The 72089-nt window shown below is 42.1% G+C and overlaps 5 non-coding genes and 17 pseudogenes across 5 annotated transcripts; 21 read left to right on the top strand and 1 right to left on the bottom strand.

Moving 5' to 3' along the window:
* Positions 1-7236: 7236 nt before the first annotated feature.
* Positions 7237-7351, bottom strand: LOC136744077 (U5 spliceosomal RNA). The gene has a single exon (XR_010815880.1). It is a non-coding gene; the product is annotated as a U5 spliceosomal RNA (small nuclear RNA).
* A 29295-nt stretch (positions 7352-36646) lies between these two features.
* Positions 36647-36765, top strand: LOC136744099 (5S ribosomal RNA). The gene has a single exon (XR_010815901.1). It is a non-coding gene; the product is annotated as a 5S ribosomal RNA (ribosomal RNA).
* A 218-nt stretch (positions 36766-36983) lies between these two features.
* LOC136743837 (5S ribosomal RNA) lies at positions 36984-37102 on the top strand. The gene has a single exon (XR_010815854.1). It is a non-coding gene; the product is annotated as a 5S ribosomal RNA (ribosomal RNA).
* A 216-nt stretch (positions 37103-37318) lies between these two features.
* On the top strand, positions 37319-37437 carry LOC136743919 (uncharacterized; annotated as a pseudogene).
* A 209-nt stretch (positions 37438-37646) lies between these two features.
* On the top strand, positions 37647-37765 carry LOC136744071 (uncharacterized; annotated as a pseudogene).
* Positions 37766-37974: 209 nt separating this feature from the next.
* LOC136743958 (uncharacterized) lies at positions 37975-38093 on the top strand (annotated as a pseudogene).
* Positions 38094-38303: 210 nt separating this feature from the next.
* On the top strand, positions 38304-38422 carry LOC136744105 (5S ribosomal RNA). The gene has a single exon (XR_010815907.1). It is a non-coding gene; the product is annotated as a 5S ribosomal RNA (ribosomal RNA).
* A 221-nt stretch (positions 38423-38643) lies between these two features.
* LOC136743846 (uncharacterized) lies at positions 38644-38762 on the top strand (annotated as a pseudogene).
* A 220-nt stretch (positions 38763-38982) lies between these two features.
* Positions 38983-39101, top strand: LOC136743950 (uncharacterized; annotated as a pseudogene).
* A 216-nt stretch (positions 39102-39317) lies between these two features.
* Positions 39318-39436, top strand: LOC136743938 (uncharacterized; annotated as a pseudogene).
* Positions 39437-39652: 216 nt separating this feature from the next.
* Positions 39653-39771, top strand: LOC136744049 (uncharacterized; annotated as a pseudogene).
* A 220-nt stretch (positions 39772-39991) lies between these two features.
* On the top strand, positions 39992-40110 carry LOC136743910 (uncharacterized; annotated as a pseudogene).
* Positions 40111-40327: 217 nt separating this feature from the next.
* On the top strand, positions 40328-40446 carry LOC136743927 (uncharacterized; annotated as a pseudogene).
* A 215-nt stretch (positions 40447-40661) lies between these two features.
* LOC136744042 (uncharacterized) lies at positions 40662-40780 on the top strand (annotated as a pseudogene).
* Positions 40781-40996: 216 nt separating this feature from the next.
* On the top strand, positions 40997-41115 carry LOC136743937 (uncharacterized; annotated as a pseudogene).
* Positions 41116-41332: 217 nt separating this feature from the next.
* LOC136744048 (uncharacterized) lies at positions 41333-41451 on the top strand (annotated as a pseudogene).
* A 214-nt stretch (positions 41452-41665) lies between these two features.
* LOC136744019 (uncharacterized) lies at positions 41666-41784 on the top strand (annotated as a pseudogene).
* A 213-nt stretch (positions 41785-41997) lies between these two features.
* On the top strand, positions 41998-42116 carry LOC136744004 (uncharacterized; annotated as a pseudogene).
* Positions 42117-42332: 216 nt separating this feature from the next.
* On the top strand, positions 42333-42451 carry LOC136743954 (uncharacterized; annotated as a pseudogene).
* Positions 42452-42656: 205 nt separating this feature from the next.
* Positions 42657-42775, top strand: LOC136743969 (uncharacterized; annotated as a pseudogene).
* Positions 42776-42996: 221 nt separating this feature from the next.
* On the top strand, positions 42997-43115 carry LOC136743890 (uncharacterized; annotated as a pseudogene).
* Positions 43116-49616: 6501 nt separating this feature from the next.
* LOC136744082 (U5 spliceosomal RNA) lies at positions 49617-49731 on the top strand. Its single transcript, XR_010815885.1, has one exon. It is a non-coding gene; the product is annotated as a U5 spliceosomal RNA (small nuclear RNA).
* The last annotated feature ends 22358 nt before the right edge of the window (positions 49732-72089 follow it).

The following is a 72089-nucleotide window of genomic DNA, read 5'->3' as shown; positions in this document are numbered from 1 at the left end:
GAAAATCCCAGTAACTGAGCAGATTGTGAAATACTCAGACCGGCCCGTCTGGCACCAACAACCATGCCACGCTCAAAATTGCTTAAATCACCTTTCATTCCCATTCAGACATTCAGTTTGGAGTTCAGGAGATTGTCTTGACCAGGACCACACCCCTAAATGCATTGAAGCAACTGCCATGTGATTGGTTGATTAGATAATTGCATTAATGAGAAATTGAACAGGTGTTCCTAATAATCCTTTAGGTGAGTGTATATGTATGTATGTGTATGTATGTCCAATTGCTTTGACAATACAAATGAAATTAATTGAGAGAGAGAGAGAGAGAGAGAGAGAGAGAGGGAGAGAGAGAGAGAGAGTTGTAGTCCAGACCACTGCAAAATTCCTGCTGAAGTGATCTGGATCACCACCCAATGGCCCAAGGACCACTGCAAACTTGGATTTCAATGTATTTGTGTAATCTGTGTTGCAATAGCACCTACCATGTTCCTTTGTGGTGATCTGGTTAATTCTGATCTGGGAAAACCACAATCCTGCAGGTTTAATAAGTCTCTCTACACATCAGTCCCTGAGTACCTTCAACCAATGGTCATTTTGACCAATTAAGCCCAAGATTTGAGTCAATTAAGTTGTCAAGGACTACCCAGTGAAGACGTGAACTCACGACTAGGTCACACTGTGAGCTCACCAGAGCAGACATTACACTGAGCTCACTGTGAGCTCACTTAGCGCTTTTCCAGCGACATGGTGACGGTGCTGGAGCCGGAGCCGCTGCCCTTAGCCGGTGGCTAACCCACCTCTATGTTACAAATGTTCCCTAAACACTTATTTTGCAAGATCAATAAAAATCCTTTAGGAAATTTAAACTTTTACTGACACACATAGTTAATAGCAATGTATTATAACTTTACCAAAAATAATAATCTGTATATCTTTAATTGTTTAGACGTTATTAAGATATAATGCATCTTTCACATAGGGAACATTTGTAACATGTTAGGAAAAACAAACAAATGATTTGAAAATATTCATAATTACAGCATACAATTTGTCAGGCTTCATAAGAATGGTATTTATAACATACTCTGTAAAAATCAAGCAAATAGCATTTGTGGTTCACGAGAAAATATATATATATAATCAAAGCTATCAGACTATAGCAGCCGGTGTATGAAGACACATACGATTATACAGCATTATTTGGCAGCTTCGCAAGACCTAATTTGAAACGTTGTTGGTAAGTTAGATAATTAGTGGGGACCCGCTATTTGCAGTTCTTCCCCTCCATAATTGCTAAAATAAAGTTTTACTGACATTTTATTGACCCTACCACTGCATAGGGCACATCTGTGACATTAACGCTACTGAATGGCACATACATTGAAAACTACGGAGAACTGAGACAAATCCACTTTACACTTCGTAAATAATCTTAAAACGTTTCCAACCAAGGCAACACCCACTTGAAATACGTTCATTCTCATTTTTGGTAAACAAAAAGAGAGATTGTTACATATGTTCCCTATGATGCATCTACAGAGAGAGAGAGACAGACAGACACTAACTCTCTCTCTCTCAGCTGGGAGTGTGTGGGAGGGGTCTGCAGTGAGCGGGAGTGCTGCTGAGAGCTCTGTCCTTTGGCTGCGTTTTTTTGTTGCTTTACTTTTTTCAGTTTGTTTATTTTGTCTTCTGTTTTCAGTGCTTTTCTTATTGTGGGGGAACAGGGGAGGGGAGGGGGGAGTACCGGTAGTTCTTCCCGGGTCGGGGGGTCGGACCCCCTGAATGCGTCTTTTGAAAAACTGACCCGACGCCATGGAGTCAAGATCGCTCCGGTGCAGTTCTGCCCCCTAGAGCAGTGTGTGTTAGCGGTTGGGGAGGTAGCAGGGTGTGAAAATATCAAGTCTGCTGCCATTGTTATCTTCTTAAAAACCACTGATCTGCTCAATCAGCTAGTGGCTAATGGCACAGTGTTAGACGACACTTTCACCCCGGTGTTGCCGCTCGCTGCTCCTGCCCGGAAGGTAACGCTGTCTAACGTCCCTCCGTTCATCCGCACCGGCTCGGGCAGCTGATGTCCGGCATTAAGAGGGTCCCGCTGGGCTGCAAAGCCCCGCAACTGAAACACGTCGTGTCCTTCCGAAGGCAGCTGTATATGATCCTCAATAACATCAATGAGGATCTTAATGTCATTTTTAAATTTAAGATCGACAATACCGACTACGTCGTGTTCGCTACTTCGGAGTCCATGAAGTGTTTCAGGTGTGGGAGCGAGGGGCATGTCGTGAGGAACTGTCCCGAGCAGGACAGGGAGCGGGAGGAGGAGCGGGGCGACGCGGGGAGGAATAGAGACACCGGCCCGCAGCCACAGATGCAGCGGGCAGACAGAGATCGAGCCCCGGCGGAGGAGACAGTCGCCGGTCGGACCGATGGTACCACTGATGCCGTGACGGGGGAAGAGCTGCCCGGAGGCGATGACGCACAGCTGGGGGACGGGGTCGAGGCAGCGGGGGATAGTGACGACCGAGACGCCGGGGGGAGATGGTGTTGAGGCGGTGCACGGGGCGCTGGTTAGTGACGAGGAACAACCTCAGCAGCCAGCAGACGGGCGGACAGACACACAGGGTGTAGCCGAGGAGGAGGCAGGGCCAGGCTCGGCGGTACAAGCCGAGGCGCCGGGTGGAAAAAACGCACTAAGAAGGTGCTGGGAGGGAGCACGGACGGTGTTGGTAAATAGTGGCAGTAAAAGAAGTGGTGGCACAGTAGTGAAGCTGGGGTAGCGAGCGGCTTGGTGGGGAAAGGTCCGGCTACACGCTGGAGCATCGCGGCTCGGAGTGACAGTGAGGGCGGCTTCACGGATTCCTCTCTCGCCTCCTCGTCCTCGGTGAGTCAGAGCTGCAGTGAAGGATATCAGGAGGTTTTTAGAGAAAACGAAGGGAAAGAGGTCTGTTGTAGTGGAGCAGTTTTTCCCAGATCGTGCACGCCTGCTGGCCTCTATTAAGTTTTTACAGAAACCCTGACCTATCAATTTGTACAACACTCACTGAAAACCATGGTTGGGGTCAATTCCTGTTTTTCAATTCCAATTCCTCCTACAAATCAATTCAAAATTGCAATTACTTTTTGCATTCACATAATATTCTTTATTGGAATTGAATTGAAAAGGGAATTAAAAATTGAATTGGAATTGACCCCAACCCTGTTGAAAACAAAACAAAAAATACAGATCTGGTTCTTCAAATCTTCACTCTGGTTTCATTCTGTGTCGTAGTTCATTTATCTTGCTGTTAATTGCACCACCAATTACACTCTTTGGGGTACTGGGCAATTTTTTCAAGGTAGCCCCTAAAAAACATGTATCACATAGATTTAATGACTTGCACATAGATATATAAAAATCTTTTAATAAACATACCACATATCTTTGAGAAGGGTTCATTAGTTACATATTGCCACAGTAAATCAACATTTTTGTGTGTGGGTGTATTTAAACGTTTTGGTGTATGCTCTTAAACTTGTCTTACACTAGTTCATAGTAAAATCTGTACTTGGCGAAGCAGCTATGCAAAGGCAGTCTTTTCTCCATTAATACCTTGCTTAAGCATTACATTGATGTGGCACAACTGGACTGAAATGTGAAGTATTTGCTCAAAAGTCAAATTTAAATGAGACATGAAAGTTTATATTGTCAAGGATCCCATGGCACTATTCATTATTATTATGTATTAATATGTCTGAAGCATTAATCCAAGGTGATTTACAAGGTGTTGTTGAAAGAGTGACGTGGCTGAATTCTAAGTCAGGCTTCCCTCAATCAGGTCTAACAAATTTGTTATGACTCCACCTTTACTGCTGTGTACTAATCTGCTGGTACAAAATGGCTGCACCCCAGAGGGTGGTGGGTGAAGTGAGTCTGTAGAGCACTTTGGGATCTTTCCAGCTGCTACATGTAAGGTATTATTATTTATTAATAAATTAACTCTAGTCTCTGAAACTAAAACAAAGGCCAAAGGAACATTTCAAATGCTAACCCTTTGTGTTCTATACAGTTAAAAAGGAGAGTTAGAAATTTTGTACAACAGCATTTACATACCATATGTGGCTTCCACCTTTAAGCGATCCAGAGGTGTCTTTTTCTCCGAAGTTGGATCTCTCTTGCTGCCACCACCACGAAGATTGCTCTTTAATAATGTTGGAAAGTCAAAGACAGCAACCGTCAGGGTTCTTGCATATGACGTATTCGTGCTCCACCTCTCTGCAAGGATCCAGGACAGTTTGTCAATGTAAACTCCAGTGCCTGGGAATATTTCCACCTAAAAGACAATGGTAAATAAAAAACAAGTTTATCCCCAAACTATTCTTATATTATGTTAAGTGGAATACATTATCAGTAAGGCTGTGATTTTGTTACAGAAATGTGTTATTAAAGACCACAGTATGTCTCAATTCTAAGTTTATTAATTTACAGACATAATAAAGTCAGTGAATCTGTGACACCCATAATTCAATTACATTCTTATTATCAACTATAACTATGAATATAACTGATAATGTAGCATCATTAGATTGTTTACAACCAATATTTGTTTTCAATATATATATTTTTACCTTGTCTTTGTAATATTGTAGACCAAGAGTGTTATACCTGTTTTGGTGATTCTTTGTCAGATTCAGAACAATTTGCTGTGGGGCTGTCAGAACCACTTGATGGTGACACACTTTTGTCTTCATTGCTGATAAATGTGGCTTTTGTTACAATTTTTTTCAGATTGTCCAAAAGGTCTGGAATCTCTGGAGAAAAAAAACCTTAGTATTAAATGATAATCATTTCTAGTAATATATTTAATGCAAAGTGAAAACAAAACCATCAATGCCTGCAATTATACTTGAGAGACTTGCTCTATGTTATTGGCAAACTGACCTTTTTGTGGGTCATTAACATTAGCTACGAAAAAAATAAAAAAGATAAAATACAAGAATTACCAGGTCTAATGTAATGCATATAGTCATTAATGTAGGATTATGAAGTTATGTTGAAAAACTTTATTTAATAATCAGTATTATTAAACTATTAGACAGTGCACATTAAGAGTCTGTATTGTGGTTCTAGATTACTTCAGTATGATCAACTATAATACATTACTCTGGAATCTAAATTACTGAAGAATAACATTTATCAAGGTAAGGAATTATTTGCTATAAATAAAAAAACTTACCATCAACCATACGGTTTCGAAGACATTGGTTTTCATTTTTAAGTCTTGTGTTTTCCTTTTCGAGCTGCTTAACTTTTTGCTGTAGCTCAACTTCACTGGACTCTTTAAATGTCTGTAGAATATGACGGGATCTAATTCTTGAAGCTCCATCGGTTTTCTTTCTTATTTTGTGCTGTATTCAGAGAGGAAAAGAGTTTAAAATGAAAATATATATATATATGAATATGATTAAAAAAAAAACAATCCTGCAATACATTTATTTAATATTTGCAGTAATTATCTCACCGGTAACTGTGGTTCATCAAGGTCACTATCATCTGAAATTTGAAGTTTTTTGTTTGGTTTAGGTACTCTCTTCATTTTAGGACAGGGCATTTTTGTTAGGTCATTAAGTTTTCTTCTTAGTTCGCCTTCTTTTCCTAAAATAAAAATAAAATAAATAAAACCCTGCATTATGTCCACAGATATTTGGGGATTATATTTATTTGTCATAAAAATACTGTGCTTTGACCATACAAATTAAGATGAACAGCCAACACTGAATCAAAACTGAAGTTAAATTATATCTGGTTTAATTTATTTTGTGATTTGGGGGATTTTATTGTAAAGCACAACACACAATAAATCGTTCTTACAAATGCCAGTCAAGTATGACGAGTTTTTAGCGCCCTCACCACCACCTACCATGTTATAAGAGTATGTTAGAAGTACAACACATTAATAACTTAAACATTCATTTCAAATATACTGTGATTGTATATATCAAATAGCATGTAAAGACTTTAATGTTTTTTTTTTAAATAAACATTGTTACCAGTCATAATGATCTGCGCTTCATGGACAGGCCATCCACCTTTTGGAGGTTTGTTCGTGTCTCTCCACTCTGCTCTGAAGTTTCGAGTCGTCTCTTCGTCATCATCAGCAATGCTGAATAAATCAAAATTGCGAAAGCAAGCAGTGGGAATCACGCTGTAAGAGTCTTTGTCGACCCCGCTTTCCCACTTCACCAACGCGTGCATCACCGCCATACTACCTTCACCTTCTCGTCCGTTTTTTCTGCGCGTTTTTCCCCCGACAAGTCACGGCACAAAAAACAGTCCCGCTCTGCATTCTGGTACTTGGCGTTCTTAATAACACCAACAGGGTGTAATCGCATAGACCACTCGAGTATAAAGTACTACATATCCCATCAGTTACAGTTTTTTTTCATCTTCTGAAACTGCAATTTAGCACTTTCAACTGTTTCTTAGTGATTCCTAGAATTACTAACCGGTATTGTAGTCAATGTGTTTATAACCTTTTTTGTTTAACGATTTGTGTGTTATCCTATGGGATCCCATGGTCTTTGATTTGGTCACGGAAGTGATTTGTCTTTGATTTGTTGATCTAGAGTTGAATTTTAATTAGTTTTTCCCTTTTGTATAATTAGTGTAGTGCTACATTTAGTCTTTGTTTTTAAATAAATTTGACAATTTATATCTTTGGAATTGGTGTCTGCGTCCAATTATTACAGAAATTGAGTTCTACAAGACTCCAGGATTCGTGATAAGGTGATACTATGAATTCACTTCTTTAATTGAAATGTATAAGTGTACCTTACGCTACATATATGTATGTATGTATGTATGTATGTCCAATTGCTTTGACAATACAAATGAATTGAATTGAGAGGGAGAGAGAGAGAGAGAGAGAGAGAGAGAGAGACAGACAGACAGACTGACAAACAGAAAAACAGACAGACACAGACACACACACACACAGAGCCAGCCAGCCAGCCAGCTCAGCGATGACATCACGAGCCTCTCTCAGCTGACTGCTATGACATCACAGAGCACGTACATTCCGTTGCTTGCCGTCTGTCAACCACTCAGTCACTGCCAGCCAGACTGGCTGGCTGGCTGGATGGGGGGGCTGCTTGCTGCTGCTGCGTACCTTAGCAAGCTTATTTGCTTGACCGGCCTTCCTACTCCTCTGCCCACATGCCCACCTATGCCCGATCTGCTGTTCACCTGGATCACAGCTCCGCCCCAACAAGGCAGAGCCCCCCAAGAATGGTACAAACTCACCCACGATCCCCTCCACGGAAAGCTTTAGCAAAAGGCAAAAGCGTTATACGTAATGAAGAGGAACCCGAGTCCAAGACGCATCCGACCAGCCATACATATTTGTGTGTATTAAAGATCACATTTTCTTACATTTAGTTTTTCTGTACTTTATTACATCTTATTGTGATTTATAAAAGTATTGTTTCTTTTCCATATGTATGTATGTATGTGTGTGTGTGTGTGTGTGTGTGTGTGCCTGTCTCTGTGTGAAAGTGTGTGTGTGTGTGTGTGTGTGTGTATATGTCTCTCTGTGAAAGTGTGTGTGTGGGTGTGACAGTGTGTGTGAGTGTCTGTCTGTCTGTCTGTCTGTCATGTAACTCGCACATCTGTGAGGGCACCATTTTTGCAGAAGAGATGTACACATTTTGGAGCAACATATGCTGCCATCCAGACATCATCTTTTCCAGTGACGTCCCTGCATTTTCAAACAGATCACATTTTATTACACTTTGTTTATCTGTACTTTATTACATCTTATTGTGATTTATACTTGTAATGTTTCTTTTCCATATATATGTATGTACAGTGGGGGAAAAAAGTAATTGATCCCCTGCTGATTTTGTACGTTTGCCCACTGACAAAGAAATGATCAGTCTATAATTTTAATGGTAGGTGTATTTTAGCAGTGAGAGACAGAATAACAACAAGAAAATCCAGAAAAATGCATTTCAAAAAAGTTATAAATTGATTTGCATGTTAATGAGGGAAATAAGTATTTGACCCATTTTCAATGCCCTGGCTTAGGGAAGGAGGTTCTCACCCATGATTTGACGGTACATGGCCCCGTCCATCGTCCCTTTGATGCGGTGCAGTTGTCCTGTCCCCTTAGCAGAAAAACAGCCCCAAAGCATAATGTTTCCACCTCCATGTTTGATGGTGGGAATGGTGTTCTTGGGGTCATTCCTCCTCCTCCAAACACGGCAAGTTGAGTTGATGGCAAAGAGCTTGATTTTGGTCTCATCTGAGACCACTTTCACCCAGTTCTCCTCTGAATCATTCAGATGTTCATTGGCAAACTTCAGACGGGTCTGTACATGTGCTTTCTTGAGCAGGGGGACCTTGCGGGCGCTGCAGGATTTCAGTCCTTCACGGCATAGTGTGTTACCAATTGTTTTCTTGGTGACTATGGTCCCAGCTACCTTGAGATCATTAACAAGATCCTCCCATGTAGTTCTGGGCTGATTCCTCACCGTTCTCATGATCATTGAAACTCCACGAGGTGAGATCTTGCATGGAGCCCCAGACTGAGGGAGACTGACAGTTATTTTGTGTTTCTTCCATTTGCGAATAATCGCACCAACTGTTGTCACCTTCTCACCAAGCTGCTTGGTGATGGTCTTGTAGCCCATTCCAGCCTTGTGTAGGTCTACAATCTTGTCCCTGACATCCTTGGACAGCTCTTTGGCCATGGTGGAGAGTTTGGAATCTGATTGATTGATTGCTTCTGTGGACAAGTGTCTTTTATACAGGTAACGAGCTGAGATTAGGAGCACTCCCTTTAAGAGAGTGCTCCTAATCTCAGCTCGTTACCTGTATGAAAGACACCTGGGAGCCAGAAATCTTGCTGATTGATAGGGGATCAAATACTTATTTCCCTCATTAACATGCAAATCAATTTATAACTTTTTTGAAATGCGTTTTTCTGGATTTTCTTGTTGTTATTCTGTCTCTCACTGCTAAAATACACCTACCATTAAAATTATAGACTGATCATTTCTTTGTCAGTGGGCAAACGTACAAAATCAGCAGGGGATCAAATACTTTTTTCCCTCACTGTATGTATGTATGTATGTATGTATGTATGTAAGTGTGTGTGTGTCTGTCTCTGTGTGAAAGTGTGTGTGTGTGTCTGTCTGTGAAAGTGATTGTGTGTGAAAGTGTGTGTGTCTGTCTGTCTGTCTGTGAAAGTGTGTGTGTGTGTGTGTGTGTGCGTGTGTCTGTCTGTGAAAGTGTGTGTTTGTGTGTGTATGGGTGTGACAGTGTGTATGAGTGTCTGTCATGTAACTCGCACATCTGTGAGGGCACCATTTTTGCAGAAAGAGATGTACACATTTTGGAGCAACATATGCTGCCATCCAGACATCGTCTTTTCCAGGGACGTACCTGCATTTTTCAGCAGGATAACGCCAAACCACATTCTGCCCAGATTTCAAGCGCATGGTTGCATAGGCAGAGAGTGCGGGTGCTAGCATGGCCTGCCTGCAGTCCTGACCTGTCTCCGAATTGAGAATGTGTGGCGCACTATGAACTGCAAATTAAGACAACGAAGGCCCTGTGCAGTTGCGCAGCTGAGGAAATGCATAATGGATGAATGGGGGAAAATCCCGCTTGCTAAACTTAACCAAGTGGTGTCTTCAGTGCCCAAGTGCTTAATAAGTGTTATTAAAAGAAAAGGTGATGTTACATAGTGGTAAACAGTCGACTGTCCCAACTTTCTTGGTTTCTTTTCACTGCTAATGAGATGCTGTAGAGTGAGTTAGTTATATTGCTTTCAGGAGCTCTAATCGTATTGATGAGTTCATGCAGCATTTGTAATTGAATTTCAAAAAGAAATCCTTGCTGTCTGGCCTGTGTGTATGAGATGTACTCTGTCAATCTTTGGCTAACAACTGAAACATTGGTAGAACAGAAATGGCAACATAAAAAAGAAAAGTACATTTTAAAAGAGCACATTAAATAGGATGAATATACAGTTTTTTACAATCACTTTGTCACTCATTTCAGAACCTTGATGTCATTTTTCAAAACTCTAGACACAAAACTCAAAACGGTCATCACTTGTAACACAGGCTGTCCAATGTTCAAAACATTGCATTGTGCATTCATATCTTTAAAGAAACCTAGCACTTGCAGACTTGTTGGTTCAAATAACTCATTTATCATGAAATACCATAGTAACATAGTAACACAGAAGATACCGATAGTTTCACTGTGTAGTTGTTCGTACAATCATTAAATATTGTAGTACAAAATATGTGATACATGTTTCATTATGGTACTACACATAAATACATCACTGTAAAAGGACTAGTAGAGAGAATACTACAGACACAGTGGAATCATTGAACAAAATCTGAAATGTATTGATGCAATACAATCAAATCACACCATAGGTTTCTTTGAATCCATGCAAAAATAATTAGCTACAAAAACGAACAAAACTACAGTAAAATGTCAACTGCAGTGTTCCTCACCTGGCTTAGTGTAAAAAGCAAAACAAAGGATTGATTACTGTACTTCTAAATTTCCATCAGCCCTGTGTTCAGGTTCAGGTTCTCACAACCATTTTTCACAAGAGGCATCTTGAAACTGAACATACCTGAACATACTCAGTCATCAGCTGCTTCACTCTGTCTGCATTTCTTTCAAAAGGCACACTATACTCTGTGCTACACATTGGTATGCAGTATACAGTCATTTGACAATTGAGAGTAGCCTAATGTTTAGTGCATGCTGAAGACTTGCCGCTTCTCAGTACGGAAATTTCTGATGATTGAGGCCACAGTTGATCCTGAGTTGATTCTGAGGTTTGATTGAATCATTGTAGCTGCCTCAGTCATGGTCATGCCATGATTTACAACATGTTCTACAACTATTTCTCGGATTTCACTGGACACTATTTGCTGTTGCTGCCGCTGTCTGGTCCGTGGCCTTGTCCTCTACCACGTTCCCCCAACACCTCTCAAATGAGGCCCATGGCTGCCTCTCTGGTGAGGCCTAAGCCCTCCTCTATGACGAGGCCCACGACCACCTCTCAGAAGGGGTGCATGTCCCCTTCCATTCCTTTGACCACCACGTCTTCCTCCTCCCACTGCTTGACCTCTATTGTGACCTGGATGACCTGCCGGCTCCATGTTATCACTGTGTTGCTCGGCTGGATAGCACTCATTTCACTCGATACTCGTACCACAATGTGAAATCAATCATCAATAACCAGTTGGCAGTATTGGAAAAGCAATTACAAGGGCCTGCATACATACAGTAATGTCAAATCTGATGTGGAAGAACAATCATCTTCAACCAGGTTGGAGCGTTAGTTGCAATGCCTTTAATACACGCAGCGTGGAGAGGAACAGTGACTCAAGAAGATCCCAAAGTCGCTCTGCCTTCATTTTAACAGTCAGAGCTTTTATACACAAAAATCAAAGAGCTGGTTATAATCAGAAAGTCATTACTATGTTATCTTAAAAGTTAGCTAAGCAGAATTTATATCATTATAGGACAGAGTTCATAGATCAACACATGGATTAGGGAGCAGGCACTTCAATCATACTGTTTGACATTGTCTCCAAGATTCTCATCGTAAATAACAAGCAGAAATCAAACTACCTTCTGGCCTGACCTTCTAGCTTGACCTTATCTTTCTTAAGTATACAAGAGAGAAAAACAGGTATTAGAGAAAGAATTTCTAACTTTCCTTCCACACTGAAAACATGGTGTGGAAAAGTGCTACATGATGATGAATGATGATGAAATATTACATCCATAGATAATGTAGTCCAACTGGTTCATGCTCCTCGGTTATTGGTGTCAATGGATCTCATTATCCTGAAACTTTCATGATCGAAACATGGAATACTGTTCGTCAGTTTCCATAAAACTATGAATTAAGAGTAATGCAACAGTCACTTATCATTTTGAGCAGCTGTATCAATTGATAGTTAGATCTTTGTAATGAAATGAATAGACAGTGATCTCAGATGTAATGTGTGAATTGCATTTTGAAATGGTAATACTTTGACGTTAAGTTGTATCATTTTAGTTCAATGAACAAATGATCTGAGGTTGATGTGTATTGTATCCAAGCAATTGAAAAATGTGCATTTTGATCATCGGGTGTGAGTTTTGTGTCTAGAGTTTTGAAAAATGACATCAAGGTTCTGAAATGAGTGCCAAAGTGATTGTAAAAAAGTGTAATATCAGGGGACAGTGGCTATTACTGATCTGGCCTTCCGTGGCCTCTGTATTAATGTAACAGGTCACATTGTATGTGTACACTGATACTTGATAGTATAATATAGTACAAGTAAAAAACATACATAGGTATCATAGAAGTATTTTGCAGAAATGATTATGGATACTTATCAAAATGGAGAGGAAATGCTAAATCCAGTCTCCCCAGGCTGAGCTTCTATTGCTACACCTGCTAAGTGGCTGCTGGCCCCACTATATGGATAGAGCCACACCAAGTACAAGAGTCTCCCCATTGCTATTTATATCTCCCTATCCAGTCTTCTATACGTGTCAGGTATACAAGTGTGTGTGTGTGTGTGTGTGTGTGTGTGTCTGTCTGTCTGTCTGTGAAAGTGTGTGTGTGTGTGTGTGTGTGAAAGTGTGTGTGAGTGTCTGTCTGTCTGTCTGTCATGTAACTTGCACATCTGTTAGGGCACCATTAATGCAGAGATGTACACATATTGTTTATTTTCCATATATATGTATGTATGTATGTATGCATGTCCAATTGCTTTGACAATACAAATGCACTGAATTGAGACAGAGAGAGAGAGAGAGAGAGAGAGAGAGAGAGAGGTGCTAAGGCACATTTGTAACATAAATTAGGGAACATTTGAAACATGCTTAGGGAACATTCATAAGAACATAAGAACATAAGAACATAAGAAAGTTTACAAACGAGAGGAGGCCATTCGACCCATCATGCTCGTTTGGTGTCCATTAATATCTAAGTGATCCATGGATCCTATCCAGTCTATTTTTAAATGTTCCCAAACTTTCAGCTTCTACCACTTTCCATCTTGAATGCCTTGAAGCCCAATTTCCATTTGTTGTCCCCTGGTGCGTGTGTCCCTGCTGATCTGGAAAAGCTCCTCTGGTTTGAGGAACCTTTCATGATTTTGAAGACTTGGATCAAGTCCCCACGTAATCTCCTCTGTTCCAGGGTGAAAAGGTTCAGTTCCCTCAGTCTCTCCGAGTAGGACTTTCCCTTCAGACCTGGAATAAGTCTGGTTGCTCTCCTCTGAACTGCCTCTAAAGCAGCAATATCCTTCTTGAAGTGTGGTGCCCAGAACTGTACACAGTATTCCAGATGAGGTCTAGCGCATTGTACAGTCTTAACATTACTTCCCTTGTTTTAAATTCTACACTTTTGACGATATACCCTAGCATTCTGTATGCCTTTTGTATTGCTTCCTCACATTGTTTGGATGGAGAAAGTGAATCCACATAGATTCCTAGGTCTTTCTCATGCATTACTTCATCTAGATCTGTACCTCCCATAGTGTAATTATAGTGGACATTTTTGTTTTACTGCATGTATTACCTTGCACTTGTCCACATTGAATTTCATTTGCCAGGTGTCAGCCCACAACTGAATTTATCTAAGTTCCTCTGAATAGCATGTGCTGCCAAGATTGTATCTGCTAAGCCACCTATTTTAGTATCATCTGCAAATTTGACAAGGTTGCTAAGTATCCCAGAGTCCAGATCATTAATATAGATTAGAAAAAGCAAAGGCCCTAGTACTGATCCCTGTGGAACTCCACTAACAACCTCACTCCAGTTAGAAGTGACTCCTCTAATCTGTTTCCTATACATCAACCAGTTCATAATCCATCTACTTACATGACCCTGAATGCCTACAGCTTCCAATTTGAGGATCAGTCTTTGGTGTGGAACCTTATCAAAAGCTTTTTGAAAATCTAAGTATATCATATCATATGCTTTCACGTGATCTACAGCTGCAGTTCCATGTTCAAAAAAATGTATTAAGTTAGTAAGACATGATCTGCCTCGTCTAAACCCATGTTGACTATCTCCAAGAATATGGTTTTCATTGAGATGCTCCTCTATTTTCTGTCTAATCATTTTTTCCAACATTTTACTGGTGATGCAGGTGAGACTGATTGGTCTGTAATTTCCTGGCTCAGTTTTGTCCCCTTTCTTGTGGATTGGTATGAAATTTGCTGTCTTCCAGTCAGTGGGAACATCCCCTGTTCTAAGTGTCATTTGGAATAATCGAGTTAGCGGCCTATACATAATTTCCCTCATTTCTTTAAGAACTGTTGGAAATATCCCATCTGGCCCAGGTGATTTGTTTGATTTTAATTCTGCTAGTCCCTTTAGTACCTCCTCCTTATTTATCCTCATCTCTCTTAGGGTTTGACTGGATTGATTGTCAACCTGTGGCATGTCATCTGTTTTTTCTTTTGTAAAAACCTCTGTGAAATACTCATTTAGAATATTTGCCACATCTTGTTCGTTTTCCAAGATACCTCAATTTTTGCCCTTTATCTGTTTCACCTCCTCCTTAATTGACCGCTTGCTGTTGTAATTTTGAAAAAAGCTCATTGCATTGGTTGTAGCTCCAAGAGCTATGTTTCTTTCTATTTCCCTCTTTGCTTTCCTGATCCCTTTCTTAAGATCTCTTTGCAGCTCAACATATTCTATGTATTTTGTTTCATCACCATCCCTTTTGTATGTGCTATACAACATTTTCTTCCTCTTTATATTTTTTTGCATGCCTCTGGTTTGTATGTATGTATGTATGTATGTATGTATGTATGTGTGGAAGGAAAGTTAGAAATTCTTTTCTCACAACTGTTTTTCTCTCTTGTATACTTAAGAAAGATAAGGTCAAGCTAGAAGGTCAGGAGGCCATAAGGTAGTTTGATTTGTCTTTGTTATTTACAATGAGAACCTTGGAGACAATGTCAAACAGAATGACCTACGTGCCTGTTCCCTAATACCATGTATAGACCTATGAACTCTGTTCGATAATGATATATGTTCTGCTTAGTTAGCCTTTAAGATAACATAGTAATGACTTTCTAGCATGTATGTATGTATGTATATATATATATATATATATATATATATATATATATGTATGAATGTATGTATGTCCAATTGCTTTTGACAATACAAATGAATTGAGAGGGAGAGAGAGAGAGAGAGAGACAGACAGACAGACTGACAAACAGAAAAACACACACACACAGAGCCAGCCAGCCCGCCAGCCAGCCAGCCAGCTCAGCGATGACATCACGAGCCTCTCTCAGCTGACTGCTATGACATCACAGAGCACGTACATTCCGTTGCTTGCCGTCTGTCAACCACTCAGTCACTGCCAGCCAGACTGGCTGGCTGGCTGGATGTGGGGGCTGCTTGCTGCTGCTGCGTACCTTAGCAAGCTTATTTGCTTGACCGGCCTTCCTACTCCTCTGCCCACATGCCCACCTATGCCTCTACTCCAAGATACTTATACAATAGAAAAACTATGGTAATAATAATATAGCCCAAGACAAAAAATATTAATCTTTCTAGACTGTATTAAAGTTCAGCACTTCGGAAAAATAGAATTATTTTGTATTTCAATAAAACACACACCCAACCAATGTAAATGTCACGGACGGTGTTAATTAGCTCCTTAATCACCATTACTTATTATATTTATATTTCACTTCACTTTATGCAATATGGCTTGTGTATTTTGTTTGGTTCTATATTGCCATTATTATGTGTGTTGATTATCTTTCTCTTTATTGTTTAATTTGTTATTCACTTAGTATTATTTTGATTGTTTGCACGCGTGCCTTATTATTTTTGTTTCTTCTTTCTTTCACAACTCACCTGGGTCCACCTGCACTCTTCACACGCATCCCCACTTAATCACCCTGCCCTGGGAGAGGAGAGGATTATCTGCTGTAGTCCACTTTCCAATGTGGGAGGTCTCTGCGGCTCATATCTCATTCAATTATTTATTCATTTATCCTACATCAAGTTTATTTATTTTCCCACGTTTCATTCAATCACCATCAGAAGCTCTCTGTGCTAAAAGTGGCAGCACATTTGTCTCACACACATCAAACTCACCTTTTCCTGCTTCCCAAGCCTTATCAACTTACTCAGACCCTCGTCAACTTACTCAAACCCTCTTCAACTTTGGTTAACATTGCTCTGCATTCTAACAGCTATTCTTTCTCCTATTCTTAATTTCTTACAAGAAATGTATTCAGGTTTTTTTATCAATATGTTTTATTTATATTTATACAGATGTCACTCCATTATTCGTTTATTGAAGTCATATATGTACCTAACAAAATATTAGCCAATAGGCCATTGATCTCAATAATGATTCCCATAATCCTAGGACACCTTCTCTTTTACTCTCCCTTTCCATTCTTACTTTTCTCCTGTAAAGCATTTTATATTACTTGAGCTTACTTATTCTATAGTTGTAATCTTATACTTCTGCGGTATCTTACCCTTTTCCTACATCACTCATCTTAAAACCATGGTCTACTTTGACTTTCATTTCAGGTATTATATGCTAGGCACCAATAACCAAACATTTTCTGAAAGACTGTAACATGTCACCAGACTGTTTACATTCTCCTGCTTTCACAGGCTGTCAGGGCTGCACCAGGCTCTCTTCTAGCCTTTCGTTTCCTTGAATTTGACTTTTGACAGAGCTTGTCCATAACATGATGTTTAACAAACAAATTCTGGTTCTTCTTGTGGAGACACCATGACTATTTATGTATTACTATTATTATCCATCTGTTTATTCAATGTATATTTTGGATTACTTTTCTTATAATAGTCTTTCTTTCTGATTTCTGATGCTTGAGGCACTCTGTATAGAGCCAAAGATCCTCATGAATATGATAAATCTGTTGTTACATTTTTAAATATAATTCTAAAATGATTGCCAAAACATAGACATTTACCTTATATCACCTTCAAACTATACATATACATAAACACACAAAGCACATACACATTGATATCTAAAGATAATTCAGATATCCGATCTGTGGCATGTTTTATTGACCCTGCAGTGTCTCAAACAGCCCTTATAACTTATTATTTAAGCTTATGATTATTTAGAATAAAATGTCAAATAATCCCACTCGATTATTTCATTATTTCACTATCTCAGTTTTCTTGATCCATTGTGAAAAAGTTCTGTTATTTCCTCCTCATCTGTAGAGGCTACATTAGCCCACTCCCCGGTCTGATATTCTCGTAGTAACTGTATCCAAATGTTGGGCGGACATTTAGCCTTCACGATGATGTGTACATCGTGCGGGTGAAGGAGGTGAATAACCATCTTTTCATCTAGAATATCCCAAAAAGTTGTGTTACCCTGGTTTGGTTTTAATTTTGGGAGGGACGCCCATATCATTTCTTTTTCTCCTGGGGAGAAGGGGACATGGGTTTTAGTCGTATAGACTATTGATTGACCTTCCTCTTTACTCTGTCTAGTTTTGACTTGCATGGGTGCAGCTGGGACCGTTTTCAGAGCGGTCATATCTGGATACAATGTATTATTATAACCAAAATCAGTGATTGATTTATATTCCGGATTATATGGGGGAGGAGCGCTAGCAAAACCTCCTTTTTCATATTCCCATGCTTTGCGATCTAAATCATCCCAATCGGGCCTGTCGTCCTCGGAGTGATCTGTGTCGCGACGCGCTCCTAACACGGCAGCACATCGCGCACCTACACCTTCACCTTTTCTGACCACTTTTCTTGCCCTTCTAATTTGCCTTGTAGTTCTATTAATTCTATCGTATTTTTCACAACTTCTTCTCTCAATTCACATTACTGTTTATGATGATCTTCCATTTCTGTTATTTTCTTTTCTTGATTCTCACCAACCTGACACAATATCACAATTCCTTTCTCTGTCTTATCTGGTTGTTGTTGCTTCCACCAGTCCCGGTGCTCCTTCGGAGACCAGTCTTTCTCCCAACTTCCTTCCAACATTTTCTTCTCTACATTCTGTTTTTTTATTTCTCAAAAAAACAATAATGCTGGTGTCACTCACTGTGACGATTTATCTGAAATATTACATTATTATATATTATATTATGTATATATATTATAATAAAAACAAACACTCCAGTAAGGTACGGACACCCGTACATGACACTGGCTAAGGTAAGGGAACCCATAAACAACCATAAGCACCCCCGGACCTAGGACAGACTGTAACTTGCTAACTTGCTAACTGTTTTGTTTGCTTCACATCGTTTGCTGCTAGTTGCATGCCAAACGAGTTCGTTCTGTCCAAAATATAAGCTTTTTTCTTCTAATAAACTCAATAAAAATACAGTGCACTAGCAACTATTTCCTTTCAAAAGTTGTAGTCCCGTTTCAGTTAAAACAAAATGTGTTCTTCAAACAAAGAAAATACTTGTGTTTCTTTTCCCTCTTTACCTGCTCTTATCACAAAGCTTCTCAACACAATCTCAGGTGCAGGTGCACTCTGCGCTATCCTTTGCCCGAGCTTTGTCCAGGAAAACTCACTGTAGCCATCTTAGTTCAACACGGGCTCTCCTTACCTGCGAGTCACACAGGTCCAGTTCACTTTGCAAGTGAACAGTCTCTTCTCAGAAACAATAAGGAAACTTGGAAAGAAACACAATCCCAGGTCGGTGTTAAAAAAAAGTTCTTTGTTTTCATATTAAAAGAAAACATTTGTATTTTCTCTGCACACTTCACAGCTCCAATTAGCACACTCAACTAATCCCTGCCCCCCTCAGAACCGTCACTAAAGAAAGGTACTCACAGTCATTTTAAATATGACATCCTGTAGTGTTTGTTTTCAAAATATGATCTTATTATCACTTGAACCAAATAAATCCTTTGACCCACTAATACCAAATTACAGTTATGGGGGCCACAGATGTGATTTGAAAATACGATCTTCCATGTCTTTCTGTTGTGTTTTGACCTGGGGATCTGTAATTGTCCAAGTGGCTACTGCACATGTACTTATTTAATATTAAATGTGTTATTTAATTAGGCTTGGTTCTGGTGAGCATGTACAAGACGTCAGCTTTTTAAATAACTGTGTGTATTGGATCATACACATTTTAGAAATACTCTCTCAAACTTCCCGCATTGGTACCTCACCAGGGAGGTAGAAAACAGCAATAGCATTGAAAAAGTGTGATTGTAGTTCTGCTCTTCTGCAATATATTTCTACAATATCTTTAACATCTTCTTTAACATTGTTTTAAAGGCTGGGACCAATATGGTGGAATATCTCCAACACACGGACATTGAGAGACTCGACCCCTTTGTGCTGCTGCTCAGAGACCAACTCTCAGTTGTCTCTGAGTAGGCTATGGATCAACTTCCTTTCCTAATATGAAGGAGACAATGGATACAAAACCTATAGGCAACTATGAAAAACAGGCGATTATTGTTATTCTTCTCATTATAAACTACTTAATACATCTCTCCCATAAAGTACAACAGGATAGTGGTGACGTCATTCAGGATTGGATTGCCATTGGTCAAAAGCCCTCTGAGAGAAATTGTGTGGCGACACTCCACACTCTTAGAAGAAATTGTTCTGCACAGAACCATAAAGGGTTCCTCGAGTAATCGCTCTGGTGGATCCCTTTATGGTTCTATGTAGAACCCCTTCAAAGGGGTTACATGAAGAACCCCCAAACATAGCGTTCTACACAGAACCATTCGTTTTAAAATGTTATATATAGAACCCATTCAAAAGGGGGACACGTGCTATACCTGAATTTGTTTTCCAAATACAATCTTTAAAAAATGTATGAGTTCATATATACAAACACACATACACAACGTAAAAATCGCACTACTAGTGAAGTAACTTCATTTACATTATATGCCACAACTCCTCAATTTGGAACGCAAAAACAAGACATCTGATGTAAAAGTGTAAACTAATTACGAACAGCACTTTTGATTTTTATCTTCAATTCAGGGGCTACTTATTCGAACAGTAAACTGTATTCTCTCTTCAGAGTGACTGGAATGTTTTTGCCTACATTCAACTTAAATATGAAAGTTTCCAAAAACGGCATAGTTTTCTTTAAGGCTATTCAATGCCAAACACAAAATTCTCTCTGCTTTCAGTGCTTGTCCTTCAGCACAATTACACAGGTTCATGATGTTCTCATTTCAATACATTGTTTTCTTATTTAAACTATTTGACTTTGAGCTTACATTGAGAATAAAATCACTTTTGCAAGTAAAACCTGGCCAAGAAAGGAAGCAGCACTACAATAAAACAATACACAGAATACAAAGCAGTTCCTTCAAAAGTGAAAGTGATAAAGAGTGATGTCTGTCAGTAAATTACGTTGAGATACATATTGGTTATTTTGAATTAGGAGTCCAACTTCAATAACTTCTATTAACAAGCCAAAATACAGATCAGAATTACGGGTAATTGAAAATAATATGTAGCGCCTAGGTAAGCTTGGATGTGTTCAGAGAAACACTAAAAACGGACCTTCCTCACACCCGTCTTGTTGAGGTGGACGTGGTCATACAGGTGATGTGGCTGGATGTCTCAGTGGTGTGCCAGGTGGACGTTGGGGAGGAGGGCACATCTTCGGGATACTTCTGCGTTGATGGCCTGGATGATGTGCAGGGGCACGTCTGTGCGGGGCAGCAGTGTGGAGATGGTGATTTTGGCAGTTTGGAATTCCTCTGTGGCTTTCTTTGCCACCTGTCTCAGGGCTGAGGCCACATCGCCCCTGCGGGCACTCAGGTCGTTAGTGCCGGTGTGGATGAGGATGTGTTTGACCTGGCACAGCCTCCTCTTGGAGAGCAGCTCCAGGGCTCTCTGTGCTGTCGGGCACCAAAGCTTTTTCACTTTTCGCCCAGGGAAGAGGCGCCTCTCATCCAGGAACTTCCCATTGGAGTCGCTCAGAATGACCACCTCTGTGTTGACCTGCCACTCCGGGTTTTGCGTCGGGAGTGGTGGGGGCAGCGGGTGTGTTTTAGGGGAGTGGCGTTTCAGGGGTTTGTGTATTAGTGGCAGGTCTGGTGATAGTGGGGGTGTCAGGAGTGGTGGGGAGTGTGGGTGGATCAGTGGGTGCGTCAGTGGGTGCGTCAGGGGTTGTAGGTGTTGTGGGGTCAGTGCAGTGCAGTCTCTGTGCTCCTCTCTTAGCTTCTCCAGCTGGCTCTGCAGGCTCCTCAGCTGGCTGTGCTGGGGTGTCCTGGTCAGCTCCTCCCTCGCTCTGTGCAGCTCCGTCCTCAGGGTTTGGCTCTGCTCCTCCTGGTCTCTCACTGCTGCTCTCAGCTTATGGATCTCAGCCTTGTGGTGCATCTTTAGTCCCTGAACTCCGCAAACTTCAGCTCCAGCACTGATAGGCATTCCTTTAGTGTTTTAATGTTGCTGGAGAGTTTTGGGGAGACAGGGGGGCAGTCTGTGGGAGATGGGGCACTGTCTGGCTCCGTGTGGCTGGGGGCAGACTGCAGGGTGGCCGGCTCTGGCTCGTGTTTCTCTACCTCAGTCTGCTGCTTTGAGGTGTGGAAGCCGAGAGATAATTGGTCCAGGCTGCTCTCGCTGTCCTGCACCATGATGGTCCCGTTGTGGTATACATTAAAAGTGAGCATCACACTGTCTGTGTCTTTCTCTACCAGCACTGAGATCTGCCTGCCTCTGCTAATGCCCCTCTTGTTGTTATTGGGGTATGTCTGGCACAGGGTTTTGTGAAAGGCGGTGGGGTACTGAGTGTAGAACAGTAGATTGTTCTTGACCCTGTTTTCTCCTTTACCGGTGTAGTCTAGGATGAGGGTCTCAGGAGATGCTCTCATCACAGCTTGTTTGTAGTCCTTATAGCCTGTGCAGAGCGAATGTCTTCAGGGTATCGGATTTCAAAAGGCAGCTCTGCAGTCAGACTGCTGTTCGATAGATTTGTATCAGTCTCAGTGGCAGTTGGGCTCTCTCCTACTGTCACACTATTCAAATTGGAGCTCTGCATTTTCATTGGCTGAGTCAACTACTGAGAATGCTTATTTATTTTATTAATACATATTTTTTTGTTTAATTATTTGTCTCTATAGGTGAAAGGTCTTACCTCCAATTCTTGTCTTCAGCTTTTCTTTTCTGACTTTTCTTCCTGAACTGTCTCTCTGCTTTCTTCTTTTTGTGTTTCTCTTAAAATTATTATTTTTTGAATACTTTTTCTTCTGAATTTCTATTCCATGTCTTCTGTGTATGTTTATAGTGCTATATATTCATTTGTAAATGACAAATTAAATCCGCTTATGTATAAAAACAAATGTTTTTTAGGAGCTCATATTCCTCTCTCTCTCTCTCTCTCTCTCTCTCTCTTTCTCTCTCTCCCTCTCAATTCAATTCATTTGTATTGTCAAAGCAATTGGACATACATACATATACATACATACATACATACATACATACATCTACACGGAAAATAAATAATAGAATTATGAATCACAATAAGATGTAATGAAGTACAGAAAATGAAAATGTAAAAAAATGTGATCTTTAATACATACAAATAAAGAAAATAGGTTTACTATTTCCAGATTCCTTTTTTGAAATACAATGACATGCATAACAAACAAGTATTTACATTATATTTACAGCCGGTGCTCGTGTGTCACTGTGTCCCTCAGGCTGTGGTAGGCGCTGACATATTGGGCAGCCAGGGTGGCTGTGTGTCCCTCCCCCAGGAGGACTGGCGTTTTTCTTTTTTCTCAGTTTTGTCACAGGTTGGGTGGGCATCCATTATGTTGTTACAGAATTTGTCCCTTATTTTGGGCTAAAGCTTTCCGTGGAGGGGAACGTGGATCAGTTTGTACCATTTTTGGGAGAATCTGCCTTGTTGGGGCGGAGCTGTGACCAGGTGAACAGCAGATCGGGCATAGGTGGGCATGTGGGCAGAGGAGTTGGAAGGCCGGTCAAGCAAATAAGCTTGCTAAGGTACGCAGCAGCAGCAAGCATCCCCCACATCCAGCCAGCCAGCCAGTCTGGCTGGCAGTGACTGAGTGGTTGTCAGACGGCAAGCAACGGAATGTACGTGCTCTGTGATGTCATAGCAGTCAGCTGAGAGAGGCTCGTGATGTCATCGCTGAGCTGGCTGGCTGGCTGGCTCTGTGTGTGTGTGTGTATGTCTGTGTGTGTGTGTGTGTGTCTGTTTGTCTGTTTTTCAGTCTGTCTGTCTCTCTCTCTCTCTCTCTCTCTCTCTCTCTCTCTCTCCCTCTCAATTCAATTCATTTGTATTGTCAAAGCAATTGGACATACATACATGCATACATGCTAGAAAGTCATTACTATGTTATCTTAAAGGCTAACTAAGCAGAACATATATCATTATAGAACAGAGTCCATAGGTCTACACATGGTTTTAGGGAACAGGCACGTAGGTCATACCGTTTGACATTGTTTCCAAGGTTCTCATCGTAAATAACAAACAGAAATCAAACTAGCTTCTGGCCTGACCTTCTAGCTTGACTCTATCTTTCCGCCTTATATACTTGGTGAATAATTGAGGAAGTAGCACCAAGTGACCACATTAGGCTGCCTGAGGGTTTCTGGGGAGTGTAGTTGTCTAGGGTCGGTTTTCTTCCCTAGAGTGCAGACCTTGCAGCAGACCTGGCCTGACATGTCTGCCATGTATGACCCTGCCCCTTGGTTTGTCCCACATCCTCCCCCCCAGCTGCGACCCCATAGGTCGAGCGACAGCCGCAAAAAAGCATGCACCCGGGACAGCCCATCAACATTCCCCATGGCCTTCCCTGGCCTGTGCTGCAGGGTGAAATGAAAATGTTGGAGACTCAAAAACCACCTCATCACACGGGCATTCCTGTCTTTCGAACGATGCATCCAAGTGAGGGGGGCATGGTCAGTGATCAGGGTGAAGTGCCTGCCCAACAAATAGTATCGAAGACTGTCCAAAGCCCACTTCACTGCCAAACATTCTTCTTCAACTACCAAATAATTTATTTCATTGGATTCCAACTTTCTGCTAAGGAACAACACCGGGTGTTCGTGATCACCCATTCTTTGGGACAAAACCACTCCGATCCCCACCTCAGAGGCGTCCGTCCGGACTATAAATTCTTTCTGAAAGTCAGGTACCATTAAAACGGGGTTGCGGCAGAGCGCCTCCTGTAGGCTCCGGAAAGCCCGGTTTGCTGTATCACCCCATCTAACCATATTGGGTTCTGTAGCCTTAGTCATATCAGTCAGAGGGGCCGCTAAGGTAGCATAGTTGGGAATAAACCTCCGGTAATACCCAGTTAACCCTAAAAATGCCCTAACCTGCTTTTTATTGACAGGCCTAGGCCAAGAGTTTATGGCTTCAACCTTGGATATTTGGGGTTTCACCATACCCCTCCCTACTGTATAGCCCAAGTATTTGGCCTCTTCCAACCCCAAATTGCATTTGGTTGGATTAGCCATCAGGCCTGCTGCATGTATTGAATCCAATACCGCTTGGAGCTGAGACAAATGTGATTCCCAATCTGGACTGTGAATGACCACATCATCTAAATATGCTGCCGCATACGTCCTGTGTGGTCTAAGTATGTGGTCCATCAACCTTTGAAAGGTGGCAGGAGCACCATGCAGGCCAAAGGGCATCACTGTGTAGTGAAACAGACCATCTGGGGTTGCAAAGGCTGTTTTTTCTTTGGCACCCGGGGTCAAGGGAATCTGCCAGTAGCCCTTGGCTAAGTCAATAGTTGAAATATAGCGAGCATTCCCAATATTCTCTAACAATTCATCTACTCGGGGCATTGGGTATGCATCAAACTTTGAAATTTCATTAACCTTTCTAAAATCATTACAGAATCTCCAGGAGCCATCAGGTTTGGAAACCATGACTATAGGGCTGGACCACTCACTGTGGGATTCTTCAATAACCCCTGCCTCCAGCATTTCCTTAACCTCATTTCTAATAGTGTTCCTGCGAGCTTCTGGTACCCTGTAAGGCCTCATATTTACCTTCTTTCCTGGGAGAGACACAATGTTGTGAGAGACTAAATGGGTACGCCCCGGTATGCCTGAGAAAACTTCCCTATTATGTATTATCAAGTCGTTCACCTCCTTCAACTGGTCAGGTGACAAGGCAGCTGCAATATTCACCTTCGGTGTCCCTAGTGGCTGAGGGGGGTAAGTCAACATCAACACTTCCCTGTCCTTCCAGGCTTTTATTAAGTTGACATGATATATTTGTTCTGGGGGTCGGCGGCCGGGTTGCTGAACCTTATAGTTCACTTCCCGTATTCGCTCTATAATCTCATAAGGTCCAATCCACGTAGCCAGAAATTTACATTCTACAGTGGGAACCAACACCAACACCCTATCACCAGGCTGGAACACCCTCAGTGTAGCCTGACGATTATAGGCGAATTGTTGGTGTTCCTGTGCCTGCCTTAGGTGCTCTCTCACAATGGGAGTGACTGTGGCTATTCTCTCTTGCATAGCATTGATGTGCTCGACTACACTCCGGAAAGGAGTGGACTCGTGTTCCCACGTTTCACGGGCTATGTCTAATATCCCCCTGGGGTGCCTCCCATATAACAGTTCAAAAGGCGAAAAGCCCAGGGAAGCCTGTGGGACTTCCCTAATGGCAGACATCAAGTAGGGCAGCATGAATTCCCAATTTTTCCCATCCTTATCGATTACCTTTCTTAGCATGGACTTCAGGGTCCTATTAAATCTCTCAACCAACCCATCTGTTTGTGGGTGGTAGACTGATGTTCTCAACTGCTTAACCTGCAACAATTTACACAGATCGGTCATAACCTTAGACATAAAGGGTGTGCCCTGATCTGTTAATATCTCCCTCGGTATCCCCACCCTACTACACATCAACATTAGCTCTTTTGCAATACCTTTTGAAGCCATGGTCCGCAGTGGAATGGCTTCTGGGTACCTGGTGGCATAATCCAAAATAACCAGTATATACTGATGCCCTCTGGCTGATTTCGGGAGAGGTCCCACCACATCCATAGCTATCCTAGCAAAGGGGGTCTCTATGATGGGCAAAGGGACCAGTGGGCTTCTGAAGGCTGGTTTAGGAGCATGTAGTTGACATTCAGGACATGAGCTACAATGTTCTGTCACGTCTGCATGTACGCCTGGCCAGTAAAACCTCCTCAGGAGTCTATCCTTGGTTTTGTCCATCCCCAGATGTCCCCCCAGGATATGCCCATGTGCCAGATTGAGAACTGTTCGTCTGAATGGGGTGGGAACTAGCAATTGCTCCACAATGTCCACCCCTATCTTATTTACACGGTACAATAGGTCATTTTTTACCATAAAATAAGGATAAGCTGTTGGCGGGTCTGCAGTAGTCATAGGGGTCCCATTTACTACCTTCACATTTTCTTTAGCATAGTGTAGAGTGAGATCTCGCACCTGTGCGCTGCCAAAATCAGTGGGGAGTCCCTCTAACACTGACACTTCTACATTGTCAGCTTCAGGGGTCTCTATGAATGGATTCTCACCCACCCTGCTAGTGCTGGGTTCCTCACCCTCCATAGGGTCATCTACGTCACTACATTCCACCCCTATGTTTTCAGTTTAATTTTCCCCAACCAAAACCTTCACTGTCGACTCAACTGGAACCAGGTCTACTTTTAGCTCTAGTTGTGGGATCAAGGCAACTTCTGGCTTACAGTTTTCAGTGTGCATTTCCAATTTACTATGTTTTCTATCTAGTTTTCCAAAATTAGGAAAATATCGTCCCAGTATCACATCATATGGCATGTTGGGTACCACACCGACTTCGTAATCTAGTTTCCCGGCCTCTGTCTGTATGTTTACAAGGGCTGTGGGATAGGGGCGTGTGTCACCATGTGTGCATGTGATACTGAGCTCCTGATGTCTATCCAGCTTGTTGGTCGCTACTAATTTTTCTGTGACCAGTGTAACCATACTGCCAGAGTCGAGTAGAGCAGCCACTTCTTTCTCATCGACTATCACTGTACACATGTGTTTTGGATTAGGTACTCCGCCTATGAAAACATCCGTCCCAACAGGGCAGGCATAAAATACCGGTTTCTCTTTCCCCATATCACACACATTACATTGCATTGGTTCCTCTCTACCTGGGCAGTGGGCCGCAATATGTCCTACTTTGTCACAATTGTAGCAGACAATTGGTTGTGATGGTGACCCCCTATAACCCTTAGTCTCGGCTTTAGGCCCCACCTTTGCCCCCCCCAGTCTTGCTCTTTTCTTCCAACCCAGCGCGTCATGTTTCCCAGAGTACTTTGGAACCATCTTACCCGGTCCGCTGGTTCGTCATGGCCTGGGGAACGAGTTTTTAACCTCCGGTACATGCTCTGCTGCTCCGGCTGTATAGAACCGCTCTACAATGGCCACCAAGGTGTCAGCGGACAGCACCTCATTCTGGCCAACCCAGCGTCGAACGTCCTTGGGCAAACAGCGTTGGTAGTTGTCAAGGACTATGGCCTCCACCACCTCGGCTGATGAATGGACCTCTGGCTGTAGCCATTTCCTGGCCAGATGGATCAGATCAAACATCTGCGTTCGGATTGGTTGTCCTGGTTGGTAGGCCCACTGCTGAAACCGATGTGCCCTCACTGCGGTGGTCACGCCCAATCGGGTCATTATCTCCGCTTTCAATTTATCATAGTCCTGGGCGTCCTTCAGCTCCAGATCAAAGTACGCTTTCTGTGCATCCCCTGCCAGATAAGGTGCCACAAGCCCTGCCCAGGAATCTTTTGGCCATCCCTCTCTCTGCTGTCCTCTCAAAGGTCATAAGGAAGGCCTCAACATCGTCCTGTTTTGTCATTTTCTGCAGAAAGTGATTGGTGCGGGGAGTGGAATGGGTTGCAGCCCCCTGTGGCCCAATCCTGGTTGCAAGTGCTTCAACACTCTCTTTCAGCTCTTTAGTCACCTTTTCCTGCTCTTCTCTAAACATTTTATTTGTATCATGCTGGACCTGCTGTGCTTCCTGATGCATCCGCATAGCATCCTGGTGAGCCACCTGCTGCACCCTGGTCGCTTCCTGTTGGGCTATTACAGCCTGTAGTTTTTTTTTTTTGGATAAAAAAATTCACTCAGCCAGTCTGGGTTTCATGAGGTGCTGCCCGCATTCTACACCAAATGTGACAAAACGCCTTGGCTGTACACATGTGCGGGTCTTCTCTGTGATCTTCTTAGGAGTAAAAACCAGTCATGACCCAGGGAGGAGGTTGCAAATACAGGGCTGTGCCTGTATGTTTACTTCAAACAAAACAAATCTGAAAACAAAACCTAACTCACACTGGAGTTGTAACTAATCTTACATAATCATTCTATTTTAAACAAAGTCTGGAATAAATAAGTCTTGGCTTTCTCCTTATGAGCTACCTCTGTTTTCCAGATAACTCACCCTATTGTCTCTCACTTCTCTCTCTCTCAGGCCCGCCTTATATACCTGGTGAATAATTGAGGAAGTAACACCAAGTGACCACATTAGGTGCTAGAATGGCTGCCTGAGGGTTTCTGGGGAGTGTAGTTGCCTAGGGTCGGTATTCTACCCTAGAGTACACACCTTGCAGCAGACCTGGCCTGACATATCTGCCATGTATGACCCTGCCCCTTGGTTTGTCACAATACATACATACATACATATACACGGAAAATAAATAATAGAATTATGAATCACAATAAGATGTAATGAAGTACAGAAAAAGAAAATGTAATAAAATGTGATCTTTAATACATACAAATAAAGAAAATAGGTATACCATTTCCAGATTCCTTTTTTGAAATACAATGACATGCATTACAAACGAGTATTTACATTATATTTACAGCCGGTGCTCGTGTGTCACTGTGTCCCTCAGGCTGTGGTTGGCGCTGACATATTGGGCAGAATGTGTCCCTTATTTTGGGCTAAAGCTTTCTGTGGAGGGGAACGTGGGTGAGTTTGTACCATTCTTGGGGGGCTCTGCCTTGTTGGGGCGGAGCTGTGATCCAGGTGAACAGCAGATCGGGCATAGGTGGGCATGTGGGCAGAGGAGTAGGAAGGCCGGTCAAGCAAATAAGCTTGCTAAGGTACGCAGCAGCAGCAAGCAGCCCCCCCATCCAGCCAGCCAGCCAGTCTGGCTGGCAGTGACTGAGTGGTTGACAGACGGCAAGCAACGGAATGTACGTGCTCTGTGATGTCATAGCAGTCAGCTGAGAGAGGCTCGTGATGTCATGGCTGAGCTGGCTGGCTGTCTGGCTGGCTGGCTCTGTGTGTGTGTGTGTGTGTGTGTGTGTGTGTGTGTGTGTGCGTGTGTCTGTCTGTCTGTCAATTCATTTCAATTCAATTCAAAGGTGCTTTATTGGCATGATCTATCACAATATTGCCAAAGCAGATACAAATGTTCTATCAATCAAGACAAAACATTGCAATACAAGATTCAGTGGAACAAATATAGTACACATTGAAATAAAATTAAGTAGGATATAAACCATATTTGTTGTTTGTATCAAAATTTGTGTCATGACATCAGAAAAATCACTGTTTTTATTTTGTTTTGCAAATGGAGTGCCACAGGCTGGTGTCTACACACTGTCTCGCAGGCTGTGGCAGGTGGATACATATTGCGCTGCTAAGAAGGCAGTGCGCTCCTCCTCTCCCAGCAGGACGGGGAGTTTGCAGCAATCGGGGATCATGCTGAACTCAGGGATATGCATTTTTAATATTTTAAAGTATGTCTCCCTGATTTTTGTGTATTTAGGGCAGGACAGCAGGAAATGCGCCTGTGTTTCGACCTCCCCTAGGTCACACTGGCTGCACAGCCGCTCTTCTCTGGCAACCCAGAATTTTCTGTAGCGGCCTTTTTCAATGGCGAGGCTGTGGTCACTGAGCCTGTATTTAGTTAGATTTTGTCTCTCTTTTATATTTTGGATTTTTAAGTATTCAGCCAATGTAATGTTTCTATTCAGGGCCTGGTAGCATTCCAATTTGTTTTGTAATTCTAATTCGTGTCTCTAATCTTTTGTGTATTTGCTTTTCAGGTACATGTCAATTTTCCCAATTGTTGTTGTTTTGGTCATTGTGTGTTCGGGCTCTGTGAGCCTCAGAGCCGTGGGGGCGTTTCTGTGTACGTGTAAGATGTTTTTATTAAATTCTAGGTGGAATATTTCCATGGGGCTTTTGTCCCAATTGTTGTTATTGAGGTTCATGAGGGGACCCCACACTTCGCTCCCATATAGCAGGATTGGTTGGATGATGGAGTTTAATATTTTAATCCAAATAGTTATTGGTATTGTTGTTTTCCCAAATTGTGTCTTTATGGCATAAAATGCCCGGCGTGCCTTGTCTTTTAATGCGTTTATAGCCAGGCTGAAGCTCCCTGACGCACTGATGGTCAGGCCAAGGTAGTTGTATCTGGTGCAGTGCTCTAATCCAGTGCTGCCCAGAGTGAAGCGGTACCTGTTTCCCTGAGATGGGGCTTTTTTCTGGAAAACCATAACTCTGGTCTTGTCCAGATTGACTGCCAGGGCCCATTTCTGACAGTACTGCTCTAGCAGCGCCAGGTTCTGCTGAAGCCCCTGCTCTGTGGGCGACAGCAGCACCAGGTCGTCTGCATAGAGCAGGAACTTGATCTCTGTGTCATGGAGAGTTAGGCTGCGGGCGTCAGACTGCTCCAACACTGTGGCCAACTCGATGATGTAGATGTTGAACAGTGTTGGACTCAGACTGCAGCCCTGTCTCACTCCCCGCCCCTGAGTGAAGAACTCTGTTCTTGAGTTGCCAATTTGAACTCCGCATTTGTTTTCAGAATACATTGATTTAATGATGTCATAAACTTTACCCCCTACACCACTCTGTAGAAGTTTATAAAATAATCCCTTGTGCCAGATTGAGTCAAATGCCTTTCTAAAGTCTACAAAACAGGCAAATATTTTTCCTTTATTGTTTTGGGTATATTTATTTATGAGGGTGTGTAGAGTGTAAATATGATCGGTTGTGCGGTGTTTTGGTAGGAAGCCAATCTGACTCTTATTCAGGACACTGTGCTTGGTAAGGAAGGCCAGTATCTGGGCGTTGATGATACTGCAGAACACCTTCCCCAGGTTACTGCTCACACAGCTGCCCCAGTAGTTATTGGGGTCTAATTTGTCTCCACTTTTAAAAATCGGGGTGATCAATCCTTGATTCCCGACCTCAGGGAAACACCCGGCTCTCAGCACCAGGTTAAAGAGTTTGAGCAGAGCCTCCTGCAGCTGCGGGCTGCTGTGCTTCAGCATCTCAGGGCTGATGCTGTCGGGGCCGCTGGCTTTCCTGGGTTTGAGGATTTTGAGTTGATGTTTTAGTTCCTGTATTGTAAATGGGTTATCTAAGGGATTTTGGTTATTCTTAATGATTTCTTCCAATTTATTTAGGTTTTTTAATATTTTAACCTGTTCTGGCTTTGGATTGTTTTCAACATTTTGGTAAAATTTTTCAAAGTGTGTTTTCCAGATTTCTCCATTTTGAATTGGTATTTCATTTTTTGTTTTTGGGGTATTTATTCTGCCCATATAGTGGTCTTTTTTCTTACTGAGGAGTTGCTTGTAGTGCCGCAGGGCCTGGCAGTAGCTGAGGCGAGCCTCCTGGTTGTCGGGCTCTCTGTGTTTAGTGTTGGAGAGATGTCTCAGGTGTTTCCTAGAAGTTTCACACTCCTGGTCACACCACTGTTCTTTTTTTCTTTTAGACGATTTCATATTTTGGTTTTTAATTGTTTTAATGTTTGATTTTAAAGCCAGTCTCTCAAATATTTCATTCAGTGTTTTGGTGGCTGAGTTTATTCCGTTTTGGTTTATTTGATAGTGTGAGGATTGATATCTGTCTAACATGTTTTCAATCTCATCACTATTCAGGGCTCTTGTGTAGTTCTCTGTGCTGGGCTCTGACCATCTCTAACTGGGTGGCAGGGAGACCAGTTTTGTGGGAAGTTTGGCTCTGACTTGTGGCTGCGCTGATCTTTTTAGGTAAAGTGTTATTTGGCTGTGGTCTGATAGTGGAGATTGTTGTCTGACTATAAACGCATTGTTGGCTTGTGGGTCCAGGTCAGTTATGGCGTAGTCCACCACACTGCTGCCCAGAGCCGAGCAGTATGTGAATCTCCCCAGAGAGTACCCCCTGGTCCTGCCATTGATGATATATAGACCCAGGCTTTTACATAGGCGCACTACCTGCTTCCTGCTCTTGTTTACCACGCTGTCGTGGCTGTGTCAGTGTGGAGGTGTGTGTGTGGCACAGCGGGGAGTCTCCGAACAGGTGTGTGTTCCCCTCTGTATTGATGTAGTCCATCTCTCTGCCAGTCCTGGCATTGAGATCGCCACACAGCAGTACAGAGCCCAGGGTCTGGAAGTGGCAGATTTCGTTTTGAAGCTCATGAAAGCCTTCCTCATTATAGTAGGGGGAGTCTGCGGGTGGCATATAAATTGCACATAGGTATATATCTGTGTTATTTTGTAGGGTGTCTTTTCTGATTTTCATCCACAGGTGTGTGTCTCCTCTCTGTACTGGGCATAGGGCTGCTCGGAGCTCCTCCCTGTACCACACGATAATCCCCCACGAGGCCCTGCCACACCTGACTTTGGGTTTTTTATAGGAGGGCACAATCAGCTCCCTGTATCCATTGTATCCATCCAGTGTATAGACATATCTGCACAGCACCAAGTCTCTACAAGAATGAAAACATCTGAACTATTTACAGTGTTGATCAGTTCAGGGCCTGTGCTCTTCATTCCAAAAGTTGAGGAGTGTAAACCCTGCATATTCCAACTGCTTATTTTAAAGGACATGTTAATATATTTTATTATACTTGTCTCTTCTACATAAGAAAGTTTAATTTGTGGTCTACAACTGATATTATATTACTATTAATAATTATATATGGATATACATAATAATCACTCAAAGATTTTATCTTTGCATCAAAATATCAGAATAATTAAATCACATTTTTTCTTACTCTCCATCTCCACAACCATATATATGTGTGTTGAGGCTCAGTTAACTCAGCAGTGTGGTACAGATGACACTGAGGAGTTGCCTTATCTGGGCCAGCTGGGCAGCATCGGGCTTCCAGGCTCTGGAAGCCGCTGCTGCGTGGCTGTGTGGCTGTGCTGGTCCCCGGCTGTCCGCTCTGCTGTGCTGGATGGGCCCTCTGGGGATGGGGGGGTGGGGAATGGGGCCGTGGGGTCTCAGGGGCTGGGGCTGGGGTGGAGCCGGTGGCTGGGGATGTGGCCGGGGGCTGGGGGGTTTGCTCCTGGTCTCGAGGTGGGGGTGTGTGGGGTTTCGGCCCAGGGTTGTGTCCTTGAGGACCTTTGAGATGATCCTCACACCCGTCTTGTTGAGGTGGACGTGGTCATACAGGTGATGTGGCTGGATGTCTCAGTGGTGTGCCAGGTGGACGTTGGGGAGGAGGGCACATCTTCGGGACACTTCTGCGTTGATGGCCTGGATGATGTGCAGGGGCACGTCTGTGCGGGGCAGCAGTGTGGAGATGGAAATTTTGGCAGTTGGGAATTCCTCTGTGGCTTTCGTTGCTACCTGTCTCAGGGCTGAGGCCACATCGCCCCTGCGGGCACTCAGGTCGTTAGTGCCGGTGTGGATGAGGATGTGTTTGACTTGGCAAAGCCTCCTCTTGGAGAGCAGCTCCAGGGCTCTCTGTGCTGTGGAGCACCAAAGCTTTTTCACTTTTCGGCCAGGGAAGAGTCGCCTCTCAACCAGGAACTTCCCATTGGATTCGCTCAGAATGACCACCTCTGCGTTGACCTGCTACTCCGGGTTTGCGTCGGGAGTGGTGGGGGCAGCGGGTGTGTTTTGGGGGAGTGGCGTTTCAGGGGGTTGTGTATTAGTGGCAGGTCTGGTGATAGTGGGTGTGTCAGGAGTGGTGGGGAGTGTGGGTGGATCAGTGGGTGCGTCAGGGGTTGGAGGTGTTGTGGGGTCAGTGCAGTGCAGTCTCTGTGCTCCAGTGATGTGTAGCTCCTCTCTTAGCTCCTCCAGCTGGCTCTGCAGGCTCCTTAGCTGGCTGTGCTGGGGTGTCCTGGTCAGCTCCTCCCTCGCTCTGCGCAGCTCCGTCCTCAGGGTTTGGCTCTGCTCCTCCAGGTCTCTCACTGCTGCTCTCAGCTCATGGATCTCAGCCTTGTGCTGCATCTTTAGTCTGTGCATCTCATCCCGGAGCTGATCGCACAAGGAGGTCTGGGCCAGGGTGCTCAAGGTCTGCTCCCTGAACTCCGCAAACTCCAGCTCCAGCACTGATAGGCATTCCTTTAGTGTTTTAATGTTGCTGGAGAGTTTTGGGGAGACAGGGGGGCAGTCTGTGGGAGATGGGGCACTGTCTGGCTCCGTGTGGCTGGGGGCAGACTGCAGGGTGGCCGGCTCTGGCTCTTGTTTCTCTACCTCAGTCTGCTGCTTTGAGGTGTGGAAGCCGAGAGCTAATTGGTCCAGGCTGCTCTCGCTGCCCTGCACCATGATGGTCCCGTTGTGGTATACATTAAAAGTGAGCATCACACTGTCTGTGTCTTTCTCTACCAGCACTGAGATCTGCCTGCCTCTGCTAATGCCCCTCTTGTTGTTATTGGGGTATGTCTGGCACAGGGTTTTGTGAAAGGCGGTGTAGAACAGTAGATTGTTCTTGACCCTGTTTTCTCCTTTACCGGTGTAGTCTAGGATGAGGGTCTCAGGAGATGCTCTCATCACAGCTTGTTTGTAGTCCTTCTTAGCCTGTGCAGAGCGAATGTCTTCAGGGTATCGGATTTCAAAAGGCAGCTCTGCAGTCAGACTGCTGTTTGATAGATTTCTATCAGTCTCAGTGGCAGTTGGGCTCTCTCCTACTGTCACTCTATTCAAATCGGAGCTCTGCATTTTCATTGGCTGAGTCAACTACTGAGAATGCTTATTTATTTTATTAATACATATTTTTTTGTGTAATTATTTGTCTCTTACCTCCAATTCTTGTCTTCAGCTTTTCTTTTCTGACTTTTCTTCCTGAACTGTCTCTCTGCTTTCTTCTTTTTGTGTTTCTCTTAAAATTATTATTTTTTGAATACTTTTTCTTCTGAATTTCTATTCCATGTCTTCTGTGTATGTTTATAGTGCTATATATTCATTTGTAAATGACAAATTAAATCCGCTTATGTATAAAAACAAATGTTTTTTAGGAGCTCATTTTCCTCCCTCTCTCTCTCTCTCTCTCTCTCTCTCTCTCAATTAATTTCATTTGTATTGTCAAAGCAATTGGACATACATACACATACATACATATACACTCACCTAAAGGATTATTAGGAACACCTGTTCAATTTCTCATTAATGCAATTATCTAATCAACCAATCACATGGCAGTTGCTTCAATGCATTTAGGGGTGTGGTCCTGGTCAAGACAATCTCCTGAACTCCAAACTGAATGTCTGAATGGGAATGAAAGGTGATTTAAGCAATTTTGAGCGTGGCATGGTTGTTGGTGCCAGACGGGCCGGTCTGAGTATTTCACAATCTGCTCAGTTACTGGGATTTTCACGCACAACCATTTCTAGGGTTTACAAAGAATGGTGTGAAAAGGGAAAAACATCCAGTATGCGGCAGTCCTGTGGGCGAAAATGCCTTGTTGATGCTAGAGCTCAGAGGAGAATGGGCCGACTCGATTCAAGCTGATAGAAGAGCAACTTTGACTGAAATAACCACTCGCTACAACCGAGGTATGCAGCAAAGCATTTGTGATGCCACAACACGTACAACCTTGAGGCGGATGGGCTACAACAGCAGAAGACCCCACTGGGTACCACTCATCTCCACTACAAATAGGAAAAAGAGGTGAGACATTCAGATGGTAGAGTCAGAATTTGGCGTAAACAGAATGAGAACATGGATCCATCAAGTCTTGTTACCACTGTGCAGGCTGGTGGTGGTGGTGTAATGGTGTGGGGGATGTCTTCTTGGCACACTTTAGGCCCCTTAGTGCCAATTGGGCATCGTTTAAATGCTACGGCCTACCTGAGCATTGTTTCTGACCACGTCCATCCCTTTTTGACCACCATGTACCCATCCTCTGATGGCTACTTCCAGCAGGATAATGCACCATGTCACAAAGGTGGAATCATTTCAAATTGGTTTCTTGAACATGAAAATGAGTTCACTGTACTAAACTGGCCCCCACCGTCACCAGATCTCAACCCAATAGAGCATCTTTGGGATGTGGTGGAACGGGAGCTTCGTGCCCTGGATGTGCATCCCACAAATCTCCATCAACTGCAAGATGCTATCCTATCAATATGGGCCAACATTTCTAAAGAATGCTTTCAGCACCTTGTTGAATCAATGCCACGTAGAATTAAAGCAGTTCTGAAGGCGAAAGGGGGTAAAACACAGTATTAGTATGGTGTTCCTAATAATCCTTTAGGTGAGTTCATCGTAGCTCTTAATACTCTCTATCTGTCTGGAGGAGATTTAATTGAAGTATTGTACACGCACCCAGCTACTGTCAACACCCTTTCCTGCACTGATATTTTTTCCTCCATTATTCTATATATTTTTTTTTTTTTTTGCTGGAAATTCCGTCAATACCCGCCAGCCTTTAAGAGACATCATGCAGCCAGACATCTCGGCTTGCGGCCACACCGTCCTGAATGCGCCCGATCTCGTCAGATCTCGGAAGCTAAACGGGGCAGGGCCTGGTCAGTACTTGGATGGGAGACCTCCTAGAAATACCAGGTGCTACAAGCTTTTTACGTCTCCTGGGTAACTTCATCGTAGCTCTTAATACTCTCTTTCTGTCTCCAGGAGATATAATTGAAGAATTGTACACGTACCCGGCTACTTTCAACACCCTTTGCTGCATGATATTTTTCCATCCATTTTTCTTTTTTTTTTTTTTTTTTTTTGCTGGAAGTTCCGTCAATACCCGCCAACCTTTAAGAGACATCATGCAGCCAGGCCTCTTGGCTTGCGGCCACACCGTCCTGAATGCGCCCGATCTCGTCAGATCTCGGAAGCTAAACGGGGCAGGGCCTGGTCAGTAGTTGGATGGGAGACCTCCTAGTAATACCAGGTGCTGCAAGCCTTTTACGTCTCCTGGGTAACTTCATCGTAGCTCTTAATACTCTCTTTCTGTCTGGAGGAGATATAATTGAAGAATTGTACACGTACTAGGCTACTTTCAACACCCTTTGCTGCACTGATATTTTTCCCTCCATTTTTCTTTTTATTTTATTTTTTTGCTGGAAGTTCCGTCAATATCCGCCAGCCTTTAAGAGACATCATGCAGCCAGGCCTCTTGGCTTGTAGTCACACCGTCCTGAACGCGCCCGATCATATCAGATCTCGGAAGCTAAACGGGGCAGGGCCTGGTCAGTACTTGGATGGGAGACCTCCTAGAAATACCAGTTGCTGCAAGCTTTATACGTCTCCAGGGTAATTTCATCGTAGCTCTTAATACTCTCTTTCTGTCTCCAGGAGATATAATTGAAGAATTGTACACGTACCCGGCTACTTTCAACACCCTTTGCTGCACTGGTATATTTCCCTCTATTTTTTTTTTTTTTTTTGCTGGCATTTCCGTCAATACCCGCCAGCCTTTAAGAGACATCATGCAGCCAGGCATCTTGGCTTGCGGCCACACCATCCTGAACGCGGCCGATCTCGTCAGATCTCGGAAGCTAAACGGGGCAGGACCTGGTCAGTACATGAAAGTGAGACCTCCTGGAATTACCTAGTGCTGCAAGCTTTTACGTCTCCTGGGTAACTTTATCGTAGCTCTTAATACTCTCTTTCTGTCTGGAGAAGATATAATTGAAGAATTGTACACGTACCCGTCTACTTTCAACACCCTTTGCTGCACTGGTATTTTTCCCTCTATTTTTCTTTTTTTGTTTTGCTGGCAGTTCCGTCAATACCCGCCAGCCTTTAAGAGACATCATGCAGCCAGGCATCTCGGCTTGCGGCCACACCATCCTGAACGCGCCCGATCTCGTCAGATCTCGGAAGCTAAACGGGGCAGGACCTGGTCAGTACATGAATGTGAGACCTCCTGGAAATACCTTGTGCTGCAAGCTTTTACGTCTCCTGGGTAACTTTATCGTAGCTCTTAATACTCTCTATCTGTCTGGAGGAGATTTAATTGAAGTATTGTACACGCACCCAGCTACTGTCAACACCCTTTGCTGCACTGATATTTTTCCATCCATTTTTTTTTTTTTTTTTTTGCTGGAAGTTCCGTCAATACCCGCCAACCTTTAAGAGACATCATGCAGCCAGGCCTTTCGGCTTGTGGCCACACCGTCCTGAATGCGCCCGATCTCGTCAGATCTCGGAAGCTAAACGGGGCAGGGCCTGGTCAGTACTTGGATGGGAGACCTCCTAGAAATACCTGGTGCTGCCAGCTTTTTACGTCTCCTGGGAAACTTCATCGTAGCTCTTAATACTCTCTTTCTGTCTCCAGGAGATATAATTGAAGAATTGTACATGTACCCGGCTACTTTCAACACCCTGTCCTGCACTGATATTTTTCCCTCCATTTTTCTATTTATTTATTTTTTATTTTTTGCTGGAAGTTCCGTCAATACCCGCCAGCCTTTAAGAGACATCATGCAGCCCGGCCTCTTGGCTTGCGGCCACACCGTCCTGAACACGTCCGATCTCATCAGATCTCGGAAGCTAAACGGGGCAGGGCCTCGTCAGTACTTGGATGGGAGACCTCCTGGAAATACCTGGTGCTGCAAGCCTTTTACGTCTCCTGGGAAACTTCATCGTAGCTCTTAATACTCTCTATCTGTCTGGAGGAGATATAATTGAAGTATTGTACACGTACCCGGCTACTTTCAACAGCCTTTGCTGCACTGATATTTTTCCCTCCATTTTCCTTTTTTTTTTTTTTTTTTTTTTGCTGGAAGTTCCGTCAATACCGGCCAACCTTTAAGAGACATCATGCAGCCAGGCCTTTCGGCTTGTGGCCACACCGTCCTGAATGCGCCCGATCTCGTCAGATCTCGGAAGCTAAATGGGGCAGGACCTGGTCAGTACTTAAATGTGAGACCTCCTGGAAATACCAGGTGCTGCCAGCTTTTTACGTCTCCTGGGAAACTTCATCGTAGCTCTTAATACTCTCTTTCTGTCTCCAGGAGATATAATTGAAGAATTGTACACGTACCCGGCTACTTTCAACACCCTTTTCTGCACTGATATTTTTCCCTCCATTTTTCTTTTTTCTTCATTATTTTGCTGGAAGTTCCGTCAATATCCTCCAGCCTTTAAGAGACATCATGCAGCCAGGCCTCTTGGCATGCGGACACATTGTCCTGAATGCGCCCGATCTCATCAGATCTCGGAAGCTAAACGGGGCAGGGCCTGGTCAGTACTTGAATGTGAGAACTCGTGGAAATACCTGGTGCTGCAAGCTTTTTACGTCTCCTGGGTAACTTTATCATAGCTCTTCATTCTCTTTTTCTGTCTGGAGGAGATATAATTGAAGCATTGTACACGTACCCGGCTACTTTCAACACCCTTTGCAGCAGTGGTATTTTTCCCTCCATTTTTCTTTTTTCTTTTTTATTTTGCTGGAAGTTCCGTCAATACCCTCCAGCCTTTAAGAGACATCATGCAGCCAGGCCTCTTGGCATGCGGACACATTGTCCTGAACGCGCCCGAACTCATCAGATCTCGGAAGCTAAACGGGGCAGGACCTGGTCAGTACTTGAATGTGAGACCTCCTAGAAAAACCTGGTGCTGCAAGCTTTTTACTTCTCCTGGGTAACTTTATCGTAGCTCTTAATACTCTCTTTCAGTCTGGAGGAGATATAATTGAAGAATTGTACACGTACCCGGCTACTTTCAACACCCTTTCCTGCACTGATATTTTTCCCTCCATTTTTCTATTTTTTTTTTTTTTTTTAATGCTGGAAATTCCGTCAATACCCGCCAGCCTTTAAGAGACATCATGCAGCCAGGCGTCTCGGCTTGTGGCCACACCGTCCTGAACGCGCCCGATCTCGTCAGATCTCGGAAACTAAAAGGGGCAGGACCTGGTCAGTACTTGGATGGGAGACCTCCTGGAAGTACCAGGTGCTGCAAGCTTTTTACGTCACCTGGGGAACTTCGTCGTAGCTTTTAATACTCTCTTTCTGTCTGGAGGAGATTTAATTGAAGAATTGTACACGTACCCGGCTACTTTCAACACCCTTTACTGCACAGATATTTTTCCCTCCATTTTTCTTTTTTCTTTTTTTTTTTTGCTGGAAGTTCCGTCAATACCCTCCAGCCTTTACGAGACATCATGCAGCCAGGCTGCTTGGCTTGCGGCCACACCGTCCTGAACGCGGTCGATCTCATCAGATCTCGGAAGCTAAACGGTGCAGGGCCTCGTCAGTACTTGGATGGGTGACCTCCTGGAAATACCAGGTGCTGCAAGCTTTTTCGTCTCCTGGGTAACTTCATCGTAGCTCTTAATACTCTATTTCTGTCTGGAGGAGATATAATTGAAGAATTGTACACGTACCCGGCTACTTTCAACACCCTTTGCTGCACTGATATTTTTCCCGCCATTTTTATTTTTATTTTTTATTTTTTCTGGAAGTTCCATCAATATCCGCCAGCCTTTAAGAGACATCATGCAACCAGGCATCTCGGCTTGCGGACACACAGACCTGAACGCGCCCGATCTCGTCAGATCTCGGAAACGAAACGGGGCAGGACCTGGTCAGTACTTGGATGGGAGATCTCCTGGAAATACCAGGTGCTGCCAGCTTTTTACGTCTGCTGGGTAACTTTATCGTAGCTCTTGATACTCTCTTTCAGTCTGGAGGAGATATAATTGAAGTATTGTACACGTACCCGGTTACTTTCAACACCCTTTGCTGCACTGATATTTTTCCCTCCATTTTTCTTTTTTCTTCATTATTTTGCTGGAAGTTCCGTCAATATCCGCCAGCCTTTAAGAGACATCATGCAGCCAGGCCTCTTGGCATGCGGACACATTGTCCTGAATGCGCCCGATCTCATCAGATCTCGGAAGCTAAACGGGGCAGGGCCTGGTCAGTACTTGAATGTGAGAACTCGTGGAAATACCTGGTGCTGCAAGCTTTTTACGTCTCCTGGGTAACTTTATCATAGCTCTTCATTCTCTTTTTCTGTCTGGAGGAGATATAATTGAAGAATTGTACACGTACCCGGCTACTTTCAACACCCTTTGCTGCAGTGGTATTTTTCCCTCCATTTTTCTTTTTTCTTTTTTAATTTTGCTGGAAGTTCCGTCAATACCCTCCAGCCTTTAAGAGACATCATGCAGCCAGGCCTCTTGGCATGCGGACACATTGTCCTGAACGCGCCCGAACTCATCAGATCTCGGAAGCTAAACGGGGCAGGACCTGGTCAGTACTTGAATGTGAGACCTCCTAGAAAAACCTGGTGCTGCAAGCTTTTACGTCTCCTGGGTAACTTCATCGTAGCTCTTTATACTCTCTTTCTGTCTGGAGGAGATATAATTGAAGTATTGTACACGTACCCGGCTACTTTTAACACCCTTTGCTGCACTGATATTTTTCCCTCCATTTTTCTTTTTTCATTTTTTTTTGCTGGAAGTTCTGTCAATACCCTCCAGCCATTTAGAGACATCATGCAGCCAGGCCTCTTGGCTTGCGGCCACACCGTCCTGAACGCGCCCGAACTCGTCAGACCTTGGAAACTAAACGGGCCAGGGCCTGGTTAGTACTTGAATGTGGGACCTCCTGGAAATACCTGGTTCTGCAAGCTTTTTACGTATCCTGTGTAACTTTATCGTAGCTCTTAATACTCTCTTTCTGTCTGGAGGAGATATAATTGAAGTATTGTACACGTACCTGGCTACTTTCAACATCCTTTGCTGCACTGATATTTTTCCCTCCGTTTTTCTTTTTTTTTTTTTTTGCTGGAAGTTCCGTCAATACCCGCCAACCATTAAGAGACATCATGCAGCCAGGCCTCTCGGCTTGTGTCCACACCGTCCTGAACGCGCTCGATCTCGTCAGATCGCGTAAGCTGAACGGGGCAGGTCCTGGTCAGTACTTGGATGGGTGACCTCCTGGAAATACCAGGTGCTGCAAGCTTTATACGTCTCTTGGGTAACTTCATCGTAGCTCGTAATACTCTCTTTCAGTCTGGAGGAGATATAATTGAAGAATTGTACACGTACCCGGCTACTTTCAACACCCTTTGCTGCACTGATATTTTTCCCTCCATTTTTCTTTTTTCTTTTTTTTTTTGCCGGAAGTTCCGTCAATACCCTCCAGCCTTTAAGAGACATCATGCAGCCAGCTCTCTAGGCTTGCGGCCACACTGACCTGAACGTGCCCGATCTTGTCAGATCTTGGAAGCTAAACGGGGCAGGGCCTGGTCAATACTTGGATGGGAGACCTCCTGGAAATACCTGGTGCTGCAAGCTTTTTAGTCTCCTGAGTAACTTCATTGTAGCTCTTAATACTCTCTTTCTGTCTGGAGGTGTTATAATTGAGGATTTGTCCACGTACCCGGCTACTTTCAACACCATTTGCTCCACTGGTATTTTTCCCTCCATTTTTCTTTTTTTTGCTGGAAGTTCCGTCAATACCCGCCAGCCTTTAAGAGACATCATGCAGCCAGGCTTTTTGGCTTGCGGCCACACCGTCCTGGACGCACCCCGTCTCGTCAGATCTCGGAAGCTAAACGGGGCATGGCCTGGTCAGTACTTGGATGGGAGATCTCCTAGAAATACCAGGTGCTGCAAGCTTTTTACGTCTCCTGGGTAACTTCATCGTAGCTCTTAATACTCTCTTTCTGTCTGGAGGAGATATAATTGAAGAATTGTACACGTTCCCGGCTACTTTCAACACCCTTTCCTGCACTGTTATTTTTCCCTCCATTTTTTTATTTTTTTATTTTTTATTTTTTGCTGGAAATTCCGTCAATACCAGCCAGCCTTTAAGAGACATCATGCAGCCAGGCATCTCGGCTTGCGGCCACACCGTCCTGAACGTGCCCGATCTCGTCAGACCTTGGAAACTAAACGGGCCAGGGCCTGGTTAGTACTTGGATGGGTGACCTCCAGGAAATACCAGGTGATGCAAGCTTTTTACGTCTCCTGGGTAACTTCATCGTAGCTCTTAATACTCTTTATCTGTCTGGAGGAGATATAATTGAAGTATTGTACACTTTGTCTTAGGGACAGTCTGGCTAGCAGTGACTGAGTGGTTGACAGACGACAAGCAACGGAATGTACGTGCTCTGTGATGTCATAGCAGTCAGCTGAGAGAGGCTCGTGATGTCATCGCTGAGCTGTCTGTCTGTCTGTCTGTCTGTCTCTCTCTCTCTCTTTCTCTCTCTCTCTCTCTCTCTCTCTTCCTCTCAATTCAATTCATTTGTATTGTCAAAGCAATTGGACATACATACATACATATATATATATATATATATATATATATATATACATACATACATACATCCATACATGCTAGAAAGTCATTATAATGTTATCTTAAAGGCTAACTAAGCAGAACATATATCATTATAGAACAGAGTTCATAGGTCAACACATGGTTTTAGGGAACAGGCACGTAGGTCATACCGTTTGACAATGTCTCCAAGGTTCTCATCGTAAATAACAAACAGAAATCCAACTATCTTCTGGGCTGACCTTCTAGCTTGACCGTATCTTTCTTAAGTATACAAGAGAGAAAAACAGGTGTAAGAAAATAATTTCTAATTTTCCTTCTACACATATATACATACATACATACATATGTAGCGTTATGTTGGGTGTATTTGGATAAGAGCATTTGGGCTCTGAGCTGAAGCACTGATCTAAAGAAGACCTCTCCCCCCCCAAAGTTATCAGATTTCCTTAGCTCATCAGCTTGGAACTGGTTTGCATCAAAGTGACAGTTTTGGGGAGGATGGCACCGAGAAGAGGCCAAATAGTTTGGAATTCTGCTATGAGATGTCTGGAGAAAGGGGCCTGTAGGTGATAAAAACTCTTTGAAGTGGATGAGAGACGAAATCCCGACATAGAGCTACGAACCCAGGCCAACCGGCATTTCCAAAAGATGGCATGGATTGACATCAGTCATAAATAAAGCCTCCCTCCAATAGGACACTAGGGGCTGAAACCGAAATCCAATCTCAAGAACTCAGGGACCAATCACCTACTGATCTGACAGACTATAAGGAACAGCGGACAGTCTTTCTCTCTCTCTCTCTCTCACCTGAACCAGAAACTCGCTGCCACAGCTCAACCTGTAGCTCTGTTGCCAGAACCGGAATCAGAAACCAACCAAGTCTTTGCCGGCAACAGAAGAGTTAAACTGGGAGAAGGAGATTGAGCGAAGAATTATTTTAAAGGACTTTATTAAATAAATAACTTCACAGACCCACCTGATCAGTGGAGTTTTACAGCTGGACAATTGACTAAGTCGACTGAATACGAAAGTGTCAGTCACTTAAATAGCTATTTGAGTCTTAAGAAACTTGACCCTTGGAACAAACAGGGCCCTGCTTTCCTCAAAGACTTCGTCTTCAAGTAACTACGGTGGAACCATGCTTACAAAGAAGATTTTGTGCACAACCTTGGAGCCTTCAAACCAATGGAAAATCTGTTTGGAAAAGACTCTACATTCGCGAAACCCCAACTTCCAGGTGCATCGACTGAGTGGAAGTTCTTGGACAAAGCCGAACCGGACTGCCTTTGTTCCAAACCACACGGACCTCGTGCCGTGTGCTGTTATCTGAGCCCGAAGCCAGAGAGGCCTCTCTGCGACGAAGTTCACATAAGTTTAACAGTTTGGAGTTTGTGATTCATGACATTTGAGAAATCAATTAGAAATGTTAATATGTGATTCATAACTCTAGAATGTGTAATATCATTTAGTTTTCTTAAATATAAATGTGAGTTGCATTAAACTGTTTTGTTGATAATTTTAGAAATAAAATCTGTCAACGCCGAGAAATATCTTCTCATTCCTGTTTAACTGTTTAGTCTGAAATTGACACAAGTTAATAGACATTAGATTATTGGTGGCCCTGCCTATCCTTAATCATTGAATAATAATCAGTTAAGGGAAATTGTGGTAACAAATAGGATCTTTCTCGGCACCTAAACGTAAATGAGACTGATATATATATAACGAGAAGTTACCTGACATAAATACTAACCTGCGTAGTTATTTAATGTCTGACTAATAATACTAACGAGAGACTCACCTTCGTCTTACTAACCGGTATTGTAGTCAATGTGTTTATAACCTTTTTTGTTTAACGATTTGTTAAACGGAATGTACGTGCTCTGTGATGTCATAGCAGTAAGCTGAGAGAGGCTCGTCATGTCATCGCTGAGCTGGCTGGCTGGCTCTCTGTGTGTGTGTGTGTGTGTGTGTGTGTGTGTCTCTCTGTCTGTCTGTCTGTCTGTCTGTCTCTCTCTCTCTTACTCTCTCTCTCTCCCTCTCAATTCAATTCATTTGTATTGTCAAAGCAATTGGACATGCATACATACATACATACATATATATGGAAAATAAACAATATGTGTACATCTCTTTCTGCATTAGTGGTGCCCTCACAGATGTGCAAGTTACATGACAGACAGACAGACAGACAAACACACACTTTCACACACAGACAGACAGACACAGACACACACAGACACACACACACATACTTTGACAGACAGACAGACAGACACACGCATATTATGGGTCTTTGTTGGGTAGTGAAATGGGTAGCATCAGTCGCAGTGTGGGTAATGTCAGGGAGCCAATCATAGTCCCCGTTATTTGCATATCGTGGCGCAAAGCATTCTGGGAAAAGCAACTAAACACGTTTAGTCATGTATTTGTCCATAGTTTACACATGAGATGAACGAGACAGTATGACGTATTGAGCACCTGGGATTCCTCATGTGTATGTGAGGGGCAGAGGAACCGGATCCCAAGTGTGCGTCCCAGGTGCTATAGGTTTCAAAGCATGCAGGGGAATAGGCACCCCACCCTGACACAAAGAAGACTGGATAGGGAGATATAAATAGCAATGGGGAGACTCTTGTACTTGGTGTGGCTCTATCCATATAGTGGGGCCAGCAGGTGCAGCAATAGAAGCTCAGCCTGGGGAGATGGATTTAGCATTTCCTCTCCATTTTGATAACTATCCATAATCATTTCTGCAAAATACTTCTATGATACCTATGTATGTTTTTTACTTGTACTATATTATACTATCAAGTATCAGTGTACACATACAATGTGACCTGTTACATTAATACAGAGGCCACGGAAGGCCAGATCACTAATAGCCACTGTCCCCTGATATTACACTTTTTTACAATCACTTTGGCACTCATTTCAGAACCTTGATGTCATTTTTCAAAACTCTAGACACTAAACTCACACCCGATGATCAAAATGCACATTTTTCAAAACTCTAACACTTTTTTACAATTGCTTGGATACAATACACATCAACCTCAGATCATTTGTTCATTGAACTAAAATGACACAACTTAACATCAAAGTATTACCATTTCAAAATGCAATTCACACATTACATCTGAGATCACTGTCTATTCATTTCATTACAAAGATCTAACTATCAATTGATACAGCTGCTCAAAATGATAAGTGACTGTTGCATTACTCTTAATGCATAGTTTTATGGAAACTGACAAACAATATTCCATGTTTCGATCATGAAAGTTTCAGGATAATGAGATCCATTGACATCAATAAACGAGGAGCATGAACCAGTTGGACTACATTATCTATGGATGTAATATTTCATCATCATTCATCATCATGTAGCACTTTTCCACACCATGTTTGCAGTGTGGAAGGAAAGTTAGAAATTTTTTCTCTAATACCTGTTTTTCTCTCTTGTATACTTAAGAAAGATAAGGTCAAGCTAGAAGGTCAGGCCAGAAGGTAGTTTGATTTCTGTTTGTTATTTACGATGAGAATCTTGGAGACAATGTCAAACAGTATGATTGAAGTGCCTGCTCCCTAATCCATGTGTTGATCTATGAACTCTGTCCTATAATGATATAAATTCTGCTTAGCTAACTTTTAAGATAACATAGTAATGACTTTCTGATTATAACCAGCTCTTTGATTTTTGTGTATAAAAGCTCTGACTGTTAAAATGAAGGCAGAGCGACTTTGGGATCTACTTGAGTCACTGTTCCTCTCCACGCTGCGTGTATTAAAGGCATTGCAACTAACGCTCCAACCTGGTTGAAGATGATTGTTCTTCCACATCAGATTTGACATTACTGTATGTATGCAGGCCCTTGTAATTGCTTTTCCAATACTGCCAACTGGTTATTGATGATTGATTTCACATTGTGGTACGAGTATCGAGTGAAATGAGTGCTATCCACCCCAGCAACACAGTGATAACATGGAGCCGGCAAGTCATCCAGGTCACAATAGAGGTCAAGCAGTGGGAGGAGGAAGACGTGGTGGTCAAAGGAATGGAAGGGGACATGCACCCCTTCTGAGAGGTGGTCGTGGGCCTCGTCATAGAGGAGGGCTTAGGCCTCACCAGAGAGGCAGCCATGGGCCTCATTTGAGAGGTGTTGGGGGAACGTGGTAGAGGACAAGGCCACGGACCAGACAGCGGCAGCAACAGCAAATAGTGTCCAGTGAAATCCGAGAAATAGTTGTAGAGCATGTTGTAAATCATGGCATGACCATGACTGAGGCAGCTACAATGATTCAATCAAACCTCAGAATCAACTCAGGATCAACTGTGGCCTCAATCATCAGAAATTTCCGTACTGAGAAGCGGCAAGTCTTCAGCATGCACTAAACATTAGGCTACTCTCAATTGTCAAATGACTGTATACTGCATACCAATGTGTAGCACAGAGTATAGTGTGCCTTTTGAAAGAAATGCAGACAGAGTGAAGCAGCTGATGACTGAGTATGTTCAGGTATGTTCAGTTTCAAGATGCCTCTTGTGAAAAATGGTTGTGAGAACCTGAACCTGAACACAGGGCTGATGGAAATTCAGAAGTACAGTAATCAATCCTTTGTTTTACACTAAGCCAGGTGAGGAACACTGCAGTTGACATTTTACTGTAGTTTTGTTCTTTTTTGTAGCTAATTATTGTTGCATGGCTTCAAAGAAACCTATGGTGTGATTTGATTGTATTGCATCAATACATTTCAGATTTTGTTCAATGATTCCACTGTGTCTGTAGTATTCTCTCTACTAGTCCTTTTACAGTGATGTATTTATATGTAGTACCATAATGAAACATGTATCACATATTTTGTACTACAATATTTAATGATTGTACGAACAACTACACAGTGAAACTATCGGTATCTTCTGTGTGGGTGATCTAAATAAATGTTACTATGGTATTTCATGATAAATGAATTATTTGAACCAACAAGTCTGCAAGTGCAAGGTTTCTTTAAAGATATGAATGCACAATGCAATGTTTTGAACATTGGACAGCCTGTGTTACAAGTGATGACCGTTTTGAGTTTTGTGTCTAGAGTTTTGAAAAATGACATCAAGGTTCTGAAATTAGTGACAAAGTGATTGTAAAAAACTGTATATTCATCCTATTTAATGTGCTCTTTTAAAATGTACTTTTCTTTTTTATGTTGCCATTTCTGTTCTACCAATGTTTCAGTTGTTAGCCAAAGATTGACAGAGTACATCTCATACACACAGGCCAGACAGCAAGGATTTCTTTTTGAAATTCAATTACAAATGCTGCATGAACTCATCAATACGATTAGAGCTCCTGAAAGCAATATAACTAACTCACTCTACAGCATCTCATTAGCAGTGAAAAGAAACCAAGAAAGTTGGGACAGTCGACTGTTTACCACTATGTAACATCACCTTTTCTTTTAATAACACTTATTAAGCACTTGGGCACTGAAGACACCACTTGGTTAAGTTTAGCAAGTGGGATTTCCCCCCATTCATCCATTATGCATTTCCTCAGCTGCGCAACTGCACAGGGCCTTCGTTGTCTTAATTTGCACTTCATAGTGCGCCACACATTCTCAATTCGGAGACAGGTCAGGACTGCAGGCAGGCCATGCTAGCACCCGCACTCTCTGCCTATGCAACCATGCGCTTGAAATCTGGGCAGAATGTGGTTTGGCGTTATCCTGCTGAAAAATGCAGGGATGTCCCTGGAAAAGACGATGTCTGGATGGCAGCATATGTTGCTCCAAAATGTGTACATCTCTTTCTGCAAAAATGGTGCCCTCACAGATGTGCGAGTTACATGACAGACAGACACTCATACACACTGTCACACCCACACACACACACACACTTTCACAGACAGACACACGCACACACACTCACTTTCACACAGAGACAGACACACAAACACAGAGACAGACACACACACACTCACTTTCACACAGAGACACACAAACACATACACTTTCACACAGACACACACACACATACATACATACATACATACATATATAAGGAAAAGAAACAATACATTTAAAAATCACAAAAAGATGTAATAAAGTACAGAAAATCTAAATGTAATAAAATGTGATCTTTAATACACACAAATATGTATGGCTGGTCGGATGCGTCTTGGACTCGGGTTCCTCTTCATTACGTATAATGCTTTTGCCTTTTGCTATAGCTTTCCGTGGAGGGGATCGTGGGTGAGTTTGTACCATTCTTGGGAGGCTCTGCCTTGTTGGGGCGGAGCTGTGATCCAGGTGAACAGCAGATCGGACATAGGTGGGCATGTGGGCGGAGGAGGAAGGCCGGTCAAGCAAATAAGCTTGCTAAGGTACGCAGCAGCAGCAAGCAGCCCCACCATCCAGTCAGCCAGCCAGTCTGGCTGGCAGTGACTGAGTGGTTGACAGACGGCAAGCAACGGAATGTACGTGCTCTGTGATGTCATAGGAGTCACCTGAGAGAGATGTTTGTGATGTCATCGCTGAGCTGGCTGGCTCTGTGTGTCTTGCTGGCTGTGTGTGTGTGTGTGAGAGAGAGAGAGACTTTTTGACTTTTATCAGACTTCATTGCCTGTTTGCAACACGCAATAATTCATACAAAAGAAAATAAATAAATAAATAAAAAATAGTGTTCCCCTTTGTTTGTCTCCCCCCAACAAGCATTAACTCCGCCACTGATCTGTACACTTTTAAAGAAAGCAACCCAATACACACAACAAAACAACCATCAAATACTAAACCCTATAAATGAATTACATAATAAAAACCAACTCCCCGTCATACAATTCACAAAGGGCATCATTAATACACCAGACCTGTTCAAAACTCTCCAAATCATTCATCAGCCTGTAATAGTTAAACTCTAGTCTGACTCTGCACTTGACCAGCATGGCAAACACTCTCACTGCATCCTCACTGCCCTCCCCACACACTCTGTTCTTCCTAGTCTTATAGACGGCCATTTTAGCCTGGCCCAGCAAGAAGTTTACCAGCTGGTCCACATGTTTGGTCCTTCTGGTGTATCGCGCCCCTAAAATAAAAACCTTTGTGTTAAAAATCAGGTTAAGATCAGTAAAAAGACGAGTTAAAAGACTAAAAATGGGTGACAACCGAGAACAAGTGCTGAAACAGTGAAACACGGTCTCTCTCTGAGCACAGAATGGGCAGGCGTCGGACACAGCAGGGTTAAGAACAGTAATAAAAGAATTGACAGCAATAATGGTGTGTAACACCCTCCACTGCAGATTGCCAGCTCTCTTATTGAGGGGGGCTTGTACAGGCTTCTCCAGGCGGGCGCAGTGTCTTCCCCCAGCCCCAGCCTGTAAAGTAATTTTAGGAATCACAAAGAAACAGTTGAAAGTGTTAAATAAGTATTTTGATGCACCATATTAATTTAGGAAATTTACATGTTGTTTTTCATCAGCTTCTGTATCTGATGGCTCCACATCACTGGCTGGATTGACAGCAACGACACTCTAAAAAAAGAAGTGTTAAGTTTGAGCATTCAGGACTTGTTTTGAAGATCCTGAATATCACTGGTCCACAATTTATCTGTGAAACTATGGGTTAATCTCCATATACAAAATACTTTTCACACACACTTTAAATTTACAACTAAATTTACATGTTGATGTCTTTCGTCAGCTTCTGTATTTGATGGCTCAATATAACTGGTTGCATTAACAGCAACGGCACACTACAAGAAAATAACATTATATTTAAACATTCAGGACTGGTTTAGCATCACCTCGAATATCCCTAGCCCTTGAGGTCGATTGTTATTGTGGTCTTCAAGACCAGTGCTTCTCAACCTTAGTCCTGGAGGAGGCCCACTGTCTGCTGATTTTCATTACAACAACATTGTAGGTTATATCAGTGACTGTGGTCCTAAAGTACCCCTATGCCTGCTGTTTTTTTTCCAGTTGAGCTCTTAATTACCTAATTGGCTTAACTGAAGCCATTTAACCCTTTTCCCAGGTCTTTGGTTGTTGATGAGTTACAAAGAGCTGGATTGTGGCCCGCCATGACTGGAAGTGAAGAACACTCACTCTAGGCCTTTAACTTAATGTTCATATGTAGGGGCCTATCCATCTGATTTGTTTTTGCACATTTATTAACAGAAAAATTGATGGTACGTGAAATCATCTGAGCTGAAAAATATAATGTTCCACCAATAATAAAATAAATGTATTAATTAAAATTATAGAGATAATAGAATGTTCACAGATTATTAGTTCAGAAAACAAAATATTTTTTTATATCTTAAATAGAATTAACACTCAAATCAGTTGTAGGGTAAACAAGGTCTATTTTTTGGATTGATTTTATAATTATACATGTATGGCTGCATGAAGCTTACCTGAGAATCTGATATTTTAGTAACTTTGTTGCTTCTTGTTGGGTAGTCCACGTTTGCCGCCGTTCTTTTTCTGTAAATGTAAATCAAAAGGCAATAATTACATACTGTAATTAAAATACAAAAAGTATAAACATTGTATTATTATTTTTGTATCCTGTTTCTCCATCTCGATGCTGTTCTTTTTGGAATTGCATATCTAGGTTTACTTAAATACTGTTTATAAGATTGTAAACTCATCATCCAAATTTCTTCATTTGCCAAACTTTATGTAGTGCGCTTGCAGTTTCAGAAGAAGAAAAAAAACTGTAACAGATGGGATATGTAGTACTTTATACTCGAGTGGTCTATGCGATTACACCCTGCCGGTGTTATTAAGAACGCCAAGTACCAGAATGCAGAGCGGGACTGTTTTTTGTGCCGTGACTTGTCGGGGGAAAAACGCGCAGAAAAAACGGACGAGAAGGTGAAGGTAGTATGGCGGTGATGCACGCGTTGGTGAAGTGGGAAAGCGGGGTCGACAAAGACTCTTACAGCGTGATTCCCACTGCTTGCTTTCGCAATTTTGATTTATTCAGCATTGCTGATGATGACGAAGAGACGACTCGAAACTTCAGAGCAGAGTGGAGAGACACGAACAAACCTCCAAAAGGTGGATGGCCTGTCCATGAAGCGCAGATCATTATGACTGGTAACAATGTTTATTTAAAAAAAAAAAACATTAAAGTCTTTACATGCTATTTGATATATACAATCACAGTATATTTGAAATGAATGTTTAAGTTATTAATGTGTTGTACTTCTAACATACTCTTATAACATGGTAGGTGGTGGTGAGGGCGCTAAAAACTCGTCATACTTGACTGGCATTTGTAAGAACGATTTATTGTGTGTTGTGCTTTACAATAAAATCCCCCAAATCACAAAATAAATTAAACCAGATATAATTTAACTTCAGTTTTGATTCAGTGTTGGCTGTTCATCTTAATTTGTATGGTCAAAGCACAGTATTTTTATGACAAATAAATATAATCCCCAAATATCTGTGGACATAATGCAGGGTTTTATTTATTTTATTTTTATTTTAGGAAAAGAAGGCGAACTAAGAAGAAAACTTAATGACCTAACAAAAATGCCCTGTCCTAAAATGAAGAGAGTACCTAAACCAAACAAAAAACTTCAAATTTCAGATGATAGTGACCTTGATGAACCACAGTTACCGGTGAGATAATTACTGCAAATATTAAATAAATGTATTGCAGGATTGTTTTTTTTTAATCATATTCATATATATATATATTTTTTCATTTTAAACTCTCTTCCTCTCTGAATACAGCACAAAATAAGAAAGAAAACCGATGGAGCTTCAAGAATTAGATCCCGTCATATTCTACAGACATTTAAAGAGTCCAGTGAAGTTGAGCTACAGCAAAAAGTTAAGCAGCTCGAAAAGGAAAACACAAGACTTAAAAATGAAAACCAATGTCTTCGAAACCGTATGGTTGATGGTAAGTTTTTTTATTTATAGCAAATAATTCCTTACCTTGATAAATGTTATTCTTCAGTAATTTAGATTCCAGAGTAATGTATTATAGTTGATCATACTGAAGTAATCTAGAACCACAATACAGACTCTTAATGTGCACTGTCTAATAGTTTAATAATACTGATTATTAAATAAAGTTTTTCAACATAACTTCATAATCCTACATTAATGACTATATGCATTACATTAGACCTGGTAATTCTTGTATTTTATCTTTTTTATTTTTTTCGTAGCTAATGTTAATGACCCACAAAAAGGTCAGTTTGCCAATAACATAGAGCAAGTCTCTCAAGTATAATTGCAGGCATTGATGGTTTTGTTTTCACTTTGTATTAAATATATTACTAGAAATGATTATCATTTAATACTAAGGTTTTTTTCTCCAGAGATTCCAGACCTTTTGGACAATCTGAAAAAAATTGTAACAAAAGCCACATTTATCAGCAATGAAGACAAAAGTGTGTCACCATCAAGTGGTTCTGACAGCCCCACAGCAAATTGTTCTGAATCTGACAAAGAATCACCAAAACAGGTATAACACTCTTGGTCTACAATATTACAAAGACAAGGTAAAAATATATATATTGAAAACAAATATTGGTTGTAAACAATCTAATGATGCTACATTATCAGTTATATTCATAGTTAAAGTTAATAATAAGAATGTAATTGAATTATGGGTGTCACAGATTCACTGACTTTATTATGTCTGTAAATTAATAAACTTAGAATTGAGACATACTGTGGTCTTTAATAACACATTTCTGTAACAAAATCACAGCCTTACTGATAATGTATTCCACTTAACATAATATAAGAATAGTTTGGGGATAAACTTGTTTTTTATTTACCATTGTCTTTTAGGTGGAAATATTCCCAGGCACTGGAGTTTACATTGACAAACTGTCCTGGATCCTTGCAGAGAGGTGCAGCACGAATACGTCATATGCAAGAACCCTGACGGTTGCTGTCTTTGACTTTCCAACATTACTAAAGAGCAATCTTCGTGGTGGTGGCAGCAAGAGAGATCCAACTTCGGAGACATTAAGATCCTCATTGATGTTATTGAGGATCATATACAGCTGCCTTCGGAAGGACACGACGTGTTTCAGTTGCGGGGCTTTGCAGCCCAGCGGGACCCTCTTAATGCCGGACATCAGCTGCCCGAGCCGGTGCGGATGAACGGAGGGACGTTAGACAGCGTTACCTTCCGGGCAGGAGCAGCGAGCGGCAACACCGGGGTGAAAGTGTCGTCTAACACTGTGCCATTAGCCACTAGCTGATTGAGCAGATCAGTGGTTTTTAAGAAGATAACAATGGCAGCAGACTTGATATTTTCACACCCTGCTACCTCCCCAACCGCTAACACACACTGCTCTAGGGGGCAGAACTGCACCGGAGCGATCTTGACTCCATGGCGTCGGGTCAGTTTTTCAAAAGACGCATTCAGGGGGTCCGACCCCCCGACCCGGGAAGAACTACCGGTACTCCCCCCTCCCCTCCCCTGTTCCCCCACAATAAGAAAAGCACTGAAAACAGAAGACAAAATAAACAAACTGAAAAAAGTAAAGCAACAAAAAAACGCAGCCAAAGGACAGAGCTCTCAGCAGCACTCCCGCTCACTGCAGACCCCTCCCACACACTCCCAGCTGAGAGAGAGAGAGTTAGTGTCTGTCTGTCTCTCTCTCTCTGTAGATGCATCATAGGGAACATATGTAACAATCTCTCTTTTTGTTTACCAAAAATGAGAATGAACGTATTTCAAGTGGGTGTTGCCTTGGTTGGAAACGTTTTAAGATTATTTACGAAGTGTAAAGTGGATTTGTCTCAGTTCTCCGTAGTTTTCAATGTATGTGCCATTCAGTAGCGTTAATGTCACAGATGTGCCCTATGCAGTGGTAGGGTCAATAAAATGTCAGTAAAACTTTATTTTAGCAATTATGGAGGGGAAGAACTGCAAATAGCGGGTCCCCACTAATTATCTAACTTACCAACAACGTTTCAAATTAGGTCTTGCGAAGCTGCCAAATAATGCTGTATAATCGTATGTGTCTTCATACACCGGCTGCTATAGTCTGATAGCTTTGATTATATATATATATTTTCTCGTGAACCACAAATGCTATTTGCTTGATTTTTACAGAGTATGTTATAAATACCATTCTTATGAAGCCTGACAAATTGTATGCTGTAATTATGAATATTTTCAAATCATTTGTTTGTTTTTCCTAACATGTTACAAATGTTCCCTATGTGAAAGATGCATTATATCTTAATAACGTCTAAACAATTAAAGATATACAGATTATTATTTTCGGTAAAGTTATAACACATTGCTATTAACTATGTGTGTCAGTAAAAGTTTAAAAAATCCTAATAATTTTTTATTGATCCTGCAAAATAGGTGTTTAGGGAACATTTGTAACATTAGGGTTACGATTTGCCATAGACGCGGAATGAGTTTGATTGTGATGTTAAATGGGGTTTAAAGACGCAGTCGCCTCGGTGCTGATTACTATTGCTGTGTTTCTCCACTTCTACTCCATGCTTGGGAACGCCCACATCCAGTGACGTCAAAACCGGTGGAAAAGCGGGCCGGTTCAAAAAAGATCAGCTGGATCCCAGGCCGAGCAGCAGCTCCGGCTCCAGCACCGGCACCATGTCGCTGGAAAAGCGCTAAGTGAGCTCACAGTGAGCTCAGTGTAATGTCTGCTCTGGTGAGCTCACAGTGTGACCTAGTCGTGAGTTCACGTCTTCACTGGGTAGTCCATGACAACTTAATTGACTCAATTCTTGGGCTTAATTGGTCAAAATGACCATTGGTTGAAGGTACTCAGGGACTGATGTGTAGAGAGACTTATTAAACCTGCAGGATTGTGGTTTTCCCAGAACAGAATTAACCAGTGTAGCGTTATGTTGGGTGTATTCTGATAAGAGCATTTTAGCTCTGAGCTGAAGCACTGATCTAAAGAAGACCTCTCCCCCCCAAATTTATCAGATTTCCTTAACTCATCAGCATGTGAACTGGTTTACATCAAAGTGACAGTCTTGGGAGGATGGCACCGAGAATGGGCCAAATAGCTTGGAATCCCTGCTGTGAGATGTCTGGGGAAGGGGGCCTGTAGGAAATAAAAACTCTTTGAAATGGACGAGAGCCGAAATCCCGACACAGAGCTACGAACCCGTGCCAACCGGCATTTCCAAAAGATGGCATGGATTGACATCAGTCATAAATCAAGCCCCCCTGCAATAGGACACTGGGGGCTGAAACCGAAATCCAATCTCAAGAACTCAGGAACCAATCACCTATTGATCTGATAGACTATAAAGGACAAACACGGCCTTTCTTTCTCTCTCTCTCTCACCTGAACCAGTAACTCGCTGCCACAGCTCAACCTGTAGCTCTGTTGCCCGAACCGGAACCAGAAACCAACCAAGTCTTTGCCGGCAACAGAAGAGTTAAACTGGGAGAAGGAGATTGAGCCGTACAAAGAATTCTTTTAAAGGACTTTATTAAATAAAGAACTTTACAGACTGCGCTGCCCGCCTGTGCCCACCTGATCAGTGGAGTTTTACAGCTGGACAAATGACTAAGTCGACTGAATACGAAAGTGTCAGTCATTTAAATAGCTATTTGAGTTTTAAGAAACTTGACCCTTGGAACAAACAGGGCCCTGCTTTCCTCAAAGACTTTGTCTTCAAGTAACTACGGTGGAAACCTGCTTACAAAGAAGATTTTGTGCACAACCTTGGAGCCTTCAAACCAGTGGAAAATCTGTTTGGAAACGACTCTACTTTCGCGAAACCCCAACTTCCAGGTGCATCGACTGAGTGGAAGTTCTTGGACAAAGCCGAACCGGACTGCCTTTGTTCCAAACCACACGGACCTCGTGCCGTGTGCTGTTATCTGAGCCCGAAGGCAGAGAGGCCTCTCTGCGACGAAGTTCAGATAAGTTTAACAGTTTGGAGTTCATGATTCATGACATTTGAGAAATCAATTAGAAATGTTAATCTGTGATTCATAACTCTAGAATGTGTAATATCATTTAGTTTTCTTAAATATAAATGTGTGTTGCATTAAACTGTTTTGTTGATAATTTTAGAAATAAAATCTGTCTACGCCGAGAAATATCTTCTCATTCCTGTTTAACTGTTTAGTCTGAAATTGACACAAGTTAATAGACACCAGATTATAGGTGGCCCTGCCTATCCTTAATCATTGAATAATAATCAGTTAAGGGAAATTGTGGTAACAAGTAATGATAGGATCTTTCTCTCCACCTAAACGTTAATGAGACTGATACATATATATAACGAGAAGTTACCTGACATAAATACTAACCTGCGTAGTTATTTAATGTCTGACTAATAATACTAACAAGAGACTCACCTTCATCTTACTAACTGGTATTGTAGTCAATGTGTTTATAACCTCTTTTGTTTAACGATTTGTGTTATCATATGCGATCCCATGGTCTTTGATTTGGTCACGGAAGTGATTTGTCTTTGATTTGTTGATATAGAGTTGAATTTTAATTAGTTTTTCCCTTTTGTATAATTAGTGTAGTGCTACATTTAGTCTTTGTTTTGAATAAATTTGACAATTTATATCTTTGGAATTGGTGTCTGCGTCCAATTATTACAGAAATTGAGTTCTACAAGATTCCAGGATTCGTGATAAGGTGATACTATAAATTCACTTCTTTAATTGAAATTTATAAGTGTACCTTACGCTACAGGTGGAACGGGAGCTTCGTGCCCTGGATGTGCATCCCACAAATCTCCATCAACTGCAAGATGCTATCCTATCAATATGGGCCAACATTTCTAAAGAATGCTTTCAGCACCTTGTTGAATCAATGCCACGTAGAATTAAGGCAGTTCTGAAGGCGAAAGGGGGTCAAACACAGTATTAGTATGGTGTTCCTAATAATCCTTTAGGTGAGTGTATATGGAAAAGGAACAATATGTGTACATCTCTGCATATGGTGCCCTAACAGATGTGCAAGTTACATGACAGACAGACACTCACACACACTTTCAAAGACAGACAGACAGACAGACACTCACACACACTTTCACACACTCACTTTCACAGACAGACAGACACAGACACAGACACACTCACTTTCACACAGAGACAGGCACATTTTCACACAGAGACAGACACACAAACACACACAAACAGACACAGACACATACTTTGACAGACAGACAGACAGACAGACACACGCATATTATGGGTCTTTGTTGGGTAGTGAAATGGGTAGCATCAGTCGCAGTGTGGGTAATGTCAGGGAGCCAATCATAGTCCCCGTTATTTGCATATCGTGGCGCAAAGCATTCTGGGAAAAGCAACTAAACACGTTTAGTCATGTATTTGTCCATAGTTTACACATGAGATGAAAGAGACAGTATGACGTATTGAGCACCTGGGATTCCTCATGTGTATGTGAGGGGCAGAGGAACCGGATCCCAAGTGTGCGTCCCAGGTGCTATAGGTTTCAAAGCATGCAGGGGAATAGGCACCCCACCCTGACACGTATATAAGATTGGATAGGGAGATATAAATAGCAATGGGGAGACTCTTGTACTTGGTGTGGCTCTATCCATATAGTGGGGCCAGCAGCCACTTAGCAGGTGTAGCAATAGAAGCTCAGCCTGGGGAGACTGGATTTAGCATTTCCTCTCCATTTTGATAACTATCCATAATCATTTCTGCAAAATACTTCTATGATACCTATGTATGTTTTTTACTTGTACTATATTATACTATCAAGTATCAGTGTACACATACAATGTGACCTGTTACATTAATACAGAGGCCACGGAAGGCCAGATCACTAATAGCCACTGTCCCCTGATATTACACTTTTTTACAATCACTTTGGCACTCATTTCAGAACCTTGATGTCATTTTTCAAAACTCTAGACACTAAACTCACACCCGATGATCAAAATGCACATTTTTCAAAACTCTAACACTTTTTTACAATTGCTTGGATACAATACACATCAACCTCAGATCATTTGTTCATTGAACTAAAATGACACAACTTAACATCAAAGTATTACCATTTCAAAATGCAATTCACACATTACATCTGAGATCACTGTCTATTCATTTCATTACAAAGATCTAACTATCAATTGATACAGCTGCTCAAAATGATAAGTGACTGTTGCATTACTCTTAATGCATAGTTTTATGGAAACTGACAAACAGTATTCCATGTTTCGATCATGAAAGTTTCAGGATAATGAGATCCATTGACACCAATAACCGAGGAGCATGGTTTCTTAGGGTTACCATAGACTTGACTGTGTCTTCTTGTTTGTGAAGGAACAGGACTGTGTTTTCCTGTCTGGGTTCCCGCAGGCTTAAGTGGGTTTGACCTACTATTAGAAAAAAAAAAAAAAAGGAGCGCTAATTAATTGTTCAATATCTGATACGCCGGTGATAATATAAAATAACGTGTTTATAGTTTAGTTTAGTTTTCTATAAATGCAAACATTGAAAAGCATGTTTGTTGTTATTCCTATATAGGATTTAGTATTATTTGTGTTTTCTTGTTTTTTGCTATGTTTTCTCCCCTGTCGTTTATTGTTATTTTGCGGGCTTGCACGCCTTGGTTGTTGTGTACAAAACGATACATAGAAAATGGGAAAACGTGTTACTGTGTGGGAACAGCTCTAGTAAGACGGGCGACCCGCCACTTAAAGGTACACATGTAAGGTACATGTATGATAACTATGGAGTGAAGCGGTGCGTTTGACTGGACAATAGGTGACAGAAAATTAAGGTTTCCAGAAGATGGGACTTTTGATTCAGATAGACTTGAGCACCTAAAAACGGTTTTGCAAAATAGGAATACAAAGCATTAAGAAATGAGAAACCAAAGCTAGCTATCTTAAAACATTTGTTAGAGAAAAGAAAGAAAAGACAACAGGCATAATTCAATCTGAATGCCCCGAAGACAAATTAAAAATATATATATATGTTTTTCAGTATAAATGACAGTCCTCAAGATACTGAAGGAAAATTACTAGATAAGTAATAAATAAGGGTAGTTTGAGACACTGCAGGTCAATATAACATGCCAACCAAAACCATGGTATCTGAATTTACTATGGATACAAATTAATATGTGTCTCTTTGTATGTTTGTACGTTTTCAGTTTGCGCAAGGTAAATGTCCATATTTTGACTTTTTCATGTACTGTATAGTCCAGAATATGACTAAGAGAGTCATAAGTCACAAATAGTTACAGAATGATAGCTAAAAAACGCCAGTTAAATATGTTGTAATAACAGACCTACAAGAAAGTCAGCATTTAACTGTACACAGAATGCTATTGCAAACAGAAATAATAATACAAAATTAAGTTATTTAAATAGGTCTTACGAATACAGAAGTTAAAAGTAACATGTTAGAAATGGAATTAGAGCCAAATTTAGAAATAGGAATCCGAGGCAACCACAAACATTCGGTGAAGGTTTCTTACATATTGATAAATAGATAACCAGATACTCCAGGAAATTAACGATGTGCTCATTTGGAAGCTATGAGTTCCACAATGAAGAGTTTTTAAATCCCTAGTAATAGATCCCTAAATACAATGTGTAGGTAAGAAATTAACTATTGATCAGTTCAATCTGGATTCGGGAACAGTTCTTCTGAACCTGTACTGGTGTAGATTGGACTTCAATAGGAGGAAGTGTCACAATAAAGACATGAGCCGCGCAGGAGGACAGTCTTAGTGCCCACGCAGGTTCTTAGTTGGGGAAATCATTGACTGGACACATTTTTTGAAAATGTGCTTTCCTGAAGTACCTGGACATCATTATTGAGATCAATGAAAAGGCTTATTTTCCAAAGATTAAATACATTCATTAACTACAATAATGTAGTGAAATGTATATAAATAGTAATAATACAAATCGATCAAATATAACTTGCATTTTCTTGTAAGAAATTAGGAATAGGAGAAAGAACAGCTGTTGGGATGCAGTGCGATGTTATCCAAAATTGAAAGCGGTTGAGAAAGGAGAGTTTGTTCTGTGTGAGACAAATGTACTGCCACGAGAGACTCTGATGGTGATTGAGTGGAATATGAGGGAAAATAATGAAGTTACTACAGGTATAACTAAAGGTGTAACATAACTAATTTAATGAAACATAGTCATGGCAAGTTATAAAACTGTTTGGAAATAGTCCTTTCACAAACAGAAATACCCTATCAATTAGGAAGAGGGGGGCAGGGGGCAAGGACCGTATGTGCTCCTCTGCTCCCCCTGTTCGCCTGAGCAGACAAGCAGCCTGAGATGAGAGAGAGAGAGAGAGAGAGAGAGAGAGAGAGAGAGAGAGAGAGAGAGAGAGAGAGAAGTCAGAGACAAGGCAGAGACTGTAAGTACGTGTAAGGGTTCATAACTTATTACAAACAGAGCAAGAGTGTAATGAATGGTAATTTACACTGCTTGTATTAATAATGATAATAATATTGATGTTGATACAGACGAATACGTCACATACTAGATGACAACCGCATAAAACTAATAATAATGAAAATAGGAATAATAGGAGTATGGAAATAATTTCAAATTATGGTTTATTGGTAAAAAATGAATTGAGAAACAAAGATTAATAACTGCCATCATTTACCCAACTACTATTAACTATGGTGTTGAAGGAGCTGCTGTAATAGTTATTGTAATGGTCTCAGGTATTTAAGTTAGATAAAAGGACAAAGATAAGCACATTGTTTTGAAACTTTGAAAACTCCACACAAAAAGAGTATCTACACTAGGAAGTAAAGCTGATTCAATAAACACAGAAGATATGATGCTGCTGACGACAGCTGAGTGCTGTACTGAAATAATTTGATAAATGAGATAAATTGGAATCAAGATTATTATTATTTTGAATTGTCCCTTTACTAGAAACCTTATAGATTGTGCGAATGTCAACTAATGTGATAGAGATGCCTTTTATAAGGACGATCTCTGATGTTGTGTGAACCACACATTGTGTCTTCAGACTGATTTATTCCACATGGCAGATATGCATATTATGAATCGTGTCCTGAAGGAACCGATGTCTGACCCATATGGAGAAGATGCTGGTGTTCTTGTTGAGACACAGTAGGCCAAGGGCGCGGCTTTAAAGACAGCCTCACAGCAACTTGAACAGACCAATGCTGAGGTCCACTACGCTGAAGTGATGCTTGACTCAGTGGAGAAATAAGTTAAAATACTATAATTAAAGGTTTTCCAGATTATAGGAATCTACAATATATTGTGAAACTGCTCAGATGACGTCCGCAGTAGCACATATTCTTCTATTGATAGTTTAATTTATAATGTACTATTAGTGGAGATGTCACATTATTCAAATGAATAGAATGACAGCCATGAAGTCAGAATCAGTCCATTGCCCTTCACTTAAGATTTGTACAATGTATAATGTTTATAAATCAAAACGCAACAAATATATGTACAATACAGTTTACAAACTGAATTTGTAAAAAAGAATGTTTTGCTGACTTTTGTATTCTCTTTGAAGCAACAAAATGTATGTGTTATGTATGTCGTAACTAGGGTTTGACTTTTATGACCTGGGGCTGGATGAAATTTAATTTGAGATGCACTGTAAAAGCTCCAGGAAATTGCAACTGGCCACTGCACCTTCCATAAGAGAGCTCAAACATTTGCTAATGCATTGGTTGCCTCACAGGCACTCTTTCCCTGGTTTGCCCATGTGGCGCATGGTGTTGGCCACACGGGCAAAGGGGGGATGTGTGCATCAGTCTTTTAAATTGGTTTGCCCCAGGTTTTATAGTAACAGCTTAGCAATTTTGTAGAACTTGCCACATTTGTCAAGCTCATAATCCTGCAATATGCAAATAGATTGTGTTCAAAAGCTTAAATGTTGTGGATATGAATATATACTTGTAATAATATATAGGTGTTCTAAATGGGTTGAAGCCTATCCCGTAGGAAGGCTGAAGTAGTAAAAGTAGCAAAAATACAGTTAAGGGATGTTATATGTAGATTTCGCATTCCAGGGAAATTTCCAGTGATAGGAACACTCACTTCACTGGGACAATAGTGCAGGAACTATGCAAAGCCCTGCGAGGTAAACAACATTTTCACTGCCCCATCAGGCTCAGTCAGCTGGAGCAGTGGAGAAACAAAATGGGATATTAAAGAATAAGCTGTCTAATATATGCAAACAAACAGGACTCAAACGTCCAGATCCCCTTCCTATAGTCCTAATGACAATGAAATCGTCAGCAAATTGAGAAAAACAGGTCTTTCTCCGTGTGAGATTATTATGGGATGACTTATGAGACTCTCCATCACTCCTCCATTGTCTGTAAGGGAAATGGACATCCACTTGATGGATGATGCTATGTTGTCTTTTTGTATGGGACTAACACGTGCTTTCGAAGCTGTCCATTCACAGATGAAAGCCGCCCAGACTGAACCATCCCAGCAGGTTTACCACCCCTTCCAGCAAGATGACTGTGTATATCAAAGCACACAAGAGAAAGTCCTCCCAACAGCCCAGGTGGACAGGGCCCTACCAGGTGCTCCTGACCACCCACACAGCTGTGAAGTGCCTAGGAACGACGACATGGATCCACTCCTCACACTGCAAACTTGCCAATCGAGGCGATCAGCACAACCCTGGTGGAGAACAGAGGGATAAAGGAATTGTTCTTCCACATCAGATTTGACATTACTGTATGTATGCAGGCCCTTGTAATTGCTTTTCCAATACTGCCAACAGGTTATTGATGATTGATTTCACATTGTGGTACGAGTATCGAGTGAAATGCGTGCTATCCACCTCAACAACACAGCGATAACATGGAGCCGGCAGGTGATCCAGGTCACAATAGAGGTCAAGCAGTGGGAGGAGGAAGACGTGGTGGTCAAAGGTGTAGCGTAAGGTACACTTATAAAATTCAATTAAAGAAGTGAATTTATAGTATCACCTTATCACGAATCCTGGAATCTTGTAGAACTCATTTTCTGTAATAATTGGATGCAGACACCAATTCCAAAGATATAAATTGTCAAATTTATTCAAAAACAAAGACTAAATGTAGCACTACACTAATTATACAAAAGGGAAAAACTAATTAAAATTCAACTCTAGATCAACAAATCAAAGACAAATCACTTCCGTGACCAAATCAAAGACCATGGGATCGCATATGATAACACACAAATCATTAAACAAAAAAGGTTATAAACACATTGACTACAATACCGGTTAGTAAGACGAAGGTGAGTCTCTCATTAGTATTGTTAGTCAGACATTCAATAACTATGCAGGTTAGTATTTATGTCAGGTAACTTCTCGTTATATATATATCAGTCTCATTAACGTTTAGGTGGAGAGAAAGATCCTATCATTACTTGTTACCACAATTTCCCTTAACTGATTATTATTCAATGATTAAGGATAGGCAGGGCCACCTATAATCTGGTGTCTATTAACTTGTGTCAATTTCAGACTAAACAGTTAAACAGGAATGAGAAGATATTTCTCGGCGTTGACAGATTTTATTTCTAAAATTATCAACAAAACAGTTGAATGCAACACACATTTATATTTAAGAAAACTAAATGATATTACACATTCTAGAGTTATGAATCACAGATTAACATTTCTAATTGATTTCTCAAATGTCATGAATCACAAACTCCAAACTGTTAAACTTATGTGAACTTCGTCGCAGAGAGGCCTCTCTGGCTTCGGGCTCAGATAACAGCACACGGCACGAGGTCCGTGTGGTTTGGAACAAAGGCAGTCCGGTTCGGCTTTGTCCAAGAACTTCCACTCAGTCGATGCACCTGGAAGTTGGGGTTTCGCGAATGTAGAGTCTTTTCCAAACAGATTTTCCACTGGTTTGAAGGCTCCAAGGTTGTGCACAAAATCTTCTTTGTAAGCAGGGTTCCACCGTAGTTACTTGAAGACAAAGTCTTTGAGGAAAGCAGGGCCCTGTTCGTTCCAAGGGTCAAGTTTCTTAAGACTCAAATAGCTATTTAAATGACTTTCGTATTCAGTCGACTTAGTCAATTGTCCAGCTGGATGGCTGGGCACAGGCGGGCAGCGCAGTCTGTAAAGTTCTTTATTTAATAAAGTCCTTTAAAAGAATTCTTCGTACGGCTCAATCTCCTTCTCCCAGTTTAACCCTTCTGTTGCTGGTAAAGACTTAGTTGGTTTCTGGTTCCGGTTCTGGCAACAGAGATACAAGTTGAGCTGTGGCAGCGAGTTACTGGTTTAGGTGAGAGAGAGAGAGAGATGCCGTGCGTTACCCTTTATACGCCTGTCAGATCAATAGGTGATTGGTTCTTTAGTTTGTGAGATTGGATTTCGGCTTCAGCCCCCAGTGTCCTATTGGAGGGGGGCTTGATTTATGACTGATGTCAATCCATGCCATCTTTTGGAAATGCCGGTTGGCACGGGTTCGTAGCTCTGTGTCGGGATTTCGGCTCTCGTCCATTTCAAAGAGTTTTTATTTCCTACAGGCCCCCTTCCCCAGACATCTCACAGCAGGGATTCCAAGCTATTTGGCCCATTCTTGGTGCCATCCTCCCAAGACTGTCACTTTGATGTAAACCAGTTCACATGCTGATGAGTTAAGGAAATCTGATAAATTTGGGGGGGAGAGGTCTTCTTTAGATCAGTGCTTCAGCTCAGAGCTAAAATGCTCTTATCAGAATACACCCAACATAACGCTACATACCCCCTTTCTTGAATGGGACTGAGGTCGACTAGGGCGTTATCCCCTTCAAGACAAAATAAGACGTTAAGCATTTATCTCAAAGTTATGTAACAGAATTCAACAGTGGACTTCACCATTCATGACCCCGAGAAATCAAAGAAAACAAACTAATAGTTCATTATTTAAGCAGAATGTATTCCAATCAAATTGACAATCCTATACTAGCACATATACAGGTTACATATTAAAACACAAGTACATTAAAACAAAAAAACAATTGGTATTACTCAGTATTGAGTATGGTTACTGACGGTAACCAATAGGTGGAAGTTGATTAACAGAGGGAGGTGACTGGGAATTCAGGTGTTATTCAGGCACCTGACCTTCACTATGTCTATAATAGTTGGTAGGGACCTGGGTTCGAATGGTTGGCTTACATGGTAAGCCGGTGCCCCCTTTAGGGACATGCACAAAAAATGGTCTCATTGGGAAGTTGTACCTTGGTGGCTGTATCATATCTGTCATTCAATTCCACAGGCTTTGGTGATTCAACTTGAGCCCACAACCTGTTCAATAGATCCTGACCAATGATCAACTTCTCTGTTTCAAATTTGGAAATATAAACTGGATGAACCAACTTAATCTTCCCAAAGGTGAACTCTAACAATGCCTTTTGAGTGAGCTGTGCCTTAGTCTCTGTGTAACTTGTAATGTTCACACTACAAGCTTCCACTTTCAGTCGTTGGTCTGAGGTTTCCATAATTTGTTTCAGGTTGCCCATTGTGGTGGCAGACATTAAACAAATTTCAGCCCCAGTGTCCAACAAGGCTCCTCACTCCCACACATTCTCAATGGTCACTTCTATGTAAACTTGCTTGGCTCTGCCTCTCTGTGTCAGATCACCCAGTAACATCACCAAAGGTTCAGCTTGCCTGCAGGCAACTTCCCCCACTGGGAGGTCCCAGTGGGCTGATGTGTCAGAGAAACCCCCCTGCTGTTCCTCACATCCAATCAAAAACACAGAGGCGGGGACAGGGGGTGGTTCCAGAGCTAGTCATTCCTTAGGTGGCGAGTCCGGCCCTTTACCCTGGCTACTAACTTCCAGTTTGGGAAGAGGGGGCAAAGGGAGCAGAGCTAAGCGTAGCAGTAGCTCAGAAACTGCAACATTGCTCAGAGACTGAGTTAACCCACCTAGGCTAGGAGCAGATTTCTTTTTTTTATTGTAAGCCTGGGTGTCTTGGATTCCATCCTTGGGAGGTTCTTTCCTTCTTTGAATCTCTGTCCCCTCTAACTCCAGTGGAGAAATAGGGCTCTCAGAGCGCCTTGCCAGTACTTGGGTGCTTGAATCTTTACGATCAGAAGTGCTATTGTACTTGCTTTCCCAAGCTTTCTGTGCCATTTTTTCGAATTTCAGCTATGTTCATATACGTTGCGTCTGCATGTAATATGATCATTTCCTTAATCGTTGGGAACAAATTAGCAACAAACAACCCTTTAAAGCTCACCTCTTCCTCGGCCCCGGGTCGATCTTGACCCGCAAAATAGGTTTTCCTAAGCTTTTCATAGTAATCACGGGGGGACTCATGCTTACCCTGTTTGATCTGGTGTGCGGCAGTCACTGCTGCCACTGGATCAATGAACCTGGAATAGTCCCTAACTAATGCTCTGCACAAGCGTTGAAACCTATCGCAGACCATGGACCCTTGCCTCTCCATCCAAGAATGGACTTGGCGAGAGGTAGTTTTGCGGATTAGGAGAACCTTTTCCTTCTCCGTAGCCTCAGGATAGAAACTCAAAGCATACTTAATGTCCTTAATATACGCTTCCACATTTCCTTCCTTGTCTGCTGGGTTAAAGGTTTCACAATCTTTAGCCAGTTCTCTCAACTGGCGCATGTTAACCTTTCGGTCTGGACTCTCGGGAGAGGAAGTTCGTCTGTGCGACGAGCTTCTTACCCTGGATGGAGAAAGACTACAGGGAGGGGTACGATCAGGACGAGGCAACCCGGGGCCTAAATGTGGAGACGGTGTGCGACTCCGTGCATTGGCCGGTTCCGGCTGTTCCTTTATGCTGTCAGGTGTCAGCTTTGCAGCCCACCAAGAGGCAGCTTTCAGGGCCCCTATTTGTTGCTTGAGACGCTCATTTTCAACTTCAGTTGATTTGAGTTCTCCCCTAAGCACCTGATTTACTCTCCTCATTTCTTCACTGTCCCTTTTTAAATGTATGACCTCGCCTTCGAGTATCTCCATTTTTACAGTGCCCAAATCTTTCTCCCTGACTGTTTTGCAAAGACACATTTCCAAAACATCCCGGTCCTTCAAAACTATCCTTTCATTTTCAACCGCTTTACATCTGTCATTTTGCAGACCTTTTACTTGGATCAGAGTTGTTTCCAATTCAACTTGACATTGTCTTAAATCATTTCCTAATTGCTCTCTCTGTTCAATTAAGTCCTCTTTTTCAGCATTCAACACAATGACTTGTTTTCCACAAGTATCTAGCTTTCCTTCAAATTCTAAAACCATTCCATGCCGTTTGGCTCTTTCTTCTTTCGCTTTAGCATACTTTTCTCCTAGCTTTTTCAGTTTTTCAAACTTGCTTATGATCCAGTTCACTACCCTTGAGCTCGCAAGTGCTAAGCTAGCCATAACTTTCATCACCTCTATCGACTCTTTTTCGAGTTGCGTCGTAGTGTCGTTTACCAACTGAGTTCGACGCGACTCTACTTCAAAGTCCAAACTGCCTAGTTGTCCAAGGAATTCAGGAATCTCTGTTCCTGGTACCTTAACAATCAATGCTTCACATGGGGACATTTGGGTAATCATTGTTTTGGCTATTCAGTAACAACCCAACAGAACAGTACTCGATTAATCACCTAATGACTCTAATGCCAACGCTTAGGATATCAACAATTTATCACAAGTAACTAAAACAGACTTAATCTTTTGTGACTTTGGATTTATGACTGATGTCAATCCATGCCATCTTTTGGAAATGCCGGTTGGCCTGGGTTCGTAGCTCTATGTCGGGATTTCGGCTCTCATCCACTTCAAAGAGTTTTTATCACCCACAGGCCCCTTTCTCCAGACATCTCATAGCAGAATAACAAACTATTTGGCCTCTTCTCGGTGCCATCCTCCCCAAAACTGTCACTTTGATGCAAACCAGTTCCAAGCTGATGAGCTAAGGAAATCTGATAACTTTGGGGGGGAGAGGTCTTCTTTAGATCCGTGCTTCAGCTCAGAGCCCAAATACTCTTATCCAAATACACCCAACATAACGCTACACACCACATCCCAAAGATGCTCTATTGGGTTGAGATCTGGTGACTGTGGGGGCCAGTTTAGTACAGTGAACTCATTGTCATGTTCAAGAAACCAATTTGAAATGATTCGACCTTTGTGACATGGTACATTATCCTGCTGGAAGTAGCCATCAGAGGATGGGTACATGGTGGTCATAAAGGGATGGACATGGTCAGAAACAACGGGCCGTGGCATTTAAACGATGCCCAATTGGCACTAAGGGGCCTAAAGTGTGCCAAGAAAACATCCCCCACACCATTACATCCACTACCACCAGCCTGCACAGTGGTAACAAGGCATGATGGATCCATGTTCTCATTCTGTTTACGCCAAATTCTGACTCTGAAATCGAGACTCATCAGACCAGGCAACATTTTTCCAGTCTTCAACTGTCCAATTTTGGTGAGCTTGTGCAAATTGTAGCCTCTTTTTCCTATTTGTAGTGGAGATGAGTGGTACCCAGTGGGGTCTTCTGCTGTTGTAGCCCATCCGCCTCAAGGTTGTACGTGTTGTGGCATCACAAATGCTTTGCTGCATACCTCGGTTGTAACGAGTGGTTATTTCAGTCAAAGTTGCTCTTCTATCAGCTTGAATCGAGTCGGCCCATTCTCCTCTGAGCTCTAGCATCAACAAGGCATTTTCGCCCACAGGACTGCCGCATACTGGATGTTTTTCCCTTTTCACACCATTCTTTGTAAACCCTAGAAATGGTTGTGCGTGAAAATCCCAGTAACTGAGCAGATTGTGAAATACTCAGACCGGCCCGTCTGGCACCAACAACCATGCCACGCTCAAAATTGCTTAAATCACCTTTCATTCCCATTCAGACATTCAGTTTGGAGTTCAGGAGATTGTCTTGACCAGGACCACACCCCTAAATGCATTGAAGCAACTGCCATGTGATTGGTTGATTAGATAATTGCATTAATGAGAAATTGAACAGGTGTTCCTAATAATCCTTTAGGTGAGTGTATATGTATGTATGTGTATGTATGTCCAATTGCTTTGACAATACAAATGAAATTAATTGAGAGAGAGAGAGAGAGAGAGAGAGAGAGAGGGAGAGAGAGAGAGAGAGTTGTAGTCCAGACCACTGCAAAATTCCTGCTGAAGTGATCTGGATCACCACACAATGGCCCAAGGACCACTGCAAACTTGGATTTCAATGTATTTGTGTAATCTGTGTTGCAATAGCACCTACCATGTTCCTTTGTGGTGATCTGGTTAATTCTGATCTGGGAAAACCACAATCCTGCAGGTTTAATAAGTCTCTCTACACATCAGTCCCTGAGTACCTTCAACCAATGGTCATTTTGACCAATTAAGCCCAAGATTTGAGTCAATTAAGTTGTCAAGGACTACCCAGTGAAGACGTGAACTCACGACTAGGTCACACTGTGAGCTCACCAGAGCAGACATTACACTGAGCTCACTGTGAGCTCACTTAGCGCTTTTCCAGCGACATGGTGACGGTGCTGGAGCCGGAGCCGCTGCCCTTAGCCGGTGGCTAACCCACCTCTATGTTACAAATGTTCCCTAAACACTTATTTTGCAAGATCAATAAAAATCCTTTAGGAAATTTAAACTTTTACTGACACACATAGTTAATAGCAATGTATTATAACTTTACCAAAAATAATAATCTGTATATCTTTAATTGTTTAGACGTTATTAAGATATAATGCATCTTTCACATAGGGAACATTTGTAACATGTTAGGAAAAACAAACAAATGATTTGAAAATATTCATAATTACAGCATACAATTTGTCAGGCTTCATAAGAATGGTATTTATAACATACTCTGTAAAAATCAAGCAAATAGCATTTGTGGTTCACGAGAAAATATATATATATAATCAAAGCTATCAGACTATAGCAGCCGGTGTATGAAGACACATACGATTATACAGCATTATTTGGCAGCTTCGCAAGACCTAATTTGAAACGTTGTTGGTAAGTTAGATAATTAGTGGGGACCCGCTATTTGCAGTTCTTCCCCTCCATAATTGCTAAAATAAAGTTTTACTGACATTTTATTGACCCTACCACTGCATAGGGCACATCTGTGACATTAACGCTACTGAATGGCACATACATTGAAAACTACGGAGAACTGAGACAAATCCACTTTACACTTCGTAAATAATCTTAAAACGTTTCCAACCAAGGCAACACCCACTTGAAATACGTTCATTCTCATTTTTGGTAAACAAAAAGAGAGATTGTTACATATGTTCCCTATGATGCATCTACAGAGAGAGAGAGACAGACAGACACTAACTCTCTCTCTCTCAGCTGGGAGTGTGTGGGAGGGGTCTGCAGTGAGCGGGAGTGCTGCTGAGAGCTCTGTCCTTTGGCTGCGTTTTTTTGTTGCTTTACTTTTTTCAGTTTGTTTATTTTGTCTTCTGTTTTCAGTGCTTTTCTTATTGTGGGGGAACAGGGGAGGGGAGGGGGGAGTACCGGTAGTTCTTCCCGGGTCGGGGGGTCGGACCCCCTGAATGCGTCTTTTGAAAAACTGACCCGACGCCATGGAGTCAAGATCGCTCCGGTGCAGTTCTGCCCCCTAGAGCAGTGTGTGTTAGCGGTTGGGGAGGTAGCAGGGTGTGAAAATATCAAGTCTGCTGCCATTGTTATCTTCTTAAAAACCACTGA

The sequence above is a fragment of the Amia ocellicauda genome, unplaced genomic scaffold, assembly GCF_036373705.1.
Source record: "Amia ocellicauda isolate fAmiCal2 unplaced genomic scaffold, fAmiCal2.hap1 HAP1_SCAFFOLD_82, whole genome shotgun sequence".
Classification (NCBI taxonomy): Eukaryota; Metazoa; Chordata; class Actinopteri; order Amiiformes; family Amiidae; genus Amia; species Amia ocellicauda.
This window is presented reverse-complemented; position numbering and strand designations above follow the sequence as displayed.